The sequence below is a fragment of the Strix uralensis genome, chromosome 3, assembly GCF_047716275.1.
Source record: "Strix uralensis isolate ZFMK-TIS-50842 chromosome 3, bStrUra1, whole genome shotgun sequence".
Classification (NCBI taxonomy): domain Eukaryota; kingdom Metazoa; phylum Chordata; class Aves; order Strigiformes; family Strigidae; genus Strix; species Strix uralensis.
Window position 1 is genome coordinate 101065808 of NC_133974.1, and position 61684 is coordinate 101127491.

The 61684-nt window shown below is 39.6% G+C and overlaps 1 protein-coding gene and 1 non-coding gene across 2 annotated transcripts; one reads left to right on the forward strand and one right to left on the reverse strand.

Annotated features, from left to right (window-relative positions):
* Positions 1 to 16024: 16024 nt before the first annotated feature.
* On the reverse strand, positions 16025 to 16119 carry TRNAI-UAU (transfer RNA isoleucine (anticodon UAU)). Its single transcript has 2 exons — positions 16082 to 16119; positions 16025 to 16060 (listed from the first exon to the last, which is right to left on the reverse strand). It is a non-coding gene; the product is annotated as a tRNA-Ile (tRNA).
* A 7093-nt stretch (positions 16120 to 23212) lies between these two features.
* Positions 23213 to 60242, forward strand: HAAO (3-hydroxyanthranilate 3,4-dioxygenase). Its single transcript, XM_074864845.1, has 10 exons — positions 23213 to 23405; positions 28649 to 28727; positions 37852 to 37935; positions 39583 to 39689; positions 42573 to 42662; positions 43355 to 43398; positions 54830 to 54975; positions 56183 to 56251; positions 57434 to 57516; positions 58913 to 60242. The coding sequence occupies exons 1-10, from the start codon at positions 23326 to 23328 to the stop codon at positions 58989 to 58991; spliced, it is 861 nt and encodes a 286-aa protein (XP_074720946.1). The 5' UTR covers positions 23213 to 23325; the 3' UTR covers positions 58992 to 60242.
* Positions 60243 to 61684: the final 1442 nt, after the last annotated feature.

Sequence of the window (61684 nt, forward strand, 5' to 3'; positions counted from 1 at the left end):
TTTCAGAAGATACAAGAAGTCATCCAAGTACAACTCTAAAAACTTATGTTTCTAGAGTGATAAATACTACTTTTGTTATTTGTATTCCCGCTGCAACTTTTATGTAAAACTGCAGGCTGCAGCATAGCAAAACCTAAAGACTTTAAAATTGTAATATGAAAAAAGTCCTGCATTGAAGAAAATACTCTATTTTATGCTTGTTCTGTTCTTGCCCAGAAAAGTTTAATATGCTAAATATCTGACTCCAAAGAGACAAAGATCCCTAAGCTGCCTCCCCGCCCCACCCCCCATCAGCAAGAAGGGAATATTATGTCTTTATTTTGAAGGGACGCTGTATGATAAATCTGTTAAATATTTGTGGGATGTTACAGCAGTGAGCTAACAGAGCCAGTGCATAGAAAATATCTGCAGATGAGAGGGACCACAGAAACAAGCCTGACCTACTGCTTTAGCTGAAAGCTTACACTTAAAGGTTGATCCTCTCGATGTGGTTATCACTGTTCCCATCTGAAAAATGGAACACTCCTATACTTCATCTCTCACTGAGAGTGAAACAGAGACCATTTCCGCACACAGCACCAGAATCCCAACCAGACCTTTCCATCAGTGATTATTATAGTTTTCTTGCTGCAGATGAAACAGGGTAAGTCATTTCCTTGCTTCCACCAAACCTGAGTAGAATATAGAAATTTTTAAAACCCTTTAGGTTTCCTCATTCTGTAATTCATAAACAACATTGATTCATATATTATATTACATCCTGATTTCATGCTATTACACTGAACAGTAATCCTGAAAAGTGAAAGTCATATCTGTACTGGATACTACACATCCCACTCGATAAAGGTGTGACGTGTCTCCTCGGTTTTCCCACATACAGTCTCTCCCCCATTCCCAAACAGAAATTATACACCTTTGCATGTGTCAGAACCCTTTCCCACACCAAAACAGCTACCTCATTACTACCCCTCTGTCTCAAGAGTCATCTCTGCTTCAGAGGTTTGAGACAGCCCCTGTTACAGAGATGATCTAGTCAGTCACGTTCCCCCTGAAAGCTTGGCTGCTTTTACTAGCTGTAAAACTAGTCCAACTATGGAGACACAACCTCTGTCTACAAACTTTGTCTTTTCTTGTCATGTCCTTAAACAGTTAAACCACCCAACAACAACAACAAAATCCCAGAACGCTATGATTTTCTCTCTTGAAAGATAAAACAGATTTTGAGTTTTGTGAATATATTTGTCGAATTTCAGCATGTTTAACATACTTAAAATTACCAGCCCAGTCCATGGTTTTAGCAGCTATGAGGATCTCTCCTTTATCCAAATACTGGAGAGAGTTTTCCTAGCAGGCTTTAAAAGTCTTATTTTGAAGAAGAAATGTTGGCTATACAGGTCAGGAAATCATTTCTTTAGGCAAGTTCCAAAGTACACCAGGACTTAGATGCTTTGAAAGCCAGTCTGCCAACCGACTTTGTCCCACTTCGAAAACAAAAGCAACTCTTTAGAAAGCACTTTCTTAAAGCTGTTAATCCTTTAAAAAGAAACAATTCTTAAATTATCCGCCCTATAAAAGCAAACAGAGCCCAAGGGAGTCTTTCTGAATGGCTTACATAGCTCTTTGAATAGGTTCCTTCTAAAATGTATACAATATGCAAATAACTATTACAGAGCTGTAACACATAAAAAAAAAATCTTTTATTCTCTTCAACATGTAAATGAAGAACACTTTGTATTCAGGAAATGTAGACAACAATGACATATAATCGACTAAGAAAGAATACACTTAGCAAACAAAGATCAAACTCGTTACCTTCAAAATTGCAGGCTTATTCACTATTTAAAAAACCCCACCAAACCACAAATTAATTCATTAGGAGTATTAAAGAGGAAACTGATGGCATCTCCTGTCATACTGAGAGTGCATGTCCCACATTCAGTTACACACCCAGGTAAGTATCTGGATTGGTCCTTAATTACTACAATCAACCATGTCAGCTGCAAGGGGGACTTGGGGAACTGCTGCATATCCACACATTCCACTCATTTTCACAGTAAGTGTCACTCAGTATCTCAAAAATAAACCAGATTATTTAAGCAGTATATAATACCCTCTGGAAGACCACAGTCACAAAATCCCGTATTTCATTAAAATATGAAAACATGGTCATTCAAGCAGACCAGAAGAAAGTGTGTCATTCAGTCCTGAAAAAGAACAGATAAGTGCATATTACAGATGAGGAATATCATTTAAATCTTTAAGATTTTATCTTAAGTGCAGGATACACTCTATAGTGTTAATGAAGTGACACCAGGAATTAATGCACCATTAAGCCTATTGTTACTGTGGTGAAACTTTTCTTGATATAAAATGTTGCAAAATCATTGTGATATACAGTGGAAGACAGTCTTTTGGACAAAATTCCAGCAGCAGAAGCCACCCAAAGCAGCTGCCCTCCCCAGAACTGCTCGTTCCAACACCACAAAGGAAGACAGTTCACATAGCTGGAAGGATAAGTCACTCAAAGTGAGACCGGACTTCCATGGCTGATTTTGGTTTTTTTGGTTGGTTGGTTTTTTATTGTTTGGGTTTTTTTGTTTTAAGAGTGTATCTAATTTAAAAAGAAAAATATTTTGTGCAACACCCTGAGATGATCTGTGAATGCTGTTTTAGAAAGCGTGAATTATCTCACAAACTTAATAGCCAAAAAGACATGGGAGATGGATTGTCTGATTTAATTCCAAGACCAAAAACCTGACATTTACTTGGCTTTCTGCAAGACCTTTGGAAGGGCAGATATAGTTAAGAGCATGTGTCGTCCCCGTCCCCCCCCCACTCCCCCACCCCCACCCGCTTTGGGGGAGAGGGATGCTACTACATAAGAGAAACAATACTTACTGCTTTTTTACAAAGCACACATTTCTCCCTTGCATGAGAATACAAAAATACTATGTCTTTAACTGTAGAGAGCAGAAAGTAAAGGATGACTCTATTCAAAGTATCCAAAATCTTCATGCCAAAGCTTTAAAACGTGACCAAGAAAAAAGATAACTAATAATACCCTTTCACAGTATATGCACACACGGCAGTGAATCCCAGTCTCTCAATGCACCTTTAAAGGAGAAAATATTAAGTTTGCTAATCTTTTCAAAGATTAGCAAAGATTTCCGCAACATTAACCAAGCTTTCTGTTTGTTTGGTTTGCTTTTTGTTTTAAACAGGCTTATGCAAGCTCCATTTAATTGTTGATGAAGACAGGAAATTAATTCCAATTCTTATTACCCTGCCAAGTTGCAATGGGAGTCCAGGTAGGCCAAAAAGTCCCTTGCCACACATTTTTACTATGTAGCACACAACTGTTGCTTAGTAATGCCTTTATGCAGTTTGAGAAAAAAAAAAAAAAGCATGCATTAGACAGTTCTGACCACCAGACCATGTTCTGAGAATGTGACTAGTATGAGGAGCCCTCTCAATTCAAAATACCAATTTCCACGCTGCTGATATTCCTGAAATTCTCCCATTCAAGTGAAATTGGCATATGCTTAATTTGTTCCAGAATACCGAGATGGTCACATCCTGACAGCGTATAGCTGGAAAATTATTCATTCATCTCGGCAAAATAATCTGGCACCTGCAGTATTCTACTTTGTCTGCAAAAAACAGAATAATTAAAAATTTGCATTGTGGTTCAATTCCGTGACAAAAGGCAGAATTGTACCAGTGTAACACAAACGATTCAGTCTGAATTTTGGTTTTATTCATAGTATTATTTTGTCCTGCAGGAAAAAAGAAAGGAGAGGGAAAGGATAAAGGTTTTTTCATTCGCTGTGAAGGCAAACTCTGAAGTAGGTGAGTAAAACTTCCTAACAAGATCACTAATTTAAGTGATATCAATATACTTGTTTCTACCCAACAGTTGCAGGGGCATAATCTGCAAGAGAAGTATGTTTTTTAACCTCTTTCGGAATGGCTGCAGTGGTGGACCTGGTTTCCATTTATGATTGCCTTGTGTTTTCTGTTGCCATTTACATCAGTGCTAGCTGGTTGTAATGCAGTACTCTCAGAGTGCATCTTGTGCCAAGCCTAAGAATAGCCTTATATTCTCCCTAAGAGAATACACAAAATATGAAATCTCTTACACAGTTTAGGATTATGTATATAGTAGTACATCACAGACAGATGTCTGTCTGGAACTAGAAGGTTTTTTTCTGAAGAGGTGTCTGAACTCAGTCCTTTCCTTTACTAGCAGGAGCAGCTTTCATTTCCTCCACTGTCTTACTGGAACTCCCATAAATCAACGGGGAAGGCGAGGCAGGCAGGGAGGACCTCTCCAGTTTTGCCATAATTTCTATAAATTGACCAGATGGAATGTACAATCAAGCATGGGCTTTGTATACAATGCAATATTCTTAATTGAGTTCTCACAGACAAAAACTAACTATTGCATCTGAAGCTTTAAGCACTGTAAAACAGTTGGTAACTTTTAACGAGGTTATGTCCACTTGTACATCTGCCTAGTTATGGACTCTGATGATCAGGCTGCATGTTGTTTAAAAGGTGTAGTACAAAAAGGACTAGGAAAGTCAGTGTATTTTTTTCTAAAGAAGGAACGGGGGAGTGTTGTAGTCTTAAAAGGCATAATATACAGGAAGTCACTTACAGCTCTACACACATGGTTTCAGTTTGAACTCTTGCATCTTTAAGTGATTTGCTAATATTTTTACAAATAAGAACGCTTATCAAACACCATTCCTCTGTCTCAAAGCAATTACTTAAAGAGTTAACAGAAAAGATTTAGGTGTACTTGCACTACTTTTTAGTGTATTATTTTCTTATGCAGCACAGTGGTATTTTCCATATGAAAGCCCTGAGTCTGAAACAATACTCAATTATCATAATCTACTAAGACCTGTATTTCAAAACATTTTAGAAGTGGTTTTGGATTACTTCTTAGCTGGCAGCCTCCTACCAGCCCAAGTAGTAAAGAGTTGCAACACCACTGCCGGAAAAGTGAAGTTACAGAGTGCAATGCTGCCATCTGCTGAAAACTGATTGTCTTAATGGTCTAATTACTATTTCCAAAGATTCAGCTACAGGCTTTTAAACATTCAAAGCTATTTAGACCTATTTAATCTGATCAATTTGAGGAAGAGTAACAAATATTTCTGGATTAAGCATTTGGGCATACAGATACAGGGTCAACTGTAGTCAAGTACAGTAGCTCTATTTCCCTCTAATGGGATGGCCACCCAACACTTGGTAATAACCTACGTTTCCACAGGCTGCATATAGTCCAGCACCGTAGCCTTGCAGAAGGCAATCCCTGTCAGCAGCAGGCCCCAGAAGTAATGTTTGAGGCATAACGACAACTCTGGAATAGGACAGCCAAGCCTGCAGGTTCCTCTGGCTATGCACAAAGGAAAGATGCATATCAGGACAGACATCATCCCCTCCAGCAGCTTGGGCTGGTGTTCCAGTTACCAGGGCTGCACCCAAGGGTGGTAGACTTGTTGGAAAACTTAGGAGTCCACATTTTTAATTGATTTTTATTTCCCCACATCTAGTCATGGAATAATGAGTTGTCCTTTCTTCTAAGCAATGATATGGCCTGCTGTAACTGCCAAAATTCATATCCAGTTTGCCAAGAGACAACATTTTTCATCTGTAGGCCAAACCAAAGTTGTTTGCCTAGCAAAAGCCACTAAAGAAAAAAGAGAAACTCATGTGAAAGTACCACAACGTCATTTTCACTGTGACCTACATTAGCTGTGGTAACTAAATTTAGGTACGCATACAGAGCTCTCACGTAGTATGGTCTGTCTTGCATAACTGTTACCCATAAAGCAGTCTGACATTCATGCCCTGTCCTCTGCTGTTCTATTAGTACGTCTCAGATAAATGAGACTAAAGAGTTTATCCTAGTACAATACTTAAAGCACACGCCAGATATTTCTGTTCCCATTTCACCAGTATAAATCTGAAATAACTCAGCTTAGCTGAGTGAACATAGACCTCAATTTCTATTGGTGTAAACAAATCAAGGATGTGAGCCACTGCACCAAGTTTAGTCACGCATGGCTTTACCAGATACAGATGCTTAACAGTACAAGCCTGATTTGTCTATGCCTCGCACTGAAGTAAACAAGAACAGAATTATAATAATGTATTAGAAGAGTAGTTGATAATCACTTTGAACAGACTGTAAGCAATCTAATGGGGAACACTGAACAGAAGAAATAGGTTTCTTCTATATACAGGAAGACAAACAAACTCATCAAATGATGGATGTTACACAGCCTGCCTCTTTTTTACCACCTCTTATTTCTTAAAAAAATCCACTGGAAAAATTCAACCTCAATCATATAATCTAATTTGGTGTAGCTCCACAGTAATTATGATGGATTCATGCTGCATCACTTACATTGATAAAAGGAAATTACCAGGAGATTCCAGGAGCATTTTAGTGGACTTAATTTCAAGCATAAACTTGTAAGTGCTCCATTGATGTCTGTCAGTTTGATTATGGTACGAATCACATACCAGGAAATACTATTGACTATGTATTTCAAGGCAGCGTTAGTTCTAGCAGTAGCACACAGAAAAGGCAAAAAAGCCTTTGCTCAGAGATTAAAACATTCATCCTTAGTTTCATTTTCTTATAGGAGAAAGAAAGTCAAATTTTAGGAAAAAAAATTAAATGTCAGTCAAAAATATTAGATGTAGTAAGCTGACATTTTACACTTAAGTTGATAATTTGTGAATGTTACATTAACAAAGACACAGATGAAAAGAGTTTATCAGTAAAACAAGACACAAAGAGAACATGTGGGAAATGCAGTCACAGCAACACAAAGCTACAGCAAAGACTCATTTACTCAGAGTAGCTCACAAATACCCCCTCAGTAAAGAACTAGCAAGAAGCATTTTTGCCAGATCAACACTCATATTTACAATTCCAAGCCAAAGAAACAGTGAAGACGGTAGATTTGATTACGTGAGTGACAGAAACAGTGATTCCCCGCCCCCGCCCCCCCCCCCCCATCCTCCCCACACACAATGGTTAACACAAGCTTGAAGTTGCAGGCACCAGTGCTACAGGACAAAGGTTCGTTGGTCTGAAGCCACTTCAAGGTTTCTTGCAGACCACCAGCATGGTTTGACTGATGCATGGTAACTTGAACTGACCCCTACCTAGGACTTATGGACCACTGGTCACCCATGAACATCAAGAAAACATCTGCCCTATCAAATCAAATGATTACATGAGATCAAGTGCAGGATGTACAGCATACAAGGAACTGAAACATTAAAAGGCAGGGCCAAGTTCTCCCATGATTTCAATGGATGCAGTTCCACTAACAGTGGGGTTGGTTTTTTTTTTAGTTTTGGTTGTTGTTTTTTTTTTTTTTAAAACCTCCTACAGAAGCCAAGCCAGATGGCTAAATGCTGCTACTACTAATGCTGCTAATAGCCCTTCAGGATTATTTATTGAGTGGGACAGCTAAGACCAGCACTTTCATAGCTTGTAATCACTACCAGTTTTTTCCCCAGTTTGTCAGTATCAGTTACAATTTTCTTTCAGGACATGGCTTGTTAGTCTCCAATGTGTATTGCTCACATCTACTCTAAGATTATTACTTAGCCAATGCAAGTACAATTGAATTTATTTTAACTGCATCCAAACCACAATTGTTACTGGAAACTTCTGGTCTATGTTACTTTCCAAATTGACCCTTAAACCCCACTTTCTTATATTGTCCAGCAGTCATTTAATGGAGTAAGCTACAGGAATTTTCACCCCATTATCCCATGGATTAGCTTCCAGAGAAAACAAGCAACTTAATAAGTAGAAATATTCCATATAAAAATTAAATACAGTCCAATTTGTATTTCAAACCAGCATTCACTGGAGACATCAAGGAATTGTAGCTTTCCAATTATCACAGTGCACAAGGAAGCAATTGCTCGCCATGGGTCATACGTGATCAACGCTGCTGGCCGTCCTCCTCAACTCCTGGCGCTACAGAGGTCACACACCAGTAATACCCCTCCCCATTGTGAAAAGCCTGGTACACCTTAAGCCAAGGCAATCTAAGCTCCAAGAACAACTAAAAGATGCCCAAGCATGTGTAATGGTTCATTCTGCTATTTGCCTTAATTTGCACCTCACTTGCCGAAGGGACCTGTTGATTTCTGAAGGTCCTCCTCATTCCAAATGAAGCAAACGGAAGCCAGATCCCTCAGCCACAGCGCTAGCCAAACACATCTGTTGGGACTACCCTGGCTCTGTTTGTTGTCAGAAGGTAAAAATATTATATCAAATGACATGTAAGAACATTGCTTAGGTGGTTCTCTCTATGTAGGAGACAAGCACTGAAGGTAAAAATGTTATATCAAATGACATGTAAGACCATTGCTTAGGTGGGTCTCTCTATATATAGGAGACAAGCACTGCCTTATGTCAGCAGCCAAAGCTATTTAAATACTAAATAAAATGCAAGTGAAAGACAAGAACAATTTAAAGAAGTTCTCTTCTTCCAGTGCATGATGCATCTAGACCAATGATCACGAAAAAAAAAAAAGGAAAAAAAAAAAAGGTTTTAAAAAAGTCAAGTCTCAGATGTTTATTAGATCATCTACCAAAGGAGCATTATGCTGATTATATCCTCCAACCCAGCAGCCACAGAACAGAAAGTCCCCTCCAAAATGATGCCTGCCAAGCGCAGCAGTCTTCACATGCATTACTGGTCAGTGCACACAAATACCTACAAAGGAGATGATTACGCCCGTTTGATTTCAGGTGTCATCCAGGAGTATCATTTCCACAGTTTTAGCAGTGAATGTTCCAAACTGCTGCTGTTCTTCCCAGCAATTGTATTTTGTGGTTCTACTTCCATTTCCTTTACTATGTATCCACAAGCAGAAGGCCTCTCTTTGGCCTGAATTATTTACCCTATAATTTGTGCTTCTGTTTTCAACTAGTATTTACTGCTGAATCATGCCAAAAATCACACATACTGAATATTGCAGTGGGTCATACTTTAAAGCCCCATGAATTTCCTGGTTTCCCTGCAGCCAGACATAAGCTTCCCATTACTTTGGGCCAGTCTTTATCCTCTTATGGAACATGAAGCAAATTCACTGACATCAGTGAAAATGCACCCATTTGTATTATACATTAATACTACATTTCAAAAACAGTCACCTCAATCTTGATTCCTTGACAGTTTGGCTTTTACCTTCAGAAGTATTTAGATGACAGAGGCTACTTCTGCAAGAATACTTCAAATACATTTGCAATAAGAGGTCTGTTTGCTAAATACCCTTTACAACACCCAGATGCTTAGAAGCAGGCAGACAAACATCAACATCAGGCAGGCATCCCTGAACAGCTCTGAAAATTTGTTTGTGCTGTAAGAATCCCGTCAAAGGGCTTCACTTACTAGGAACCTAAAGACAATGGGGCAAATATCCTAATTCTCTATTAAAAAATTTGCCTTCAAACACAAAGACACACACATAGCACTTCTGGTACCCCCAATGAAACACAAGTCTCCAACTCCAGAAAAAAAATGTATTTTCAAAGAAGCTGTATGTTAAGAACTTAAGAAATAATGATACAGCCACACCAAACATTTCCTTTATCATAATAAATAGCAGTAAGTATTTTTTTGGCTAGGTTACACTGCAGGTGCAGAATAGCTAAATGAGAATGACAGGCACAATCAGATACACCCATCAGTCTCGGCAGTATTTTAAACAGATGTAGGTTACTATAGGCCTTACAAACAGTTCAGTATTAGCAGTCAAATTTTCAAAGCTATCAGGATCTTAAATACATATGCAAGCATCTATAAATCTCAGTAGATCTGAATGCAGGCATTTTTTACTGGCAGTGATTTCAATGGGGCACAGCCACTGAGTTTAACTGACTTTGCAAGTCTCAGGAAGGAACAAGTATTCCTGAGGTGTTAGGGCTGGATCCAACGAAGGACTTGGCCACCAAGTTGGCCCAAGCCGTTACCACCCTACAGCCATCCGTGGACACACAGCCCCTCCTGAGCCACCCTGGGAAGTGCAGCACCTCCTGCCACTCCACAGGGATTTACAGGAACATGTTCACAGCTGCATTGAGACCAGGCGTCTGGCGTGGACCTCACGTTGCAATGTGAAATCCTTAGAGCGCTCCACCAAAGTGGGAGGCATGCTGAGCCCCTCAGGAGGCAGTTGGGAGTACCGGGAAATGTGAGCGGGGAAGGAAGCCTCTGAATGGGTGCCTCTTGCCTTCCCTAAAACAGTGCTGGCTTCAAGGCAACCCTCTATCTATTGAGGCTGGGCCCTTCCATGAGGGGGAAGGTGGGGCAGAAGCAAGGTCAGTGGAGAGACACAGAGCAGCCCAGAGCATGCCTCAAGCCCAGATCTGGGCACTTAATACAGACACCCCCATTTAGCTGAAGCTGGATTGGATTTTCAATCTTAGCTTAGCTGAAAGCACCCTCAAATCCAGCATCAGTTTCCTACAAAACTCCCCTAAACCGAAGTGAGGTGGGCATATTTTCACTTCTAAGACATTCAGCTTGCTGCAACAATATGAGTTTGCACAAAAGTGACAGAGCCATTGTCTAGGAAGCAGCTCACTGACAGAGCTACATAAACTTGCATTATTAACAGCTTTTTAATATGAAATGGCCTTCATACATGCTGGCACAAGTCTGATGTGACTTTCCTTAAAGACGGATGTACTTTTTCCTTTAAACAGCATGCAAATAGCTTAAAATCAAGATGTATATTTAACCAACTCTCATCCCAATTTCAATGGGTAGGATACATGGAAAATAAATGCAAGCAGTGAAGTTAACTGACTCTGAGACCTTGCAAATAATTTTGGATGCTCATGTTTATCATTAATTTGACAGCCTCTTCACAAAACCAGAAAACCGTCTAAGTCTCTAAGTTATACCACATGACCTGCAGCACAATTGCCTCTTAACAATTTTATAGTCTTTTCAGAAGACAAATGTTTAAAAATTGTTGCTTTACCCTCCCCCACAATCTTCAAATGTATAACTTCATAGTAAAATTTCTAGAAGTATTTCTTAGCACTACCATAAATCTGCTATCCCATGTATAAAGATTTCTCAACTAAAGCAGGCAGTACAGGCTCAATTGCCTCTTTCAAGGGAGCATCCCTCCTCCAAAATTTTTAATTACAGACTCTCTGACTATCCCCTGCCATTTCAGCCACTTCCTCAGCTTGTTCTTTCTCTGGGTCTGGTTTAGTTTGTTTTGCTGTGTTTTGAGGCTTTTCCAAAGTTTCAAATATTTAGGCTGTACCAAAACTATTTGAAGAAACCAGGAGGCTTTTTCCACCTTAAAAGCAGAGCCCAACACAGCAAACTCAGCATAAGCAAGAAAATTAAATGGGCACAAAATCCAGTACTGATTGTCCATTTCCTTCCTTTTCCAAACCAGAAATCTGAGCTCTCTAGCCTTCCCAACACCAGCTTCAATCCCTAGAGAGACCAAGGGGTCTCTTATATTGCCACACTAAAGTAACCACTCAAAACACACAGAGAAGAAAAACCTGCCTCTTGAGATCACTCTTTGCTCAAGCAAAATGTACAGGCCAATTTGCTTTCTCCAGCAACTCCATCTTAGGTTGGCTTGACTGGCTAACACTTACTCATTTGTTTTTCACTGCCCTAGGCATTCATATAGCTATAGCCAGACATCCCAATTTATTTTTGTTTTAAAAAGCCTCCTTACCCATGTTCTTCTACCTGCTCTCTCTGTTCCCTCTTCCTTTTCTTTCTTTGCCTCCCTACCCTTTCTCTTTTGTTCTTGTTCCCTCCTTTTAACATCCCCTTCCCCAGTTTCAGAGAGCAATGCAAGAACTCTTTCTCCTTGTGAGCTTGGTTTTCTACCGATCTTGCAAGTTCTTCTCACTTCTGCTTCTGTCAGCCTGTATCAGCCCAACTATCCCCTCCATCTTTTAGCCCTTCTCTTCACCAAGGAAGCTTCCATGTGACCATCCGACTTTTTTTTTTTTTCCCCCTCCCCACCTTTACCTTATCTTTCCCCTCATAAAAACATCATACTTCTATTTGGATTAAAAAGAGTCCTTCCCCACTGTTTGCAAGCACCTACATTTTCTTCCTCTCCCCAGCTGCTGCTTCCAAGCCCAATGCCTCCATAGCATGGGCACCCTCAGTGGGAAGTAGCTGCCTGGACTTGAGGCAGGACTGCACAAATGTCTAATACCAGCTAGTCTTCAAAAAATTTGTCCAAGAGAATCTAAGCCAGGCCTACTATGCTGGCACTTTGACGCAGTACTGAATTCATACAGACTTAAAAAGAGTAATACTTTATGCTTGTTACTTGTTACTTTATACTTGTTACTCCAAACACAACTAATCAATAGATTTTAATTTCAGAAAGGTCCTCAAGATGTTACATACAAAAGGCGCGGGGGAGCCCAAAACAAAAACTTAAGGCATCTATACCTCCAGTGGACTTTGTTTTCTAAACAACCCTTGGAATCTTTGCCTATTGTTCTCTGCTGTGCACAACGGAGCATTTAGCAAGTGATTTCTATTTTTAGGATGTCTGGGAATGCTTTGCTTTGGTTTTTCTTTTTCGCTTTGTGGGACCACAGTGCCATCTATTGTAAAAGTTATGAAGAGCAGACTCTTATCGGCTATTTACTATTTGCAAAGACTAAAAATATTTATTACTTCGGTTTCAGAACACTTTAGTTGGTCAAGCCTTTACCATAGGCTTTTACAGGCATTTGTTAGGATACGCAAGCCCCAATATTATGGAAAGTTCCACACCAATACATTCAAAGAAACAAGTTAAGCAAACACTTAAGAGCCTCACAAGCACCAAAACTGTACTAACATGCCAGAAACAAAAGTTGTCACTTTTACAAATAAACGTCAGGAAGGGCCATCCAGCATGAGCCTGTCTTTCCTTCTCCTAGATCCTGCATCTCCCATACCAGTGGGACTCCCTGGTTGAGCAAGATCATACAGGGATAAACACAAAGCCTGATCCCTGATTACTATTAATTCTCCAAGATCAGGCAATAGGCTAGATCTTTGAAATTCTCCTTCCAGCAATAAGCATGTAAAATTTCTCTGTGTCTATAAACGAGCCCTCTTTCTTTCCACAGTCAGTGGGAACTCAGAGCAGACGGAATAAACCTGTAGAGAATGCATAGTCCATATACAGCTTAAATGAAGAGCAACACAAGTTTTAAGAGGGATCTTTTTTAAATGGACCCTGGAAGGATTTCAGAGGAGTTAGGGAGATACTGGCCTTCAGGCATGCCACCCACACCAGGCAAATTAATAGAGAAATAAAGAGCATGGCATAGGCTAGAAGAGGCAGGACCCTAGATAAACCAGGCATCATGGAAGACTCACCATGGCAAAACCTTTCCTCCTGAAGGCACTTCAGGAGCCCCTATGGCCTGTCCAAGCCCCTTGCCAACTGACAACAGCCCCCAAGCTGAGGCCAGGGGTCCCCTGGCCGCTGCCTACAATGACAGTGATGAACACCAGCGGCAGCTCAAATTGGAGAGGACAACCTCCAGCAGTTGGTTTCCAAGAGGTAAGTGAACCACATTATTATTTGGGGAAGAGGGGAAGAGGCCAACAAAAATCACCCTAGCGTAAACAAAAACATATACTTTCTTTTCATATGCCTGTAAGACACCTAATTGCCAGGAAAAATTTGCAAACGCAAGAGACAGCCCAAAGCACTCCACACTTCATCCTGTCAGAGCTGGTGAGGCCACAACGGCGGCACCATGGCTGCCCCAGCGCAGCACTGCACAAGGACAGGCTCCTCACGGTGGAGAAACTCACCCAGGCCCAAGCCTCATCCCCCTCCCCAGGCACAGCTGCTCACCCAGGGCACCCAGGCTCACCTCCACCCCACAGCAGCAGCCTGGGGAAAGAAATAAAACAGACTCACTAACCTCAGCTCCAACACGGCACCCTTCCTCCCCAGGCTCTGCGAGGCCCCCACCCCGGTGCCAGCCCCACAGCAGCACCTCCACGGGGCCAGGCAGGAGGAGGCCCCAGCACCGCCCCTGCCCAGGTACCCACAGCCAGGCCATAACGAGCTGCACAACTCCACCGTGGTTTATTTAATCTTATTTGACAGCCCTGCCTCCATCAGGAAGCCCTCATGCTTTAGCAGAAATTCACTTGATTTTATAAATACCCATTAGATAAATAACATTTTTCTGATGTACAGGGATTTCTAGAAAATCCCCATAAATTGTCCTGATTTAGCATGATTTTCAGTGTGAAATCCCTATCTCAGAACGTTTCCTTCAGGTGTCAGGCATAGGAGTCAATCAGGAGGTAAGGCCTATGCTACAGGAATGCAAACAAGTGTTGCCTCACATGGTGATTTTTATTTTTTTTCCCCCAGAGGCAAGACAAAAATCATCTTGGAGAGTAAAAGCCAAAGTAGGACCAAGGGGATGAAGGAGGACTTGTGAAAAAGGCCACAGCAATGTATAGCTCTCACTGCTTGTCCCAGCTGCTCTCTGGCACCACAGAGGCAAGTTGCAACAAATAGCATCTGTTTTGTGCACCTCATATTTGGCAAAAATCGAAGAATCACCCCCCAACACACCAAAGTAAGATCCCAAATGCAGAACTAGCAGTTTCTCCCTGGTGAGGCCTGTGCCTAGGGGCACGCAGGGAAAGGGGGAGAGGAAGGAGGGAGCAGCACTGTCCCCACTCAGTTTCTGAAAAAAAGTGGTCTCTGTGCAGGGAACGGAGTCCCTCTCCCTGTGCTAGGAGGTTTTTTTTTCCAGTTACACAAAAGCGACATTTTCATTTTTTAGTATTTCCAGTACCTCTGCAAATATTCGTCTGTACTGTCTGTTCTCCTCAGCCCTGGGACATGGCACTCCTGCATGAAGGAGAAACCACAAAACTCACTGCAAGCAAAGGATTAACTTTATTTGCCCTTTGATGTATTACAGATCTCTCTTGTTTATTTAGACTTCCTACACTGATATGGCGCAAGATTCAGGCATGACCGCGCTGTCACTAAAATCAATGAAGTTAATGCAAAATTCAGATGGGACAAAGAGGTAACTAGAACAGGGAAGAAGTGGTAATTAAAAACCTTAAAGTGGCACTTCAGGGAGATAATGCCTGTAGTACAGACACCAATGGGCTGATTTGGGCAGTAAAGGCACCTCTGGCTGCATGATCTTGAGGGTCCCGCTGAACTTTTTGATATAAATTACACTGTGAAAGTAGTAGACTAGATGTTAACGTGGAGGTGGGCTCACAAGATCTGGGCCTAAACGTTCAGGCAGTGTCCCCAGCCTTCTCTTTCAGAAAGCTGCCCTTTTCCCATGGCCCTATTTCTTCTCAAGTTGTGAGAAGAAATCTGAAATTATTTGAACGATTTTCCTTCCGGCCACAGCCCACACATTTGTAAAGCATTACCAAGGTAATGAGCAGTTACAAAGACAGGGACTGCCGAAGGAGGCAAAGTAAGGGGGGAGATATTATTACCCTTCAGTTGTAGCAACTGCACCAGACAATATTTACTTTCACTCGGTATTAAACAGTGTAAAATAACCTTTATTTCCTGCAAGCTGACGTAAGCAGCCCTTACCAGGTAAGCGTATGTTATTCCACACTGACAAGCTGCTCTGAAGACACCAAACTTACGTTGATGCGTGAGCATGTATCCCTATAACCAAACATATACATGCCAACTTTAACAGTAAGAGGCCCTGCGCAGGTGCTACCTCTGTGAGGGCCACCAGTCCCTTATCACAGCGAGCCCTGCCCCACCTCTCCTGCACACTGAAACCCCACACACTGCACCCTGGCATTCAGCAGCCTGCGAGCGTAGCAAAGCCCACGCGTGCGGGCCCACGCTGCCGCCGCAGCTGCATAATTTTTCCGTGGACTTTTCTCTTTCTTCCTCCGGAGCGCGGGCAAGCTCCAAAAAAGCCCATTTTCCTTCCCAAAAAGCTGTGTGCTCCAGGTGAGGCTCGAACTCACAACCTCGGCATTGCTCGGCTTTAGTACTGCTGTATAAGTACCGCGCGCTAACCGATTGCGCCACTGGAGCCCTGACACCAACTTCTCCCGAACGGTTTATCAAGGGCTCGCCAGGCCCCGGCGGGGGAAGGGCAGCGGGACGCCAGCCCGCGCCCCGCGCTGGGCAGCGGCCCTGGGCCGCCCCGGTTCTCTGCCTGGGCCGCGCTCCCGTCGTTAACGGCTGTTAACAGCGGCGCGAGGAGGGGAGAGGGAGTTGGTGGGCGCTGCGCCCCTCGGGGAGGGCGGAAGGAGAGCGGCTGCGGTGCCCGGCACAAAGCCCGCCCGGCCGCCCCCTGCCTCCCCGCCGGGCGGGCGGCCCCGGGGACGGCGAGCGGCGGCGGCGGTGGGAGCCCGGCCCCCTCCGCCACGCGGGCGGGGCCTGCCGCGCCGGGCGGGCGGGGCAGGGAGCGCGGCCCCCCGCGCAGCGTCTGGCCGCCGCCGGCGGGGCTGCGGGCGGCTGCCGCTGAGGGGCGGATAGCGGGAGCGACCTGCCCCCCGCGCCTGTCCCCCCCCAGACGGTGCTGCCGGCGGAAGCGGTCCTCGCAGTGCCGCAGGCCAGGCGGACAGGCCCCGGCCGCGGCCCCGGCCCCGGCCTCGGGCCGTGCGGACCAAACCTCCCGGCCGCCGTTGGTAAAAGGCATTCGGCGCGAGGGCAGCGAAGTTCGTCCTCACGCTAATTCACATCAGCGGGCGTCTGTCGTGCTCAGGTCCAAGCCGGAGAGAAAAGCAACTAGTTACTGCCAGTAAATTAAATGATGGTCAGTGTAGTATCACTAGCTGCACGCTCTGGGGCTTCGGCACCGCTTGCTGCTCCACCACCGTTGTATGTGACGTGAGAGGTGCCCTGGCACTTGAAAAACAAGTGATACAGGATGAAACAAATCATATAAAATTATTTTCGAATGATAGTTAATAGAAATAATCAAAAATATTGGGGTTTATCTCCTAGGGATAATTCACTGAGGGCCTACTTTACCTCTGGTCTGACTTCATCAGTCTTGTGTGGCACACTTTACTAACTGCAGAGCATCCATTATATGAAGACGTCACATACACAGGGTCTAAACTGTTCATTTCAATACCAGAAGGTTTTGTCTTGCTGTTCACTAAAATTCAAGGATGGATTCAGGTGCTCTGGTACGAAAACACTGAATAGATCTAAAAGGCTAATGTTACATGTAGAAACAGCACAGTGTATAATAGATGTATTTATTACATGCTTGGAAACTTAGTAGAAGGAAACACGCAGCCTTATGCACATGTTTGTTGTTGAAGTGTACCTGTTAACATGAATTTTTTTCTGTGGTCAGATCTGTGTTATCTTTTATGTGGCAGGAAGATAGTAAACGTAATTGGCATCAGCAGATATTTAAACGCAAGCAATGCTCCAACCCTGTTACACAGCTGAGAGAGAGACCTACTCTTTTCTTTTTTTCCACCCATGGTTTTAGGCATTATCACCATATTTACTTTCCTAAGCGGCTCTGATGAGTTACTGACATAAGAACTAGAAAGCATTTTCCTTTCTACTTTACTGTAGTCAAAGCAACAAGCTCTGGGCATTTCATTACAGGGTGGATGGTTGTAGGGAGCGCTACACAGTGCTTGGATTTCCATGGCCTCTAAAAATGAACTATCGGTGGCCCAGCAGCAGGTGACAAAATTCTATGACAAAATGACCCAACTATTGGATGAGGGAAAATCTGTGGATATTGTCTACCTGGATTTTCGAAAAGCATTCAACACAGTTCCCCATAGAATTCTCATAGAAAGACTGGCTGCTCATGGCCTGGATGAGTGTACGGTCTGCTGGATCAAGCACTGGCTGGATGGACAGTCCCAGAGAGTGGTGGTCAATGGAGCTAAATCCAGCTGGTGGCCGGTCACAAGTGGTGTTCCTCAGGGCTCGGTGCTGGGACCATTTCTGTTCAACATCTTTATTGATGATCTTGATAAGGACATAGAGTGTATCATCAGTAAATTCGCAGATGACACCAAGTTAAGCGGGAGTGTCGATCTGTGTGAAGATAGAGAGGCTCTACAGAGAGACTTGGATAGATTGGATCGGTGGGCCAACATCAAAGGGATGAGCTTCAACAAGGCCAAGTGGCAGGTCCTGCACTTGGGCCACAACAACCCCATGCATGGCTACAGGCTTGGGGAGGTGTGGCTGGAGAGCTGTCTGGAAGAGAAGGATCTGGGGGTTCTAATTGACAAGCAGCTGAACATGAGCTGGCAGTGTGCCCAGGTGGCCAAGAAAGCCAACGGCATCCTGGCTTGTATTAGAAATAGTGTGACCAGCAGAAGTAGGGAGGTAATACTGCCCCTGTACTCTGCACTGGTGAGGCCACACCTGGAGTATTGTGTCCAGTTTTGGGCACCTCAATACGAGAGAGATATCGAGGTGCTGGAGCGAGTGCAGAGGAGGGCAACGAAGCTGGTGAAGGGCCTGGAGAATAAATCTTACGGGGAGCGATTGAAGGAGCTGGGACTGTTCAGTTTGAGGAGAAGAAGGCCAAGGGGAGACCTCATCACTCTCTACAGCTACCTGAAAGGACATTGTAGAGAGGTTGGTGCTGGTCTCTTCTCACAGGTAATTAGCAATAGAACAAGAGGGAATGGCTTTAAACTGCAACAGGGGAGGTTCGGACTGGACATTAGGAAAAAAATTTTCACAGAAAGAGTGGTCAGACAGTGGAATAGGCTGCCCAGGGAGGTGGTGGAGTCACCATCCCTGGATGCCTTTAAGGGTCATTTAGATGAGAGGGGGATATGGTGTAGGGGAGAACTTTGTAGAGTAGGGCTGATGGTTGGACTCAATGATCCCAAGGGTCTTTTCCAACCTGAATGATTCTGTGACAGGCATTCATCCAGTTTTAAGTAAATAGGACTGATCTCCCAACTACTTTTGGCAGATTGAGTGGCAGATATGTGTGATTTCATTAACCTTCTCCCCTCACCTCTGATCCATAAATGAGCTGAAACCTTTTGAGACTGTTTTGAATGGAGATGAGGTGCTTCTCACTTGCCAAGAAAGTTATTTGGCTGTTTGTACTATTACTGTGGGCATTACTTACAATGTGTTTCAGTGATACAGACCACTGACAGGTGGAGTAACATGCAGTCGCTGTATCTGACCATTGATGAAGGTGGCTGCTGTGGAGAAAAAGAGAAAACTGACAGTTTATGTCTTCAAGAATTTTTCCATCATCACGTAGGTTTAGTTGGCATACCAGAAAACAGCAGCTGCCTCCATTACCCTTAGCAGTGCATCATTACACTAGAAAATAAAATACTCTATACCACACCAAGATTGCTGTGAACATAATTTCATCCAAACAAGTGCTTTTTGTCAGATACAAGAATGTCAGGAAGAATCAAAGCTGAATCTCTGAATGTACAGACAAGCTTTTATTACAGATTTAACCTTAGACTCAGGCAAGAGGGAGGACTCAGTCTAATTTTAGTGTTTATATAGGTGATGGTCACTGCTTGTTGTATTTTAATCAGCCTTCCCATAAAAGTTAATATTGATAACGGTGAAGATTCTAGCAGTTTTTGTGCGACCTTTAACTATTCTATTGTGCTGTGTGATTCACTTGCTTCGTACGTTTATCCCCCACAGAAATTGAGGCCCTTGATAGTACGTTTATAAATATAGCAGTGAAATTTGGCCATGTGAATTAGTTTGTGAGAACATAACTGTACTTGGGTTCAAGTAGTAGCTTTGTAGTAAGTTTGTTGCTGATCTGAATTTTTGTTTTCAGCAACTATACAGGGTTTTTTTAATTCTTAATTTTTTTAAAAAGTCCGTAATTTATATTTGTTCTCAAAGAATAAGCAGAAAAAGCACAGAATTGACCAAAAATAAGAAGTGCGTTCAACCAGGTGAAATGGACTATTTAGTTATATCTGTCTTCCTTTTCCCATTTCTTCACAATATAAAAAAAAAAAAAAAAAGATAAAAGCAGAAGTTAAAGCTGTCCTAATGCCGCAGAAAGTTGCTTGCTTCCTGCTGCTTGCAGAATATCCAGATTATCACTTCAGTGTAGCTCCATTATTTCAACACCAATGTAGATAAATTAGTCTCTGTATTGCACAGGGACAGAAAGGCAAAGTTGAAATGATACTAAAAGGATTTTGCCCTCAAATTGCTAGTGAATGCAGACCTCCCCGGGTGAAGATTTTTCAGAATCCTTCTTAGCCCTATGAAAAAAACAAGGCTTAAGAGCCAATTTTCACAATGCTCTTTGCTTTCAAGAGTAGAATGGGCAGAGCAGACAGACAGCATCCATGCTTGCTGGCTTTATGTTCTGTTTCTCTCTCTCCTTCACAGGGGCTCTAAATCAGTCTAGGTCTTTATTATCAGTTCTTTAGGTGGAAAAAAATTAATAAAGGGATTAACAGAAAAATGACCAAATATCACTTTAATACAGATAAAAATGCTGGCCAATGAACCTGAATACCTCTTCTAACTACAAACACAATATTTAGCTTATGTACTTTTTGTTAATATACCCTGCTTGCTGGACACCACCTAGTAAATTTAAGTCTCTAATAGGTCTGGTGCTTGAGGAAAGCAGAAAGAGTAGGTACTGTCCTAAACTGAAGTTTATTCCACTACCACTTTTTTCCTGCACCCTCAATACGAAAGAGGGATTATTTTTATGTAGAAGTTTTGTGCTTCAGTGTCAGCAAAAGCTGACAAATCAAGTCCTTATCTTTGCTTAAAGGGAAGGATCTGAGACGAAAGTGAGAGCAGAAGAGTCATTGTGAAGTAGGCTAGCAAAAAAAAATCCAGGCCCCAGTCAGGTCATGAGGCGTATGTATTTACTTGCATCTTACAGAGACTGCAATACTGGCTCTTTCCTTTGCCTCTCCAACACACTTCACAGAAACTGGGTTTTGTGGCCCCATACTTCCAGGCTGTGCAGACCATTTATTGACCCTCCTCAAAAAAAAAAAAAACCAACACAAAACCCAGCAATGTTCGCTTATACCAGTTATACTGATGGAGAGGGCATTAAGTGCTTTTTTCAAAACCTGTTGATTTCAGAAGGTTGCAGAAAAATGCTACGCTGTGATAATAACCTCGGCTTCATACTAATGGTGAATTTTATAAGTGAACTTCATTTGTTTCCTCCCTGAGTAGGTCTAGCTATTGGGTTTTCATACCTCACTCTAGCCACAAAATGGATTTATCAGCCTGCAACTGAGATAGTTTTCTCTGCAGGTAATAGTACCTTGTATTCTGCCTAGTGGAAAAAAGTGGTGACTAGAGATTAGAGTAGGGGTTGCGGACAATAGCCCTGCAGTTAAAACTGGCACATTAATATGGTGGTGAACAAGGCTTGGCTCTGTCAATTCCAGGATCTGTGTTTTTTCCTACTGTGGCTTTGTACAATCTCTTGGTTTTCATGCCTGACAAATGGAGTCCTGCTCTGCAATACATGTTACTAATGATGAGGTAGAGCTTTGCAAAACCATGTCCATTAAAATAGAGTGTCTTCAGTTCTCCTGGTCCCGCCAGGCTGGGTCACAATCCCCTAAGTGAAAGTGCATTTTAAATAGAAGATGTCTTTCCTTCACAGCTAAACAGTGTGCCAGCAGCCTTCCTGTATGTAGGTCCAAAACCAGGCCTGATGACTTTGCTATGTATGGGTGCCTCACCACAGCCATTTTGATGGTAAAAATTTCATGTGCTAAATAAATAATGTATTGGTTTTTTGTCTTTTTTTTTAATTGAGTGAAATAATTCTTTTGGGCTTATTTCAGAGGAAATTATTGCCAGTCCTCTTGTGATTGTACTAATATAGCAGAACTGTGATCCACATGTGAATTTTTTTATCCCAAAATAAATGTTCGGGGGGTTTTTTTGATCAATTATGTAATTAGTTTAAACTAAACTGCAAAGTGATAGAGATGAAGGTAAAACGGAGTCACCCTTACACATACTGGAATAAGAGCATGGTATTAGTTCAGACTCACACTCCGTTGCTTTTTTCCATGGGAAAATTATAATGGTACAAGGTAAAGAACTCCCAAATTTGTACTGTTCCAGCATGCAACGGGACTCTTCAGTCCAGCAGCTGCACTGCTCATATGCGCAAACCATGGAAGATGTATTGATCACTTTTAAACAAATCATATAATAACCTTATACCCATACACATTCACCCACTAAGCACAGTGTAGATATAATCAGAAGACTAAGCTATGTCAAGAGGAACTGAAAAGTGCTAAAATTTTGTCACGTCTCAGGGATTTTTTGTTTACCACCCATTTAATGTATTTTAAGTCTGACAATAAATGGTTATACATTTGCTTATTAAAAAAAAGAGGGTGGCAGAGTGAGCAATCCTGTAGGAACTATGTAGACGTTGAGCAGAAACTAGTGAGGCAATAAGGACTAATACAGATCTGGAATGCCTGGTAGTTCTCGGTTTCTTGTTTGCCTGATAATTAGATGACAATATGCTGCACTTTCCCAAAGGGCATCACAGAACCAGGCCCAGCTCTCCAACAAGCCCTGCTACAACACTGGCAAAGAGTGGATCAAATTAAAATGAGCATTTATGGACAGCTGCTTTTGGTCTTACAAATGCAAGACACATCTTTATTATTGTTATTTGGCAGAACATCCCAATATTTTCAAACACCGTCCCCCGAACATTCAACCTAAGAAGATTGAGGGGAGGTGGTGAAAAGGAAACGAGGCTCTATTGTCAAGCCTGAAATGCCTATGTATGGTTATGCCTGTATAAAAATACTTCTTATATGTAACTAAACTTTGAGGAACTGCTCTCAACTTTCATTTAGCTTTGAAACCAGTTTCTGTATTAGACTTGAAGAGTGTGGATGCCCAAGACTTGCCCGTTCTCCTAACTCTCTGTTTGTCTATGTAACAAGGCAATTTTTATAGAGAGGTAATATACACACTCCAGTTGGTGTAGCAAAGAGAATTAAGAAACCTACTGTGGGCAGAATCAGTTTCTGATTAAAAGATATATTTTAAAAACACTAGTCAATTATTAGCTAAGCTGCTGGAGCGTTAGTACTCTTTACAAAGTAACCTTTGGCTGATGGACCTGTCCCCTCTGACACTGAAGCCTGAAGACACCTCTTCTACCAACCAATCCCCTGAGCTCTAGGGATGGAATCAAGTGCAGTTTCCTCACAGAAGGAGCACTGTGCAAACTCTTAGTATCTCTGTCAAAAGTTTCATAGCTGGTGGACCATGGACCTTCTTGTAAATGTAAGAAAATGGATAGAAGAAAACAAAACTGCCTTTTTGCCACCTGTGTGCAATAAGCTTATGTAAGTAAATGAAGATTATTTTTTTTTACCCAGTTCTTAGTTATATAAATATTCCTAGCTATAAGAGGAAGCTGCTGAAATGCATATATGGTAAAGATTAGTAAGGAACTGTAGTTCCTCTCAGACTGCAGTCAGTCAGAGTGCTGTTTCAAAGAACAGAAAGAGACTGAAATCTGTTCTGCAGTAACTCAGAAGAAGCTGTAAGGATCAACTTCAATATAAGATACTTGCCTCAACTCAAAATCTCTTTTAAGCAGTTAGACTGAGTTAAGGGAATTTGTGTCAGGACCTGTGACAAAAAACTTGTAGAAATCAGAGGAGATGGCATCATATCCACAAATGAGAAGATTTAGTTAACAGATTAGTGCTACCAAATCACAACCTGAAAGTTTCAGGAGCAATCAAAAACAGTGGGATGTATCACTGAAAGATGAGGAGAAAGGAAGGGCAGGGGCACTGGAAGAGCAGGTTTCCAGGGCATTTCCAGAGCTGTCAAGGCAGGGTAGGGAAGCTGAAGAGGCAGCTTAAAGCTATGAACTGTATTCTGAATGAGATGGTCGATGTAAGAAAAAAGTGTAGGCATTATGCAGTTGTACAGCATGCACGTTCTCAGTGTCAAAGCTCCAGTGTAAATAGTCCAATGTGTGGCACCTTCTAGTCACAATGTTAGCAAGGATTTCTTTTGTCACTGAAGTTGAGGACAATACATTTTGTCCAAAACTCTCTATATAGAAGGCTTTCATAAGAAAGGATTCTCTCTAAAGAGTGATACAAACTCAGGTTTTATAAAGAAAAATCATTTTTCTTGCTTTTAATAAAAAAAAATATTGCTTTACAAGTTTAATCATTAAAAAAGCATCAAAAAAATATGCCTCTTCCCCTACCCTGACGTGCTACCTCTACTCAAAAGCTGAATGGGCAGTACTGTAGCAGTGATATTAATTTCCATTCACTGATGTACGGGTTACTTTTCAAATTAATGGTTGCAAGACAGAGCTAAGGCAAAAGGCACATCCTTACAGAGATGTCTGTGTTGAAACTACAGTTGTATGTTTAACCAAGAAATTATGAAACTTGAATCATTACAATAGTTTCACAGAGGGAGAGAATGAGGAAAGTGTCTTCTCCTTCCGAGTGTTTTCATTACTTTCATTTTCAAAATGGAATTAGGAAGCATTTTGTAAAGCATATTCATTTCTAAAGCTTACCAGTGATGGTGGTAGAATTTTGGTATTTTACATATATGGAATATTCATGGGTTTTTTTCCTCATCAGTAAGATGAACCTTTTTGTTATTACTGCACTGTTCTGTACCACCTACCAGCCATTCTGTGTAATCCTGAAGTAACTCTGGAACATGTTGACATAGCGCTGAGGGATATGGTGTAGTTGGGAACTGTCAGTGTTAGGTTAATGGTTGGACCAGGTGATCTTCAAGGTCTTTCCAACCTAGATGATTCTGTGATTCTGTGACTTCTATCAGAGGTCTCCCCCATAAACATTTCAAGAAGGCACAGTGAAACAAGAAACATTTTTTTGTGATAGCAATTGCATAATTTAAAAAAATAATCCATTTTTTCAACGTAGCTTCAGCCTGTGAAGAAAGAGAGGAAGGCCATCTACTATATGAATTCTGAGTTTCTCACCACCTGCTCCTGGTGCTACCTAAATGTTTTCAGGATTGTCAAAAAAGGTTTTAGGTGATTTTCCAAGAAGTGACTAACAGATTTCCAACATTTTTTCAAAGGCTTGATCCTTTATGTTCTGAGTAGAGATGTATAAGGCAATCTTCTCACTGCCTTCTACATCACTGAAAGGCAACCACCTCAAAACATTTAGTAATTTATGATCCTATGTTTCAAGAGAGAATTAACAGTTAAAATCTAGGTCTTACGCAAATCAGTAGTACTTTTGGTGTCTAAATTTATTATGGCTTTCAAGCTTTTATTCAGTAGTCTTCCATACATTTGAGAGGATCAAAAGTTTTAAATACCTATTTGAGGTTTCAGAACAAAAACCTCAATTCCTGAATTATCACCTGCTTAGAGTTTTACCAGAGTCAAGAAAAGGATACAATGTAAGAGCTGCAATTTAATTAGATGTATCTTGCAAGTTTAAATGCTTTTTAACCTCAACAATGAGCAATCAGTGCAAAATCAGAAGCCTTGACACAGCTGATTTTTACAGGTAGCTATGGCACTTTTAAAGCTCTTCTTTTAGTTCAGAATATGATACTTACCATAAGGGGACCTAACTGCAGTCATTAACTCTCTGATTCTTCATGGACTTGAGACATTTTTAAAAGGTTGCCTGCTGGTACCATTTTTTTAATGTGGTTAAGAAGATAAATATAAGAGTATATAAAACTTAATAGGCCATTGATTAGCACCTCATTCTAAAAATAGTGTAATCACGTAATTTTCACACCCCTGAAACCTTTATGATACTCTAACTGCATTTTGGCAGTCTCAACTGAAGCTGCTTTCCTTCCTTATGATTTTTCTTAACTTAATGCAACTATATTAGCCAGACAACTTTATTCAGCGATATGGACAAACCTATTTGAGTTCCTGCTTGTATTTCATAGCTGGAATTTTTTGATGGTGGTGTTATATAATTGTTAATGATAGGAATGATTAACCCATAGTTGCCTGTTTATTATGTAAAACCCAGCTAAATCCATAGGTAACAGAATTAATGGTAGATTTGCCAAACAAAAAGTTAAGCAACAATGATTTTTAGAGCGATATTTTCACTTTTAGTTATTGAACTAATAATGAAACTGTATGGGTTTCTATAAAAAAATTAACTCATCTTGACAACAGACTACAAGATACCCATAGATTGCCTTTCTCTTATTCTCCAGGGTTAATTTTAACTTATTTCATTGATTATTAGCTGTGTTGTTACTGGTTGTCTTTCTGCCCTTCTTTAGTAGAGGTGTTCATTAATGCAGAAGTATTACAGTGCATTCTTGGAAATGAATATTAAATCTGCGTGGTACAAACAGTTCTGATTTTGGTTCCTTATTTTAGGATATGGGCATGAAGTCAAGTGCTATTATGTATACAGCTTCCTATGGTGAAAATAGTCAATTTAAGAATTGTAATCTAATTTAATTCTCTAGACTTTTATTTGACAAACTAATTTGTCACTGTTACTTCTTGTTTCTGCTTTACTAGTCCCTACTGTGTTGTTCATTATCGTTTAAATACTCTTCGAAGTAAACATGATGATAGCAGATCAAATACATATGTTCAGCCATTCAAAATAGCTTCTCTCAATTAATGCTTGCAAGGTGCTGACACACAGACACATTGCTCTTCCTGGTGTTGCAGGGGAGTGTGGCTCTGCTGGTTCTGTGTTACTAGGATCTCCTGTTAGCCCAAGTATTGCCCAGAAGCTCCTCACTGAAAAGTAGATGTCAAGAAGAGTTTAAGAACAAATTTTGAATCACAGCTAACAGGTCTGATTTATAGGGCATTTTTTAGCAAATGAAAACCTGCTACCTTACCTCTTTATTAGAGTCAGTGGACTGATAGATAATTGGGCTGATATCTATTCTTCATGACAGCTGAGAGAAGTGTTCATTTGGGCTCTTAAAAGGGGTAGAGTTAAGATAAAGGGCCTGAATCAGCCACAACCACAATGAAACCATTGTAATGTTGTTCCACCTTAGCAAAATTAGTATAAATAGAAGAGAAATTAGCTGCTAATTCCTACCACGAGTATCTCTGGTAATGCTACCCATGGGAAAGTGTGGTGGGTTGACCCTGGCTGGATGCCAGATGCCCACCAAAGCCACTCTATCACTCCCCTCATCAGCTGGACAGGGGAGAGAAAATATAACAAAAGGCTCATGGGTCGAGATAAGGACAGGGAGAGATCACTCAGCAATTACCATCACAGGCAAAACAGACTCAACTTGGGGAAAATTAATTTCACTTATTACCAATTGAATCAGAGTAGGATAATGAGAAATAAAACCAAATCTTAAAACCACCATCCTCCCACCCCTCCCTTCTTCCTGTGCTTAACTTACTCCCAATTTCTCTACCTCCTTCCCCCGAGCAGCACAGGGGGATGGGGAATGGGAGTTTTGGTCAGTTCATCACACATTGTCTCTGCCGCTCCCTCCTCAGGGGGAGGACTCCTCACACTCTTCCCCTGCTCCCGTGTGGGGTCCCTCCCACGGGAGACAGTCCTCCATGAAATTCTCCAATGTGAGTCCTTCCCACAGGCTGCAGTTCTTCATGAACTGCTCCAGCATGGGTCCCTCCCACAGGGTGCAGTCCTTCAGTCACAAGTCCTGCCAGCAAACCTGCTCCAGCGTGGTCTTCCCAGGGGGTCACAGGGGTCACAGCCTCCTTCGGGCACATCCACCTGCTCCATCGTGGGGTCCTCCCCAGGCTGCAGATGGAGATCTGCTCCCCCATTCACCTCCATGGGTGCAGGGGCACAGCCTGCCCCACCATGGGCTGCACCATGGGCTGCAGGGGAATCTCTGCTCCAGCACCTGAAGCACCTCCTCCCCCTCCTTCTTCACTGACCTTGGGGTCTGCAGAGTTGTTTCTCTCACATATTCTCACTCCTCTCTCCATCTGAAGTTGCTGTTGTACAGGGATTTTTCCCCCTTCTTAAATATATTATCCCAGAGGTGCTACCACCATCACCAATGGGCTCAGCCTTGGCCAGTGGCGGATCCGTCTTGGAGCCAGCTGGCATTGGCTCTGTCAGACATGGGAGGAGCTTCTAGAAGCTTCTCACAGAAGCAACCCCTGTAGCCCCCCCACTACCAAAACCTTGCCATGCAAACCCAATACAGAAAAAAAGTATGTTTTTACCTTTATTAACCTTTAAAAGTGTTTCACCTTTACAGAATCCTGATCTAATCAGCTTAGGTTGAAAAGACATTTTCTTGTTGTTCCTGTCTTTTATGAAGCATTCTTTATCTTTACAGTTCAAAGCTCTTTCCACCATTGGTAACTATCGTTGTACCCTTTTCATAGCTGAAGGCACTGAAAAACCAGGAAGGAGGCAGCTAGCCTGAGGTCACCTGGCAGGACAGTGGCAGAGCGGAGAGATGCACCAGAGGTCTTTTGAGTGCTCATTCTGGATGTTGCTTGTCACTAGCATTGTTCCATTGACTCACTGTCCTCAAAGAATTAAAAAAGAAAAAAACTTACATGAAATAAAGAACATCACAAGTGGAGGTAGCTTTAAAATGTCACTTTGTTTTCTAGGCATCGCCATCAATTAAATGTGATGTTTGTTGGAGGACCAAATGAGAGGAAGGATTATCATATTGAGGAAGGAGAAGAGGTAACCTATAGGCTATTTATATTTTGCTGGTTTAATCGATCTATAATGATTAAAATGCAGCTAATCTGAAGTTACAGCTACAGATTAGCAATGCCAGGCTCAGTGATGTTGTATTTATTAGATCTATTCAGAGACTTAAACAGAATCATTCACAAGAAGCATACACCATCTGTGCATTTCCTTTGAAGCAGGCACATGAGATCAGATCTATTTTACTATAATTCATTTCCAACAGGAAACTAGAAAAAGCATTCTGACAGATCAAAATGTCTCATTTCAACGTTTTGGAACAAAACTTTGGAAAGGTAACAATATTTTTAAAGTGATATTTTGTTGCAGAAGATCAATCTATATTTAAAAAGTGGCTTTGAAATTCAAAAATCAAAATGAAATATTTTAATTGGCTTGAAATTATATTTTTCTGGATTTTGTGAAAAATATCAGCATTTTCAGCTTCCATTCATGTTTGGAAGGTTAAAGAATAGAGTCTCTCAATATTTTTCAAATCAATCCCCTTCTCTGCACATCTTTGTCAAAAGAAAGCTATCCCACTGCTTGGAGTTGTCAGTAGCCATTCTGCCAAATGCAGAATATAGGAAGAAAGAGTAGAAACCTATCAAAATTGTAACAATCTGCACCTACTTTATTTACTGTGTTTTTCACGGAATTGTCTGCTTTGCCTGAGGACTCTTCTGAATCTGAAGTATCACAACTGGCTCTGAAGGAACCCTAAGGGAAAGGGGACACTAGAGGCCTGTCAGTAAGAGTTTCAGGATGGGAGACAATTTACCTTGCTTTCCAGCTGAGTAATTTTATTTCATGTCATTCCAATAAAATTTGGCCACCTAATTTTAAGTACCTTTGAAAACCCAAGCCATCTACGTAGTTCAAGGCAGAAGAGAGTCAAGTTCAACAAATCCTTTTAAAATGAAACAAAAATTTGGTTTACTTATTGAATCATTTCTCACAAAACCAAGCCAACCATTTCACAACAGCCTTCATCAATTTTCTGTTATAATTGTGCTGTGCAGGTGTTTGTAGTCATTATAACCATACCACTCTGCAAGAGTGGATGCTACCTTATCACTGTCTGATTCCTGTCTGCTTTAGATTGCCACCACGGTCTCACAGCCCACCCATGGCTGTGGGCACAGGCATGTCCATCACGTACCACAGGTTACCCACCACTCTCCATTAATGTCCCTTCTCATTGGCTGCACAGGAGGAGCTCTGGCAACACCCGGGACCATGCCATCATGCTGCTTGGGCTGGGAAGGAGGCAAAGCCAGGTCTCAGGGCAGTACGTGTGAAGTGACTATTGCTAACCAGAAGAATTTAGCATCCATCGTACATTTACAAGGAAAGTCCAGAGATACTTAGCTGGGGAAAACAAAATGTGGTTTTGTCAACATGATTACATCCCTGGGAGAGGAGCAATCACATCTGTAGTATGACTGCTCAGAAAGCACTGAGAAGAACATCTAATCTGTATGCTGCTGTTATGGTATATAGTTAAGTATTATATGTTAGGTTAAAAAAGAGTGAGTGAATTTTATAATCAAGGTCAATGACATCAAGGTTTGACAAAGCATAAAATGAAGGTACATGAAGGTACATATGGAAGTTAGTGATTCCAAACAATTTTTTCTGTAACTTAACCTTTTTATTTTTGTACACTTAATTTATTTTCTTGCTCTGGAGAATACATTAGAGTTATACACTAAGAGAGGAACACAAAAAAATGAGAAATGAGCTGAGGTTTAACTGGCACAATAGCTTGCACTACAATATTAAACATATATATTTTTTTTCTTTTCTTTACAATCTTGTCTCTCCCTGCATCTCCCAGTTCATACTGGATTATCCTTGGTCCCCAACCCATTCCTGTGCTGTTTCATTTTTTTTTTAAATTTATCTCCTCCTCCCCTTCCCTTAAAGTTAGTTTAATATAATTTATCACGTATTTTTTATATTTTGCAAGATGTTCCTGTGTTAGAAAATAATTTGGCCTGCTTTAATAAACCTAAACCCATTATATGACTTTCCAACAGTACAAGAAGTTGGCAACATCTATGAAGGCATAATGTATATCAGTATGCAACAGTATAGTAAATTATTGTTAATTCAACTGGATACAAGATTTTTTAGGTATCAATACATCCTCGTTTACATAGAAAATTTCCCACAATTACTCAGCAACCAAATATGAAAACATAAAATTCCTATCAGATAGAAAAATTGGCAATATACACATCAGAAGTGTTATCAGTTACGTATCAGTTTAATGTGTGGGCCAATTTTGTCCATTTTTATGGAGGCACAATAGTCATGCATTGAATTTTACCATAGCTGTTTATCAGACACATTTGCACCTTCCTGTGATCTAATTTAGATCCATGTTTTTCATTAGAGAAGAATCATGAGGCAGAGAATATCCTAACAAAAGGGCATTCTAAATTAAATTTGGGATTAAAAAACCCCATTCAAAACGATGTTCAGCTCATTATTTTGTCAGGCAAAAGGTCATTCATAGCTCTGAGTGACAATTTGAAAGACAAACTATATAAGCATTCTGATATCAGGCCAGATCATGAATGCGAAAACCCACAAATTCTTTACGCAAATTTAGCTGATGCTATTCTGCTAGTATTATTCCTATAGTAAAGAGGTGTTGGTTTAGAAAAGAAAGTTAAATTTAGAATTGTTTATACCTGTTCACTCATTATTTTCTGCCTGTTATCACACAGTTTGTAGTGTGTCCTGTGGCACAACTTGCACTTGTCAGCCAGCAGTTCACAGCAGCAAGGGGTTCACATGCAGAGACATGGGCTTAGGAGCATCCTCCTGCTCCTGAGCTGTTCGTTGCTGGTGCAGTTGATGTGCAGGTGTATCGGGAAAGATCAGTTCTGACTGGCTAATTATGAGAAAAAATGGAAGCTTGATTTGGACTCTCTTCAAAGCCTTTTAGGATTGTCTCCTGAACAGTCATTTAGGCTAAAACGACAGCTAGTCTCGCACATTTTTTTTTTTCCCCTCTCAACAAGCAGGAGTTTCCTAAATACGTAATTCTACATTTTCTTCCTTCTTAGTTTTCTGTGCACTACCTCACTTCCTTCTTAATTTTCTGTGCAGTATTTATTTGCTGTCCTTCTTCACAGAAGTCCTGCCTCACACCTGAGACATTATTTTCCACTGGACAGGTTTTATAAGGAACCAAATCAAGCTGCACCTTACAAGAGATAAACCATTCATATTCTTTGGCTTGACTTTAGCACTGTGTCATATTCAGTCTTTTTCCTGTTTGAAAATGTTAAGTTGCCCCTTGCTCCCTTCTCCATCAGAACAGAGATAGAGTCAATGAACATCTACTCGAACGTTCTCTGCCTCTAAATCAGACTCATTCTCAAAATGAAACTGAATTGCTTTGGGAAATGCATCTTCTGTTGAAACATGGCAAAAAACCTGCTGTGAGAATAGACCTATATATCTATACCAACAAAACTTCATGCACTAACAAGAAAGTGTTAGTGCTATATAGCCAGTTTGGTGAGGTTTTCAAATGAATCATTATTCCAACGTACCTCACTAGTCAAGAGAGCTTTGCATTACATGGACTAGTGACTACAATTCTTGTGTGACTTGATGAGATCACTTAAAGCTTCTGTGGCTGCCCTGACATGATGCTCAAGCCCACACGGCTATGGGGTAGCAGGTGCATTCCAGGTACCAGGGAACGATCTTCAACATACTTTTGTCTCTTGAACTTTTCATCATACAGTAGCATTTGCGACAAGAAGAGTTTTGGCGCTTACACAGCTCAGAGACTTCATGGTGTATTTACTGCCTTTTTGCTCACTTGCAAAGCCTGGGGGGGGGGAGGAAACCTTCTATTCTTATCTTATAAATTCATCATATAACTTCCAAATAAATAAGGTAACTGAAAACTGAAGGGGATGGTGTATTTTGGAGGAAGTTAATGACAGACAAAACCCACAATCATAACAAAGCTTATCTGTAGTAGAAGAATTTCAGATTTTATTTACTGCATCATGCAGGCTGCTTTGGGGGAAAGCGATATATGCTAACAGCTAAACCAAGGATCACAAAAGTGTTTAGGGTCCTGTCTCTTTACACACTTCAGTCCACCACTTAAACACAATGAATCTCAAGTAGCTGACTTTAATTTAACAATTTATATTCTGATGTTGAGTCTACAGAAAACAGTGCAGTTCCATGCAGAGAAATTCAAATCAGCCTTTCATCTACCACCTGCAACATATTTGCATTGGCACAGTATTCTGCTTGGTTTTAAAATCCCTGCTTCTCATTGTGCTGTGTGTATTTTACTCTAAATTTCTACACTCAGCATCTAGATTGTTTCCTATGGATAGAGCCACCTAAATACTGATGCAGCCCCACAGATCAGAGCCCTTACACTGCAGTCCTAAAGAGCATTTTCAGAACAAAAATTCCCTCTCCTTTGATCATCTTGTCCAATCTCTTCAGCTTCTTCTAGCATATTTACACGGTCTGATTGAGATATTGTAACATCTTGCTCTGAAATGTGGTACAGATTTGAGGTCACATCTGCCACAGCTTGTCTGAGTTTTCTAACCTGAGTTTTGATTTCTCTTTTTCTCCCCCTCACACACACACCACAAGTAAGACTTGGCTCCAGTTGCTGACAAATTACCTGCTTAAATGATGCTTGACCCCTTCTTCTAGCATATGTTGCACTCTAGTCAGTATGCTTTTGAGAAACTCTTCCCTAGCAGCTCAATTCTCCCTTTGCATTGTATGGCAATAATGGATGCCTAAGGAGGGGAAAGAGGGGCTAGGTAAGCATTCCCAGTAGGTAGTTTTTGCTGTGCTTATCTCCTAAATAAAACTGAGAACATGAATCGCAGCAAAACAAGAGAAACCTTTTTGCTTCTTTACATTTAAAACCCCCTGTATTTATCTGGTGAAAACTCTGAAAATTTTAATAAGAAACAAAGCTTCTATTACAAAGTAATAAGGGTGATGATCCTTTTGCATCAGAAAGAGATTGTGTTTTCAGAAATAGGTTTGCTGCATACAATTGTTCGGATGAGTTTGGGCTAGTATTTAGGTTTCACAGATGACATGTAAATGAGCAGAGGGGAAAAAAAACCCACAACATTGTTTTCTCTACCTTCCTCATCTGTTTGGCTTCCAGACTTCTGATAGCTGAAAAACCTTCTGATGAGAGAAGAAGAAAATTGTTTTTCTGTGCTCAAATAGATCAGTCGCCACTGAAGTCTGGAGAACACCCAGGATCTACTCCCACATCAGAATTTGAGTTGCTCTGCAAATTAATTTAGTATTTAGCAATTTGACAATCAATACAAGCCACGATATGCCAAGTCAGAGCCTAATCCCAGAAGTGACTGAGCAATCCCAAATTCCAGTTTCAGAAGCAGTCAGTACTCAAAGTACACTGCAAATTGCAGGTATATTTGGAGGTCTGTGAATAAGCTCTCAGCTACAAAAGCCTTCACAGAGCTCTGGGCTCCTACATCTAGGCAGATTTTGATATCAAAGGTGGATCTAAATTAAATTACATACATTGCTGTATATAAAGTAAAATAGACTTGTTTTTTAACTGGCCTATACAAACCAATTAGAAATACTGTGTTCTTCCCCTACTGCATGCTTCCTTCTTTATTCTACTAGGATACACATACCTAGACAAAGGAGCAACACAGTTCTCACCATGTTAATATGGCAGGGGTGATAGTGCTCTTTTTAAGGTAGTATCCACGCTTTCTTTTACCCTGTTGAAATTAATTTCTGCCAAGACAAGCAGCTTCACTGAAGGGAACAGTGAATTCCCACCTCTCTGCATCTCCACCTATCATTTCCAAAAATGTCTGCATAATTTGTTTTATGAGTCTTCATAACTGGGTGAAATACCCCTTTACAGACTTGACAATGATTCAGCTCTGGTCATGCTGCCTTTCACTGCGGCTTAACACAATACTATCAGATTTGAAGCATAATCAAGAAGGTTGAAGCAGACTAAGGAAGGAGGATGTAATTATCTTACAGTAAAGAGAATTTAAGGAAAATTAAATGAGTCAGAAAACAAACTCAATCTTAAGGGGCTTTCAGTTTAGTTTTTCATAGGTATAACTGCAGTTTTAATGATCATATTGAGCAGTGTTATGAAAAAATGTTATCCTTAGTGTAAAGAATGACTTCTAGGTGGCTCCTAACTTCTAGAAGTAGGTTGAGAAGTAACAAGAGGAGGTGTTTTTAGAGTAATTGTAATGCGAAGATGCCACATAGTAAGCAGGAAAGCTAAACAAAAGGCAAAAGTCTGGAGAATGAAAGGAAGAAAAGAAGAAAGTATAATAACAATAAATGGATCAGCACATTCAGTAACAAAAAGCAAAAAAAGACTGGTGAACAACCTTTGTTTCTTCCTTGAGCCATATTTTTCACTCAGACAAATCCATGTCCAGTTTTGACCCATAATGCAGTAGCAATGTACAAATCTAGGCTTTTCTGCAAGGATATATATACACACACACATATATATATTACATGTAACAAGAGACCTCATCATTAGTAAGATGCTAATAGACTGAAAATGTTGCATATTTCCTCAGTTTTCAGTTTTGCTGTGGAGAATGGATACCAAATTATCCCAGTAAAACCAGACCAATTAGGAGAGCTTATATTTTCAGGTGCCATGAACTCTGCTGACTTACTATCTATCTATATACACATACATATTTGTATATATACATATATACACATACACGTGTGCGTGCACCCACCCACACACCAGTACTTCCTTACTCAGGCCTTGATTTTTCCAGGATATATTTAGGAAAGGGTTAGATTTGCCCAGAAGGCAAAGCTCAGTCAGCATTTAGAAAAAAATAACATTCCAGCAGTACTGTATTGCTAAGTGTGTCCTGTGAAATGGGCATGGACTGTAACTCACTGAGATGTTAAATAGTTGACAGTTTTCTTGATAAAAGTTCAAGGTATAATATAAGCACAGCAGTAGATTCAGTAACTACTGCCACTTGTATTATTCACAGTTACATCAGATGATTTATGGATGACTGAAACACTCAGACATTTTTAAAAAAAAGTTTTGAAGAACAGATCATAATTTACAGTGAAAGGTACTATTTAAAATCACTCAGAAAAACACTTCTATTGACAATGTGTAGCCCACCTCATTCCTCCTTTCCCATTGCAAAACAATTCTTTTAATTCAAAACTTAGTCTTCAGAATCTTTACTTATGACTCTGATGCTTGACTACTGAACTGGATAGCCCCTTTCCCCTCTCCAGTCTTCCATTACCAGAAAGTTTGCTTAGCTGCATGATTCACAGTCACAAGCAGAATAAAACTCTGCCTCTGTTGTCCTTTCCCTCACCTACATGTCCTGTGCATGTGTTCAGTGATAGCTCCCTCAGTAGTTATAGGGAAGATAATATTCCAGAGCTCAAGATTTCAAAAAGGACCTTCCAATTTCAGCATTACCAGTGCCATATTACCAGTGGCCTGTGAGATAATCCATCAGGATCTTACGGTCTTAGATGAGTCTTTTCTGAAATGAAGGAGAGATCATTTCCCCACTCAAATCACTTTATGTCATACAATGAGCAGTTAGCCCTGCCCGACGTGCTCTGTAATGAGGGCCGCTATAGCATTTTATATGGTTATTCAGTAACACCAAAGAAAATGACAGGAAAAGGACATGGGAAATGGAGTGCAAGGAGGATAAGTAGCCTGGCAGCGTGGTCATCTAGACAAGAGTTATAATTTATCCATGGTGATGTCCCTGGCACAAGGTGAACTTTTCACTCATGTAAGAGCTCTCAGCATGAGCTTTTTTCCAGTACACCTTCAGTTCTCTACTATTTCATTCCCTTGACAGCATATTTATTATTTCTTATGTTCATAGAGGTGTTTCTTGAATTCTCAGGGGCATGTACTAATATTTCAAAACTCTTTTTGAAATAATCCGATTCAAAAAATTGATTAAGCTTTTCTAATGTTGGAAAAGGTTTAGTTTGGGATTTTTATATACTTTGGTGGTTTCTTTCTTCCCTTATTTATTTTCCATTTTGCTAAAATTGTAGTGAATTACTATAAATAAAATTATTTTCATTATAATTATAACTTTTAATCATGTTTCAGACAGTTTCAGCTGTACTAGCAATGATATGAATTAATGTTTGGTTTCTAGATATGGCGGACAGAACATGGAAAGCATATAGAAGCTTGGCAGAGTGGCAGAAAAGTAAAGTTGACTTTTTAAAGTATTATTTCTCTGTATTATATAAAATGAGGAAAAATGTGCCCATTATTCCAGGTCAAAGACAGATCTGCTTACAGATCATAGCACAGTTCTGCCATGAAACATGAGGTTAGCTCGGAGCACCTCAGAGCCCCCACAAAACTGCTCTGAAAACAGAGCTGTGGAAAGGTCATTGAAGACAGAATTATGGGTTCAGTGGTTCTGTCCTTACATATGCTTCGAATGTAATCCTTTTACATACACAGTAGGAAGAGGAGCAGCTGTTGCTGGGCTTTGAGGGTATCCACAGAAATAAAGCAGAACAGCTTCCAAATGGGCAATTATTCCCAAATGAGAAAGACCCATTAAAAATGAAACAACAAACCCAAAAAACCTGTGCATGCATATTTGGAGCTTATTTGGAAAAGTGACATTTAATTTGACTGAATGTAGTAGTGAAGACCCTGCTACATCTGAAAATAAGCTTTATATACAGGGTAAATAACGGATGTCTGAACCATAATGTCCCAGCCCTACAAAGAGTAATCCTCAGGAGTAAAGACAGTGCAGTGGAATTCCACTGGGCTCACAGAATAGCTCTAAGCAGTTACAGACCTCTTAGATTGTCAAATGTATGTAAGATAATGGAAATAATACATATTTAGTAACGTTTTCAAAACAACAAAGGTTGGAAGTCTGCTGTTTATGGTTAGAAAAAAACATGTAAGTATTTGCAATTACAGATTGAATGTATTTATACATGTATCCTTCATATACAGAATATGAAGTACAGAATGTTTTGGAGTAGTTGCTTTAATGTTACTTTCCTATTCCTTCAGCTTTTTTACCAGGTTAAAGGAGATATGTGTTTGAAGATAATTGAAAAGGGGAAACAAAAAGACATTGTCATCCGAGAAGGGGAGGTAAAACAGGGTTGTTTTTCTGTTATTATTGTACATGTTAAATTAATATTTAATGAATCATTTAAAAATCAATTTATCCCTGCTGTGCAAGAGATGCATCAGGATAAGAAAAATTTTAAAAATCTTGAATGCAGTATAGCAAATTCCATGTAATTAACAAGAAACTACAATACACTGTGTTCAACATTTCATTATTTCAGTAACAGATAAAAATCTTTCTGAGCATTTGGGATACCCATTCAGGTAGTCAAAAACATATTGAGAGAAATTCTTATTCCCCTGCATGGCATGGAATCTGCCTTGTGTATTCAAGTGGATCAATCTTTTATTTACACATTGTCAGGTACATACTGCCCACCCACCCAAACATGCCATTAAGTGAACTGCCTAGAACTTAGAAAGTTAAGAGTTTCAGCTACTTTCAGCCTTCTTTAGTCCTCACACAGCTAGCCTTTGCAACCATCACAATATGAGAACAGTTTTAAAAGAGCAATATATGGATAAAATGTATCCAGCTGCAGTCATTTTTCCTTATAATAGTGGACTTGCTAAAGCATAGATTGCAGTGCTCTTAATGAATGCGTGACGATATTTTACTTGGTGTTACTACAAGTTATTAGATTTACTACAACTGCCACTCATTATTATTGTCACAAGCTTGAACTGCACTCAGTCTTTGAAAGGATCTAGTGGGGCCAGCCTTTAAAATGAAAGACACATTAGACCCAATAGCTTGATGTCATTGAAAGTATTATGACATTTTCAATTAAGATACAGATCTGTGTTTTCAAACCTATAGATGGTGAGATTCTGGTAATACACTTCATACTGGAGAAATACATCCAGCTGAGATCTTGGCATGTACCAGAAGCATTAATGAAAAGGAACACACGTTATCCTTAGTGCGAAGACTGACACTAGTCCTGGTGAGGCACTATCATTAGGTCTGTTTTGCAGACAGAGAAATTGTAATGACTCGCCCAAGCTTGGCTAAGAAATCTGTAGTGCTGAAGAAAACAGTAGAGGCTTACCACCTTCCTACATAGTCAGATAGCTGCTAGAAAAAGGTTTATTCTCAAACCTCAGTAATAGACTTCTCCCACCCAAATGTTGCCTATTTACTTTGTCACTTGCATGAGTAAGCAGCCCCTCATATTTGTTAATTATTTCTGGAGAGAATAACACTCCTCATCATGCAATCACAGGTGCTCACTGTGTTGGAAGGGTACATGTGGTTGATTAGTTTAGATATTTTCTTGAGCTGACAACAAACTTGCTTTTTATTTCCATTTCTGCTACCCAGAAATTGCACTAAATTTATAAATTCCAGATGAGTAACTGGTTAGATTTTCTTTTCAATTGTGGCTAGCAATGATGATCAAACTGGGAGGAGGTCACATGACTGCCATAAAGCCAGTGCTGATTGCAGAGTCAACGGTCATCATTCACTGAAAAAGGAAGAAACAGTATCTGCTGGGTTGTTGGTACCAAAGTGGGTACAGCTGCAGAGGAGCAATACAGGATCAACAAAGACTAGGGGAAAAGTGGAGCAAGGAGCGGAGGATTTTGCAGGTTGGGGGGCAGGGGAAGGACAACACAAGGAATAAAGACTTCCTGACACTGACGCTTTCCCATTTCTTTGAACAGATGTTCCTCTTACCTGCTAGGATACCTCATTCTCCTCAGAGATACACAGACACTGTGGGTCTTGTGATTGAGAGGGAAAGATTAAAGACAGAAATTGACGGGCTCAGGTGAAGTATAAACTGTTGGCTAATCTGTTAGGATTCATAATAGAAACTGATTGTCAATACAATACTGTATTTTACTTTCCTGATAATTTATCAGATTCACCCTGGCAATTTTGTACTAATTTTATTCACACATTTATTAACCTATACACACATAAACAGAGATCTCATTTAGCATTTGATTTAGTTAAACAAGGAACATCTTGAAATGTCTTAAATGCATGATGTGGTTATAGCTATCTACTTATGTATTGCCTACTACTATCATCTTAAGTTTTAAAATCACAGAGCTCTGTAACAACACAAATCAAAAAAGAATTTTTTTATCAATTCTGGCAAGCAGAACATCAATTCCTTTGTAAGCACTGAAAGCAAAAAGACGAAGAGCAGCTTTCTTGGCAAGCGTGTGGGAAGCTGGAAACCGAAGTCAGTTTTCTTAACACTAACCCCTCTACATTGTACACACCTCTGCCTAGCTTTTATTGCCTTATGAGAACAACATCTTCAAAGAAATGAGAGGTTTATTCTGTATTCTAGTGGGAGACGGGCCAAGCCTTGTCCTGTGGTCATACAGAATTCATAAGTCTAAGAAGGCAAGTCACAGCAGTACCATTAGCCAAGTTAGAAAAGCTGTTTTGATATTAACCAGATACAACTGACCAAAGAGAGTTTACAGCTATTCATGTAATTTACAAAGATTTAAAACTGCGGTAATATCTGTAATGTACTGTTTCTGTCCTTTGGCCTATGGCTTTGATAGTTGCATGGGTAGTCACAGCAGGAAGATTGCAAATGTGTGGAGCTAGAAAGATATGCTTTTTCATTCAAAAAAAACCCCAAACTAAAGAAAGATATAAGAAACTAAAAAAGGGACCATTGAAAAAAAACACCTGCTTGGATTCCAAGCTAAAGACAAATCCAGTTAATTTAAAACATTGTTCATGTATGCACTTGTCCTTTTTTTTTTCCTTTCATTGCAGGTCTGTGGATCGTGAGCACTTGCATTAGTAGAAATATATTCTGAGTTAGAAACAATGGGCCAGTGATTCAGATAACAATATTTATTTGTAATAAAGGAACATAAGTAGCTCTAGGTAACTTTAAGGAAAATAACCTACCTTGTACATGAAGTCAGGGGATGGTATGAGTTAGAGAGATGCTGAATGCCTTTTTAGGGATCCCAGGTAGATCTAGAGATTTGCACTCCAATATAGTCATGTTTTTGTGGAGAAATTAAACCAAAAGCTACCATATGGTTTGGAGGTGGAAAAAAATAATTGGATTAACAAAGCAAATTGAAAAGATCTAATCAGGTGCCTGGAAACAAATCACTTAGAGGTGTTTAGTGCCCTTGTTTTCACACTGATATGATGAAAAAAGGCACCCGAAGTTTTGGAAGTGAACAATCATGTCATACTTTTGAACATACACAGAGGTGTGCTCCTGGGAGAGATGGGGATTTACAACCAGAACCCCTCATCTTTTCAAAGTTTTTTCACTCCCAGCCACATAAAGCAGAGACTGTACAAGAGGAAGTCATAATGAACTTGGAAGTATGGTGACTCAAGGTCTAATATTACATTACTGTTCCATTATTTATCATGCCTACAAGCCTCAGTCATAAATCAGAGCCCCTAGCATGCCAGTTATTGTACAGGTAAAGAATAAGTAGCCTGCCCCAGTGTTTCAGCCTAAGTAATGATTTCGTGCTTTGTACTATAAGAAAAATGCACTAGCTAACCTTAATCTTATGGCAAATGAGTACAGAAACTAAGTTTGATGTTAGTTGTGTGGTTGGATTCTTTAACGCCTAGTAAGGTGCAAAATCCTTCCCAAGTGCAAAGCCTTCTCCCAACCAAGACGTTTGTAACATTTTTCTTCTCTGTAGATTCTCTGTGTTCAAAATCTGTGCTTGTAGCACAGCTTTTTCCATACTGGAGGCATTAATAATGTTACTCTGTGTACCCTGTTTTTGCAAAACTTAAGGGGCCAGGGAGCTCTTAGAAAGTTTCTGGACAATATGGCTATAGATACATAAGACAGACATGAATACACAGATATCCACGATATAATTATATAAGCCTTGTTTCCTTCTTCAAACACACATTGCAGTGACTTTAACCCAAAGGACACGTAGGACTTATTTACAATCAGTCACAACATGAGTGACTGTACTGGAGCATCACTCCCTTGCCAGTCCGTGCAGTCTTTTTTAAATCTGTAGGTAAATTCTGTGTTTGCCATACCATAGATTACAGCAACCTTGACCTGCTGATCTCAGCACAATTTATTTATTTTTTAAAACATAAAATAATACAAGTGAAGCACCAAGTTCCTTTTCAGAGTGGTGAGCTAAATAACAGTTCCCAAATTCACACAGCTGACAACTGTCTACATTTTGCAAACAAGTCCATAAGCCATCTTGTTTTCTTATCAGTCCATGCATGGGCAATAAGCAAGCTGACTCTCTTAAATACGAACATTTATCTCATAGCTGCACAGAAACAGTTACTGGAAATGGTATTTAAGGTCAGTTATTTTTGCAGTAACTACATGCAAAGTGAGAGTTATTGGTCCCAAGGGACTATAGCATCAATCATTTCCAGGATTAAATCTGGAAGGTTTGCTAAAGGGATTTGATGACTTCTCTGTGGTTGATCAGCAGAACTACAAGGCCCTCCACAGAAGGTTGAGCACCCCACCCACCAAGTCAGCTAACCAGGGAAACAGAAAGCTTCCCTAAATAACCATTCTTCAGCATAAAGTACACCAAGCTTGAGAATAACATGCTCTTACACAATATCAAGTAGCTATCTTCTTGAAAAGACTGAAACTGCCTGGTCAATTAGTTAATAAAATGATTGACTAATGTTTTTATTTTGTCAGATACTATGTTGGAGAATCAACTAATGTCCTCTTTGAAAAATGGTTTCACTGTGAAGATCTTGGCACTCAACTTATACCAATAATTCAAGAGTAAGCTTTTTTCTGTGTAAATTTTAAAAGAACAGTTAAAGTGATCTAATAGGTCTTTATCAGTCTGTGACTCATATAGTTAATTTTCTATTTATGCTGCATTTTACATAGACTTGTTAAAAGTTAACTGCTGCTCTACAAATCTTTAATCCTATCTTGTATACCCCAAATTCATTAAATCAGATTTTAAAAAAATATGAAAATCAAGTGCTCCTCGCATCTATCTGGTAGATACTTTTTGAACAAGTAACTGTTGCTAAGTGCAAGAAGAATTGAATAAAAAAATAACACTGAACTGATGCTAGGTTAACTAGGTAAAACACTACATTTCCATAGGGCCTCTTTCATTCTTGCTTTAATTTAAGTACTTTTAATGATATTATTAATGAATAATCAGGACTGTGGCAAAATTGGTAGAGAGCTGCTTTCTAGGAAATGTATGAATGCCATCAATTAACTAATCAATTTGTTAAACAGTTGCTAAATGTGAACAAGGAAATTGTTTAGTGACATAAATGTTGGAGGACTTTCAGACAAACCCTCTATCAGTAAAATAGGTATAGCCTATTGATAGTAGCTGAGGATCTGACACATCCATTCTTAGCACAAAGCTTAATGTCCAATATTACTGCCTATTCTTTGTTAACCTATAGAACATGAACATGGCTTTTTACTGGTGTTTATTATTCCAGGTTTTTCAATTCAAGACAATATCGAACGGGAAAACCAAATCCAGGTAATGCAAATTAATTTCAGAATTAGAAGAATTATTGTATCTGATTGAACAGTAATGATTCTCTCCACATCAAATGACTAAGTTTCTGGTTTTCTTTCTGATTATGTAAATTAAAGTTACTTTGGGAAGTAATTCCTCTCATTACCCCAACCACAAGAAAATCATATACATGATTACCAAACAGCATCTTGGCTGTTCATGTGATACCATCATAAGGACCTATCAGGTAACTCTACAGTGTGAAATCCAGTATCTCTATCCTTGCATGCCATTCAAGTCTTGTACTAATAAAATTTCATTCCTGACTCTGCAGAATGAGATTTCTGTGAGTTGAATCTACATACCTTATACCTACTTGTACTCCTTTACCTATACACTGTGATCTACTCTTGAGAAATAAGAACACCTAGAGAAAGATAGATAGATACTTTTAGTTCATGTAGAGTCTGATCCATTTAACATATTTTTTCCATGCTGTCTTGCCCTATCTTCCATTTTTCCTCTCTTTGTGTGTAGTGATTACAACTTCCACACTGGAGTAGATACTCCAGTCTTAACCCCACTCTTGCATCTGCTGGACAAAGACGTAGGACAGAGTGACTGTTAAAGAAAACTAATTTATTAATATCTTTAGGAATCAGATCTCCCAAACGTGACGGTTGCTTTCTGTACAGCAAGTGAAGTTTCTATTGCAAGGATACTTGCAACAGCACCTTCAGTGGGAAATTGGTTTTGCTGAAGTCTGACAATCCTGTTGGCCCACAGCTCTACATGAACACCCAGCATCTGCATGATCCACTGCTACTGATTAATGTGCAAAATAGTACCCACCTGTCTTAACTATGTACAAAACACTACACTATGTGACCATTTCTGCACCTGCGGGAACAGTTTCTATGGACCATTTGCAAGTGGTTTGGTTAGGTGCAACCTCATCAGTTCTGCTGCAGGAACTACCTGGAGAGTCTCCATGACATTGCCAGGTTCTTAATCAACACATGTAAAACTACAAATCAGCATAAACACAGCAGGAGCTGCCTGTGGGATCTCAAGGACAACCTGAGATTCCCACCTGGAGAGTTCCTGCACCAGTTAGCCCAATGCTGTTGTGAAAGCCACCAGTTCAGTCAATCCCATTGCTCAAGTAGGTCTGTTTGTTTCAAATCAGTTTATTGTCTCACCTATGCAGATGACTGACTGGGGGACATCCTGCACCTGGAATCATAGGAAAGCAGGAAGTTTATGTCTCAGGTGCACTGCATGTGCACACATGCACAACCGTAATACCCAGCTATGCAACTCTTACAACTACATGACAAACTTGAATGTCTTCCTTTGGTCACACCCATAACTTAAATTCCATAGCTCTTGCCACAAGTTAAATTTTAGTTCCCCTCTCTAAGAAGTTTTTGGAACCAGTTATCCTTAATCACCATATTCATTCCCAAATATCTTAAGTAAGATGATTTTTATGAATTACTCTATTAGAGACAAAAGTTCTAGTGAAACATTATTTCCACATCTATCCCATTTCTCAGCTTGATAGTCACCATAAAAATGTCACTGCCTGCCGTCTTAATAATGGAACAAAGTTCTTACTCAAATCCTAAAATCAGGGAAAGATTTTTTTTGCATGAACATCATCTTTCTTAAAAAAAGTTGACTAAATCATTGTCACCAAAATGAAAAGTTCACAGAAGAGTCCTATGTATGGGACAGCAACCTTACAAGCCTTTGCAACTAGGAATTGGTAAGCCAGTCAGAAACCCTGCCCAAAAGACTTTGCAGCTGAACCAGCTTTTGGCATTGGCTCTTTGACTAGGAAATATATGTCTCGGAGAAAGGGTCTGTGTTTCTTGCAAACAAAATGTTGTTGTCTCCCAAGATCTTACTGTTCTTAACATCAAAATGTGTTTATTTTAATTTGAGCTTATTTTAATTTGAGAACATCACCCGTGTGACATGTTTGAGTGTTGGTGGTTTGTTTTTGTTGGTTTTTTATGGGGCTTTTTTTCAGGGGGCTGGAGGTGTAGGTAGGGCAGGTACTGTCTCTGACTGTGTGTTCACAGTGTCTAGCAGAGGAAATACAATTTCAGATGGAGCCTCTAGATGCTGCTGTAATAAAAAAAAAAAAATCATTTCACACATACTATTCTTGTTCAATACAGTGATTTACAATAAGCATCCCTCACCAGTCTGAGCTAAGAGCTTATATGTCGGTAACAAATTAATTATACCAGTGCAGAAAAAAAAAAAAATAAATAAAGATTTATATTGTTAATACTTTTGCAGAAGATTAGAGCTAAAGAACAAGCCTGACAATCAATCAGAAGCTATGTTACATCTTGACACTTTTTAAACACAGAACTCTTAGAAATTGTTTTTGATAAATCCAGTACAGAAGCTCTTTCCTTGTAATTTATTCAAAAGCTGTAAAAAGGCCAAAAGGCATGAGAGACTTTCATTAAAGCTGAAAAGTTTTTTTCAAGACCAAAGAAAATAAAGCAAGTAAACGTAGTTATTTTGTTGAGAGCTCAATACATCTTTTTACCCTGAATGGATTCTCCTCTTGGATTAGCCACTAAGCCAAGACAACAAATACTTGAAATGCTCTTGGTTTAACTCTTGCTGTAAGCAAAAAGCAGTCAACAAAGTTACATAGCAGGCTTTCAGTCTGGGGAACAGCTTAATTTTTCCAGTTTTCAGTTCTCATGGACAATAAGAAGCTTAAAGTCTCAGTACATGAGGAAAATACCCCAGATTTTTAGTTACAGAAGTTTTAGCTAGCAGCTCCTGTAACTGTGAGAGTTGGGTTTACCAAAAAAAATTAAAAAGAAAAATCAAACAATGTTTGACTGAGATATGAGTAAGCTGGTAATATGTTCCTTCTGGAGGCATACCCAACTGACAGAGAAATAATGCTTTGGATTTATTCCCTCAGTAGCTCTCTTTTTTTTCTTAAGTAGAAATCAACAACCAGATGACGCTTGTAGCATATAACAAGCTACCAGTAGCTAGCCTATGCAGACGGCTGGGTTTCAGCTTCTTTCAGTCTCTCTTCTGAAAATCCAGAATACCGTCAGTTTAAAAGTGCCAGCTGAAGCGCTCTCGGGTTCATTTCTACACAAGCCTGAACTCACCTTTTTAGAGAGAAATGGAATAAAATTGAAGAAAAACATCTTGAAAGAAACCCTTGATTGCAGCTCACTCATAGAGGAGAGCTATAATTGGAATCAATCAAGCTCCAATTGCTTTAAAAAAACCACCACACACAAAAAAACCCTAACCTAAGTCCAGACTTTTTCTTGATTTATTTATGGTTTCTGGCTCAGCCAACAGTAGGGCAAGTCCCTCTGAAAGCAGAGTACTCAGAATATATGAATAGACAGAAGTAGCTATTAAAAAGATACATTTTTAGAAAAGGGACTCAAGTACCATCAGGTGAAATACAATCAGAAACTTACATTGCATGCAATCCTTACTTGAGGCATCTTCCCTGGAACTGTTTTGTACTAATTACTAGCTTCTTTTGTTACAACATGCAGAAATAAAGCCTGAGAAAATTCTCCCTTCCTTTTATCAATAGCGGTGAATATATTTAGGTTATAGTCTAAACATGGAACACTCAAGATAGGTTGGTTTGGTTTACTTTACACAATTTTTGACATGAGGAATCACAGTTATCAAAACAACTCTTGCTACTTTCAGTTGAATCACACTGAGGCAAGATTCTCTCAAGGTTTCTATTTCATGCCCATGTTATAGTCAAGAGGACAAGAGACAGTTCAGACAGACAAACCCCAGTGCTAACAAACAGTGATGACTGAATATGGTTTGCAAAACTATCCAGAAGTTCAAAAGCTTATCCTGCCATGCTCACTGAAATAATCAGGGCTTCTTTTATGTGAAATTTGATGGGGAAAAGTGCAAGAAAAGACTTCCTAAATTAGGCTTGTTTAAAAATGATCTTAAAGAACATTAATGGTGTAGGTAGAATGTCAGGTTTTTGTTTATCCAAATTAATGAATCTACTTCTAATTATCAATGAAATTTTAATTCCCATAAAATCTTTATTGTCAGTGGACATACAGATACATAACACAAAAACCAGTCCTGTAGTAACTTCACTAGCAAAACTTTCATTGATTCTAGGCATATCTAGTGTAATTTACAGTCTGGACTTAAACTCTGATTAGTGTTGTTAGAATACAGCACAGTTCTATGCCTGTGATTCACGGCAGCCAACACTTAAGGATCTGAATGAGTATAAAAAATTGGGTGCTTTCTTCAGTCAGTTGGAGTAGGAATACCATACAGCCTAGGGCATGGTCTATAAACAAATGTTTTCTGGTTTCAGCAGTGCTGTTAAACAAGTTATAAGGATGAGCTCACCACTATAAAAACCAGCTTCCGTACTGTCATCCTCTGTAGCTAATCCAGGGCAACTTCTGTAGACAGTATGTACTGTTCAGGCTTGTTTCACTGATGTATAAAACAAAGCAGGTCAAAAGAGAAGTATTAGTAACTGAAAATAAGAGAAAGATAAAGAATAAAGATAACTGGATAGTGGGCAATATTAATTAAATTAAAACTACCTCTGAAAAATAAAAATAAGGAGAGGAAGAAATTCTGTCCTCATTTACACTAGAGCAAATATAGGGCCATTCTTTTGAACTTAACTGTATAAATATTTGCGCCTTTCTGTTGTAGGTACATTAAAATAATTCTAAAGATACTATAACTTTTTTTTTGTAAGTAAGAATGATGATTTTGGAAATAAGTTTTATTTGCTATGAAATTGTTTAGAAAAACTGAATATGTGATTCTCTTTTCCCTCATCTTTTAATGACTTCCAACATACCTAGTTCTCTTCTATAATATGTTACTTCTTTCTGCTTTGAGTACTTGTATTAAAAGAAACAGCATATGAGCGTTTAGATATTAAGGAGTGTTCCTCTAGGGAATTTACTTTGCAAACAACCACCAGAACGTCTCCAAGACAGAACAGTATTCAAACCAATACAGACAGTCAACAATTTTAAACTGTCTACACCCACCATAATTGTACAATTCTCTGAGACACTGTCTCTATAAATTTTATCAACAACTTGAATCTACTCCTTTTTCATATCATACTCACTGTCTCTATTCTGGCAAAGATGCCCACATAAATACACTGTTCATCTTTATCCTGTGATAATAAATCCTTTAAGTAACTTCCAAATCATGCTCATATCTCTCCTGAAGCCCACCTGCAAAGGGTACATAGGTGGAAGAAGGGAACAGAATTATAAACCTCCAGTCCTGTATAACCATGCAACCTCTCACTGGTTTCATCCATTTCCCCTCCCTTCATATTTAACAACTTCCCACACCACACCGGTCCCCAGTGAGTATATAGCCATTCCTGGAGATGAAGAGCTCAGACAAACCAACCTAAGTCAGCAACATTTAATACACAAATAAAGTAGATTTACAATGTCTGGAGTATGGCTTCTATAATTTGCCATATGGAAAATTCTACTAAACTTTTTAATCCCAAACTACAACACATCATCCAAAACCCAGGACTGCAGGCTGAATATTCTCTGAAGCCAGGACTGCTCTGAGAAGTTCATTAGGCTCTCTAGAGCCTAGATCTGCTCGTGACAACAGTCACCAAACAAAAGCCAAAAAAAGTCTCCAGGAAGCTGTCTGCTTCTCCCACAATATTCTCAGCTGAGCATCCTCAAAGAGAGGCAGAACACAAACTGTAATCTCCAGGAGTTCTCCTAATGCTTCACCATGGGAACCAAGCCACTTCTGACCTTTAGTACAAATGCATATAATAAACTTATCGGGGAAATTGGAAGAAATACCTTATAAAGTTGTTTTCCATTCTGTTCAGACTTTAGTGAAAAAAAATCTAATATTTTTAAGAGCTCTAAAGCTCAGAGCAGTTTCATAGCAGGTATGTCTTCTCTAATAAGGTAGCTTCTTTCTTCCTTATGCTCTTAAATGCTCCCCAGACAGCAACATCTGAAACAGAAAACTCACTAATGGAGTCACTGACATTTTCACTAGTGTTTCTAAAGCTATTTAGTAGTAATAGCTCACACATGCTGTACAAATCCCTGTCTCAAAAATGTAGTGAGGTCTTAACACTTGTTATGAAATATCCTATCTGTCTTCTATGGAAGCAGAAGTTATGCACAAAGATGATTAATGAAATGCCCACAGTCATATAAAATGCAGATTCAGAAATGAAAACTAAGCTTCCTGATTTTAGGATTGGTCAGTATTTCTCAATAAAATTTATCATTCTTAATTACAATGACCTAAAAGCCTTTAAACACAATTACAGTGTAAATCTTGCAATTTTGTTGTTCTAATTTATTCCCTTCCTTCTGGCTGGTGATATCTCCTTTTGAGGAGGCTATATTTATTTTAAAAATATTTTTCAAAGCTTTCCTCATCAAACTTCTTTGTTTCAATTAGGAAAAAAAAAAATTGTTGTTTAGTTTCCAGCACAGATTTAGTGACACAAAGAAAAATGTGCCTAGAAATAATTACAGGGACAAGTCATAAATTAGCAGTCATGCCAATTCTCAGGGCATGCTACAAAAACAAATACAGTTACACAAGGAAATGTATGATTACACCAAGTGAGTGCTCTATTTTCAGCTAAATGTTTCTGCATCTATACTCAACAACAGTGAAATGAACCAACTACCCCCAAAGTAATCAGTCACCATCAGTACTTTCACTCTGGATTTTTATATGGAATGAGGTAACTACTTGTTTTTTCAAACTTAGATGCCTGAAATTATGTCCCTCAGTCCACAGGTTTTATTTGCAGAGGTATTAAACTCCTACTAGTCTCAGTAACATTTTTGTTAAGATTGAGAATAGAGCAGACTTTTCATAGGAATTAAGTAGGCACATATGCAAAAAACATCCCAGGGTATATATTATTGCTGGCATTGGCTCCTTATCCCTAGTCTGAACCATTTTATGCTCAACTAAAGGATAACAAAACTAAGAGGATCTAACTGCTCCATTTTGGGTAAGGATGTCTTCTGCTTTTACAGAGGGAGGCACCATTTGTGAGGGACTTTCTCACGTCCTTGCATGGAGATGGGGCCACAGCATGCAGGGACAGACTGTTTCTGAGGCAGCACAGTGATTTACGATGGAGGGGCTTTCATAATTAGTAAGAACATATAAGGTGACTTGAAGATTTTTCCATCTAGAATGTGCTGCCTAGAAGTGAAGGATAGCATGTCACTGAAAAATATCATTTTTCATAAAGCCAACATGTAATCAGTTTGATAGCTGACGCTATTTCAATATATTGTATTTCATGTGCTTTATTGCTCTTTTCCTTTGCAACAAATCTCAAAGAAACAAGGTTTGCAAGAGAGCCATGGAAAGAACTGGGGATAGTAGGGCTCAAGAAACACTCTGGGAGAATGAGATGGTCTGATTTCTTGACAAGAAAGGTTAGGCACATCACTGGGGTAGGGAGGGGGAGCTTCCATGTAACAAGTGAGTTTGGGGTAAGCGAATACACCCACATATGACTGATAGGCCAGTGGCAGTCCTCTTTTACCTGTCCTCTTTATTGCTATCAGAAATACAGTACTCCCAGCAAGTTTAAGCTCTTCGTTAGAGCATCTCTGTTGAGGCTGTAACTGCCTGTACATTCACTGGCTGTTTTCTTACAAGCTGTTCTCCCCATTTTTGCACAGCTTCATATTCTCAGTCTCAGTACAGTCTCTATTGGTTAACTGAAACCAGCTTCCTCTAAAACCTGTACTTTCCTTTTTTAAATATTTACAAACTCATTTGGTAAACATGATGTATTTTCAGCTTAACATGATATCATCATATTCTAATTTAGAGCTGAAGAGAGCTATAAAACCCATACAGAATACATTGCTGTGATATGAATATTTAAAAGTAATGATCTACAAAAATGGACTTTACTACTGAACTATTTAAATGGATCTCCTGAACATGTAAGAAAATACTAGATTTGATGTTTGACTTGGTGATATATTATTTGGAGATACATACACAAGACTTTTAGTTGACTAGCTTAGCATTGCCATCTTCTTGCATTTTGCTGGCATATTTTTACCTTTACCATCATTAAACATGTTGTCTCCTTGTCTCCCAGTATTACTAGAACCTAAGAACTCCAGAAACACACCAACTCACACTCTCTGAGATATTGTTGAAGGCTAATGTACAGGCTAAGCAGAAATATATTCAACAACATCTAAATATAAGCCATTAGCCTGAAAAGAAACATTCAGTTCCTTTGGAAGGACCAGGCTTCAACTGTGATAAATGTGGGATCGCAAAATACTGGATCCTCCTCATTGTAGCTCATTAGCTCAAGTTCACAAGCACTAGAGCACCTGCAGCTTTCAGCATCATGCAAGGGATAAGTATCAGGGTTAAATGACGACTCAGTCAAGTGGGCTATTAATAATATGCGCACATATGTCATGTATTTCATCATCACAGTGCTCTCTTATTTGTTCTGCAGTAACAGACAATCAAATCATACTGGATCACACTAAAGGTTTGTTTCAGGCAGTCTCAGTTTTCAAAGGTCATTATGCTATCATCAGGCAAGTGTCATTAACATGAAAATTAGTAATAAGATAAAACCAAGGCCTGCTGACAAGACAAGTGTCAAAAGACAGCTTTTGTCCTGAAGAACTTAAAGTCTAAATATAAAAAAGTCCACCTTTACTTGGAAGTAAATGAAACTGTTAGAAAGCACCTGTACATCACAAGCAAGAAAGGACAGTGCTCCATAGTAAGCGTAAGCCCTAAATACACGCAGGTCACTGTTTACTGTTGTCCTGTGTGTGTTGTCCCCGTTGATCAGGACAGCTGGAGTCAGAGATCACTAGAGACAGGGAAAAGTAGCAAAATTATGTTTGTGGAGAATAAGTGACAGAAGTTAAGTTACAAACTTAGAAGTTTATAGTTACTTTTCATTGTTAGATTTGCGTGCTTCTTGGTCAGAACACAAACAACTTTGGCTTTTTTGTACCCTGAATTCTTTGCAACTCATGGGGAGCATTCATAGTTCTGCTTGCCTAAAACATCACAGTGCCCGCCCTAGAGACTCAGCTTTTTGCTATCCATTCTCCAGCATCTGAAGTCTGAACTCACCTGTTAGCTTGATGCTGGAATTCTTAACCTGTGGAGATGATGTATCCCCTTGAGCTGAGCAGGATAACCATGGCTTCTCAGTATGCATCTCTTACCCTACTGGGTACTATATACCATTTTGGGGGAGCAGTGGTGGTTTCTTTGTTTTGTTGTTTGGTGTTTTGTTGGGGGGGGGGGGGTTGTTTTTTTAAACTATCTCAACTAGGACCTGTATTTTAGTAGAAAGCCCTGCAAACAGATAACATTCTTGTATTCCAAAAGGCTTTTTTAAATTCAGGAGTGACCTGTTTTGTTCTGGTAACAGAAAGAAAAAGCTCTATCATCTTCACATTACTTTAGAAGGTAAAGATTTCTACTATTAATGAAACAAAATATTTAAAAATCTATTGCAATACTAATTGCACTGAGTGCCTTTGGATAAAATGTCTTTCTTCTCCTCTGCTGTGTGCAAATATATATAATAATATTTTAGACCTTTATTTTGTATCTAGCCAAAAAACAACTTTCCAATACAGCTATAGCTGAGTATATCCGTAATTTAAGGACAAAGTGTATAAATATTGCTAATTATCTCCAAAGCAAGTTTGATGAACCTGTGAAAATTAAGGAAAAAAAAGTCAGACATATTGCACTGTGAAAATAAATCACTAGTGACCTCTACGCTACTTTTTAGTGTTATCAGGAAATAAAATAAAAAATGTTCAGACTAGATCTTGTTAATATTTCCAGGCCCAAGTCAGAACAAATCTAATGTAAAGATTTTATTTTTTCTTCTGGTGCTTCTTAATTTCTCTGGAGGAGTTTGCTTTCCAATAAAAGGGTGTTAAGTATTTGACTTAAATAATGAAAAAGTATGATGCTTTTTTTTAAAAAAAGCTTGAAGGCAAAAAGCTTTCAAACAAAAAATTCCTTCTTTTGCTGCAGATTTCTTCAGATTGCTTTCAGTATTTCCTGAAACAGGCATTGGCCACGACAAATCATTTGCAGAAACATCTAGATTTCTTCCATTTAATTTAATATAATGGAGAAGAAATATGAATGGCAAAAACCTGTTTCTACAATGAAAGGATTAGCATCCCATCCAGGTTGTCTGGAGATGAACGTAGGTACTCAGTGCTTATTATGATCCATTAAACAGCAGTAGCTTTTTCAGTACACTGCTATCCCTTGAATGCACTGACCTTCTCACATGCTGTTCAAAGACTGCATATGAAATGGCCTTCCATGAAAAACTGAAATGGTACATTCAAAACACTGCAGAGCAGTGGAATACAGCTTTAGAAAAGAACCAGAAGAACATTGCATAATGAATTCACCAGTACTTTAAAAAGACCTACTGTATTACTAGTACCGATACTAAGACGTGGCTGCGAGTTTATTACCTCAATGCATTTGCGAGACAGACATCTAGTGAGTTTTCCCTGCATGCAGTTGGCATTATTACTTGAAATTATTCTATGGGAGTTCAGTATGGCATCTCAGAACAAACTACTTAGGATCACCAAGGCAATTGCGCTATCTCTGCACTTCACTGTGAGCTGGTAAATAACTAAAGCTAATTTCATATACCAGTAACACACAGCACAAATCTTGAATTTCACCAGCTATGCTGAAACTGCATTCAGTCCTCCAGCTATTTTAAATCAAATCAGTTATGAAGAATTACTGGAAATTAAACCCAGCTACAACTCCAGGAACACTACAAAAGAGGCATTTTATTAGATTTAGGGTTGTGATAACTAGTTTGCTCCACTGTGGTTGGTGTATTTAAAAGTACATAGGGGAGAAGAAACATAAAAAGCCAGTATTAACTACATGAAAGGTGTAGAGTAAGCTGGTTCTATGGCCCTACTTCCACTTATATGGGGGTATGTAAGGGTGACTCAGCAAAGACTCAGAGATGGTACATCAGATTATACCAGTCCAAAGCTGGTCTGAAAGGCAATGAAGAATATGCCAGCAAAAACTAGGTAGTCTATTGCATACTGTTTGAATGTATTTCTAACAAGTGTGGATGCACAACAGTTCTGACAACAGCTTCAAAAAAGCAACTCCAAAAGGATACACAAATAATACATGCATCTTACAACCTCAGGTAAGAAGCCCTGATAATGACCATAGCACTGTTTGCTGTTACAACTGACTTTTGACTAGCTAATATCTATAAATTGAACCCTTCAAGCTGTAAACAACAGTAAAATGTTTTCCAAGATCCAGGGAAGCAAGCATCACTGATAGCCCTCTGCCTTCCTTACAGATGAACTCCTGAAAGAAACACCTTTCCCACTAAATTCCACTTCTGTTATGGAGCCATTTTCCTTCCAAGGCTGGTTAAACAATCATCGTGGTGAAATGAAACAGAAGAACTCCTTGAGTATGTTTGGAGATAACTTTGAAACAGAGGTAGGGAGGTTTAATTTCTCTGAAAGAGAGGGATATTTTTAAAGGTACAGATAATAGGTGCCTACTGTTCAGACTGAGTGAATCCAGGCCTGAGAGCAATATGTAGGCAGCAGAGAAAGTCACGCACCCCTACAGAAAAACTCAGTCTTAGCCTGCCCTGCCCTTTGCAAGTGACTGTCTTCATCCCTTGATTTGACTAGCTTAGGGCAGGGGGTTCCTAGCTCAAGTACTTCTGTTCATGGAATCAACCTGAACCTTATTTCCATCCATTTCCTTTGGGATTAAACCAGCTTGCCCTCTGTCTCCCCGCCCCTGCCCCCCCTGCCATTTCCCAAATCAGAAACACCAACATAATGCAAATACTACTCATAAGTGTGTTCAGCTTCCCTGTATGTTTGAACAGCATTCTCGGTGCCAAGTCTAATCAGGGTGTGTAAACACACTTTTTTTTCCCTTCCCCTCAATCTACATAAAGTGGAAACAAGGAAAACTGGACAGCACCAGGGAGCTTGGTCTGTGCTGAAGCACCGCACTTCTCAGTTTAGTCAAACACAGTCTAGTTTGGGTGTAAATGAAGCTGTCACCATTTGATATCTGCTGTATGCACAATCGTTTACAAAACATATTCTTTCTCTGGGTTGCTTGAAGTCACACTCTGCAGAATCCAATACATCTGACAGCAAAGTGACAGAGAGTGTGGGACTGTCAGGAAGAACACAGAAAGGGCAGATAATGAGAAAAATAAGGTCCAGTCTGCATCTTTTTTAATAGTAATGGAAGAATCTTTTCTACTTCAACAGGCTCTTGACAGGGCTCAGAGTTCATGAGGAGGAAGTGCCTGTTCCAAGAACAGAAGCAGGAAGGATATAGATGCAAAGCTGAGAGTGGGAGGAGGCAGAAGGAGTAGATAAGTGAGGATGCAGAGGAGCATAAGGAGTGGCAGGTGTGATCAGTTCCCTTTTTATCAGTAGGAATCAATATGAGAATACCAAACGTAATGTGAATTTTAATGTCTGTAAAAATAACGTCATCTTCTATGAATATTTTCTGTAAAAATAGAATGTTTTAAATGCTGTTGGAAGATGAATATGTACACTTTGGTCACTGGGATGAATCTGTTACTTTTCTTCCCCATTTACTTTCTTTTGTTTTTGTTGTTGGTTTTTTGTTTGTTTGTTTTGTTGTTTTGTTGTGGGTTTTTTTTTAGGTTATAGCTTATGGACCAGGAACAACTGAGAAAAGTAGAAAGAATTCAGATGTCTGGATATGGCAGCTGGTATGTGGCAATTCACACTTGTTAACCGATGAGTTCATCTTTCAGTTCAGACAGTAAAGCCTTCTAGCACCAGCAACAGAAATTAAAATGATTACCTTCCTTCTCATAGAAAAGATCATCAATGGGCCCCACCCTTCAGCTTTAAACTATCATGAAAAATAACTGTAAACTACTGCCACCATAGTCTCTCTTTCTCATCTTGTATGTTGAGGACAGAGATACTGGCATTCTCCATCAGGTTTTGGTAGGGTTTTTAATATACCCTACCTAGAATATGCCCTGTAAATATATCAGAATGGCTCCAAGTGATTTTTTTATAAAAAAATAAAAAAATCACCTCTTACTACTTCTGCCTTGAAGCATTTATCCTCATACTGAAGTCAAACTGGAGTCAGGTAGAATAAGCTAATAAGATAACTGAGAACTTATTTGTACAAAAGTACAGTGGCAGGTGATCCAGGTGCCCTTCATTCAACCGGCTCCTAGGAAACATTTGCAGCCCAAGGAAAAAACAGAGAAAAGCTAGTTTTGTTTACACAAGTCAGGCTAGCTTGGGAGGCAGATATTTCTGTCAGTTCCTGTTCTGTTGAAATTCACAGGGACTATCAAATACTAATTAAAGACATAATAATCTTGAAAGACATTTGTTTACACTGCAGCTTACAGCAGCCTGTGCAATCAAGACCTTGTTGCTGGCAAGAACCTGGCTTCTCTGCTTGACAAGATAATGATGAGTCCATTCCAGTGTGGATGGACTCCTATTAGTGATTTCTGTCAGCTCCCTGCTGACTTGTGAACTGCTTTTCAAAACTTAAAAAGATATTGGGAATCAGAAAAATAGAAGAGGAGCTTGAAGTACTCCAGGAGGTTCTCTCTGCAATTTCCAGAGCTGTACCAACTTGCAGGCTGCTAGGTTAGATTGGTAGCAGTGTACCCCCAAGAGTCAGGCAATGGGTTGCTGCTTTATGATGGGGAACAACGAACCATGAAGCATGTTTTTATTGATGCTAATAGTGTTGGACAGGGAAGATCAGCTGAATATTTAGCTAGGCCTCATGAAGCAGAGCAGGCTTGAAGTGCTCTTTCAGGGGGAAAGATTTCCATACTTACCTGCAGGATTTTCTTTCTGCTAGTGACAGGACACAGAAAATTAAAAGCCGGTTATCTATTCTTTCCCTTCAGGAGGGCACATCAACTGTTACCATGGATGGTAAAACCCTGACTCTATCTGCTGGTGACAGCCTGCTTGTCTGTGCCCAGTCTCCGTGAGTAGAGATGAACAGTGGTTCAATGCATGATTTCCCAGCTTCCAGGAACATAAATTCTGTGTATTTGGTCCTCACCAGCCTGGGCATCAGCTGGTGTAGAAACACAGCATCTGTGAATGCAGGATTTGCAATAGCCTCCATTATTCCTCAAGGCAGAAGTGTCTTCAGGGGGAAACAAGCCAGACATTCATTCTAGTTCAGCTCTTATGATTAAAGCTGGGGAAAATAAAAAAGATAAGCACTACCAAGAAAAGACAGCATGCAAAAGACCATGCATAAATGTAGACAGCATGAATACACCAACTGGCAATCACAGCAGATCCTCTAAGCTTCAGACCAGGTTTAATCTACATCAGTGCAGCAAGATTTGGGGTTCAGACTAAGAACACAGCTCTCTTCCCAGAGTAGGATGCATATGTCTGTTTCATAATCGTGACACACGTGATATAGGTAAAGGGAAAAAGCCCAGTTTCCAGAGAGAATGGAAAGGGAGAGTACTTGCCAACTGTGAAGAGCGGCATAAGCTGATAAAGTGCCCACCATGAAGAAATGAAGGATGATGTATACTCACCAGTAATGCAATGCAGCAGATTATAGGCAGATGATAAAAACGGCCTTTCCTACAGGAAAAAAATCTAATAAGAATTAGTGCTGACATTTGCACTTTTTGTACAGCACTGAAAACATTTGCTGAAAGAGCTGATACCATCCAGCTGTGCTCAGAACTGTTCTCTGCACCTGTGATTCCAACATGTAGCCACCTCCTCCCTTCACCATTAGTTCCATCACTTCTGTGAAATCACTTATCTTAAACTAATTCCTAGTCCTTCAGGCCAATCAGTGAGTGTGTGTTTTCAAAATCATGGCATGATGCACATGCAGAATCTGCCAGCACAGTTCATATTGCATTAAGATATTTATCAGATCTGTACAGCAGGCACCTTTTATTGTATACATCACTGTTGCACACTGATTGATCTCTGGCCACCTCGGTGAATGGCACAGAAACAGCTAACACAAAAGCGATGACCACAAGAAAAATACTATTGAATTCGTAGATACTTATTTGATTAAAATAATATCTGTACTGATGTGATTCTGTTCCAATCCTCATGTCACTGAGATCAGAATAGATGCCTTCCCCCTTGGTTCACCCATAAGTAGATATACATTCATTCCCTCCATGTCATGATGTTTGGCTTATATTAGTGATGGCAAAGAGTAATTCCCTGGAATATCACAAGACATAGCAATATGTAAAGAGAACAAGTGTAATCAGAACAGAATCTGTTTGTTTTCCCCTACTTTTCAGTAGCATCAGTGGTTTAGTTCTTGGTTTGAGTGTGTGGTTCTCCCCCCTCCGCCACATTGGATCATCTCTCTATTTTTCCAGGTACTGCTGGAAGAGAACAGAAGAATGTGTTGCTCTCTACATTGCTCAGGATCCAAAACGCAAGCAGCCTTATACCTAGCTCCTGTGTCAGTTAACTTTGATGACAACTAAGTTTTAACTTACTTGTCTTACCTTAACGATCTTTTAGTCAGAATGCCTGGAAATTTGAATAGTCTAACACAATGATTACACTGAATTAAGTGGAATTAAGTGCTGTGCCCAGTTAAAAATTTTCCCCTATGTAGCTAAAGTTTCAGCAAAATCTACAATTGGTAGTTAAAAAAAACAAAAAAACAAAAAAAAAAAAAAACGAACAAGAGTTCTTATCTGAAAGGAAATGAAAACAGATCCAAGTAACAGGATTACTTGTATAATAATATATATGATACTATCTAGAATAAGTTAAAGGCTTTTCAAATGCAAGTCTCTGCCACAAAATGTAGAAAAGGAGATAGGACAGATACTGTTATGTCTACTTCAGGAACAGTCTTGATTTTTTGTCTCAGTTTTGTCGTTTGTAATAAATTGGCTATAACAGTAGTTCCCCAGCCCACAGCAGGGGAGCTTTAATTGGCAGTAGCTCACAGATTGTCTGAGATCTTTGGCTAAAAGGCCTTTTAAAAAGCAAAACAATCTGCTGCACTGCTCGAGGATCTCTGTGCTTTGTGAAAGAGAGGAAGGTCCATTAGTAAAGGGGGAAGCAGTACTTGCAACAACATTGAGCATTACTTAGATCACCACTGTACTTGCTTTAGGCAACTTATTACCAGTTTACCAAATCCGGCAATGCAGTATCAATCACAGCTATCAGTAGCTTGCCACACACCCTGTGCTGGGTGCTGTCTATACACTACACTATCAAGAACACAGCACTGCAGTATGACTAACACAGGAGCAGCCTGGTCATGGGTTTTCCTGTGCAGTAGAAATCTCAAGACAAAGTAGCCCAAGAAGTGTGTTGGGGGAGAAGGGAGTAGAAAAATTATTATAATCAGTTTCTACTAAGTGCTGCTTCTCTTTGAACAGTAAGGTTTCTTGCAGAAATAACAGGTGTCAAATTATCTTTTCCTGTGTTTATTCCAGGAAGTCTCTGGAGGGGTGTTTTTTTGTTTGATTGGGTTTTTGTTGTTGTTGTTTTGGTTGGTTTAATTGTCCTTTGCATTATTAACATCAGAAAACAGGTTGCTTAAATGTCTGCAGGTATTATCAATTACATGTTTGAAAAAGCAAAAAGCAGTTCTTGATTTTGTTGTAATTCTAGTTAAGTTCAGAAACATTTCTTTAATATATCTATCACCTACAAAGCTCATTAAACTGAGTTTAACTGTCATGTGTGTTATATTCAAGTGTTCATTCTTATGATGAGAAAGACTCAAATGGCTTGGCTTTAAACTGTAGCTTAAATATTTTAAGTTCACTAGCTTTTCTAGTAAAGCATACAGCAGAATTTCACTGCATCCTCCTAATAACAAGGAACTTAATTTGGGAAATTGAGCCTAGTCTTTAAGGCTATTATGGGTGTGAGCTATCACACATGAAAAGGAGATATAACATGGCCTTTGAACAAGGGAGTCATTTATCTGATTATTGGTGTGTCTGTAGAATTGCCTACTCCTTGAGTGAACATCTATGGTTGAGGGATCTAGGGTACCAAAGTGTTATATTTTTAGTCTACTGGTTAGAGGGGTAACCACAGAAATATTTCTATATTTCACACTGAATGATAAGTGAATGAAGCACAGCAACACATATAACAATGTCCAGAATAATCAAGAGCTCTTAATCTATCCAGAGGCACTGAGCGCCATGGAAATTTCAGAATAAAAGTTAAGGCGCCTCTGGATTAGATACCTCCCAGGATTTGAAAATTAAGGCTCCACTCAAACTATATTTGTGATGAAGTAATTTTATGACAATGTGTGCTTAAACACCTGAATTCTACCCAAGTCCCATGCTAGGTGCCTCGCATCAGAGCAAGTACCAAATCAGGTGCATTAAGCCAGAGCTCCATCACCCACAGTTCTGCCACTGCCTGCGCTCAGAAATCAGGACTGAGCAGGTCATCAATTAACTTCCTTTGAGGAGCTTCTGTAATTTAAAAACTAGGTAAGAGGTGTCCAGTCCTGTAAGTGTGCTTAAGAATCAGGATCAAACCAGCATGAGAAGATTTATAAAAAGGCTTAAATACCAAGTACTGGGAGAAGAGAATTTTGTGTTCTAGTGTCTCGTGAGAATTACTTCAGTTTCTCTGTTTCTCCTCACCGCTGCCATCACCCCCTGCACCCACACCCCCAGCCCCCTGCAATTCAATAATTAGTTGATAGCCAGAGCACAAATGAGAGCACAGAGAGAACTTGTCATTTACTCATTTCAAGGTGTTTAACCCCTGTGGTTTAGAAACCTGCAACTTCTCTTTTTCCAAGTCTTCAAATAATTCCAGGGGGCTCCTTATCAGTGAGTGAATCTTTTTCAGGTGCTTTATTCTTCCTCCATATTATATATATATTGTAAACTGCCCCAACAGTGGTACATTTATAATTAGATGCACCCATGCTCCTCTGCTTAGCAGGAAGCTGGCCAGATGCACGTTTGGTTCCTGGAGTCCTTTTAGCTCTTAGGTGCTGTTTCTGTCAGCTCAGTAGATACTTTGGCATCAGAGTTGTTGGGATTACAGTCTGGGGACTCCAGTGCTAATCTTGCCTCATAAAGAAGGATTTCAGGCTTAGGTCAGTGGCAAAGGCTTAGTTAGGCATGCTGTCTACAAAGCACCCT

What these genes read in the sequence shown, in the direction of transcription:
- HAAO (XM_074864845.1), top strand. Translation starts at nt 23,326, where the DNA reads ATGGACCTTCTTGTAAATGTAAGAAAATGGATAGAAGAAAACAAAACT. An exon ending in AACGGGAAAACCAAATCCAG is followed by an intron (nt 43,399 to 54,829) that starts GTAATGCAAATT and finishes CCTTCCTTACAG; the next exon opens with ATGAACTCCTGAAAGAAACA. An exon ending in CTTGTCTGTGCCCAGTCTCC is followed by an intron (nt 57,517 to 58,912) that starts GTGAGTAGAGAT and finishes CTATTTTTCCAG; the next exon opens with GTACTGCTGGAAGAGAACAG.